The sequence below is a fragment of the Cavia porcellus genome, unplaced genomic scaffold (assembly GCF_034190915.1).
Source record: "Cavia porcellus strain 051 isolate PalLab524CR breed Dunkin Hartley unplaced genomic scaffold, mCavPor4.1 scaffold_7, whole genome shotgun sequence".
NCBI classification, from domain to species: Eukaryota; Metazoa; Chordata; class Mammalia; order Rodentia; family Caviidae; genus Cavia; species Cavia porcellus.
The window spans coordinates 69,865,883-69,937,971 of record NW_026947490.1 but is presented as its reverse complement, the minus strand read 5'-3'; the positions used below and the strand labels follow the sequence as shown (position 1 = coordinate 69,937,971).

At 35.2% G+C, this 72,089-nt stretch overlaps 1 protein-coding gene and 2 pseudogenes across 1 annotated transcript; all 3 read left to right on the top strand.

Moving 5' to 3' along the window:
* The first annotated feature begins 33,084 nt into the window (after positions 1-33,084).
* Positions 33,085-34,023, top strand: LOC100732244 (olfactory receptor 10AG1-like). Its single transcript, XM_063252419.1, has one exon. The coding sequence runs from the start codon at positions 33,085-33,087 to the stop codon at positions 34,021-34,023; it is 939 nt and encodes a 312-aa protein (XP_063108489.1).
* A 5,231-nt stretch (positions 34,024-39,254) lies between these two features.
* LOC134477099 (olfactory receptor 10AG1-like) lies at positions 39,255-40,718 on the top strand (annotated as a pseudogene).
* Positions 40,719-43,438: 2,720 nt separating this feature from the next.
* Positions 43,439-43,860, top strand: LOC111754259 (nucleophosmin-like; annotated as a pseudogene).
* The last annotated feature ends 28,229 nt before the right edge of the window (positions 43,861-72,089 follow it).

Genomic DNA, 72,089 nt, shown 5'->3' with positions numbered 1-72,089 from the left:
AACCTGGCTCTCCATGTGCCAAAAACTAAGACTAGACCCATGCTTATCACCATGTACTAAACTAAAATCTAAATGGATCAAAGATCTGAATATTAAAACAGAAACACTAAATCTATTGTAAGACAAATTGGGTAAAAAACTTGAAGACATAGTGGTAGGTAGAGAATTCATGAACAGGAATCAAACCACATGGGAAATACTTCCCAGAACCAATACCTGGGATAACCTCTTATTAAAAGGTTTCTGCATGTCAAAAGAAATCTCCAGCATAGTGAAAAGAAAACCCACACACTGAGAAAAAATCTTTGTGAACTGTCCCTCAGACAAAGGACTTCTGTCTAAAACATATAAAGAATTTTAAAAAATCAGACCCCCCAAAATTCAAAGATGCAATCCAAAAATGGGCATCTGAGATGAATATACACTTCTCAGGTGAAGAAATACAAATGGCAAATAAATACATGAAAAAATGCTCATCATTACTCATTAGAGAAATGCGAGTTAAAACCACATTGAGATTGCATCTCACTCCTGAAAGAATGGCCAAGATCAAGAAAATTACCAACAACAAATGCTGGAGAGGCAGTGGGGAAAAAGGAACTCTCTTGCACTTTTGATGGGAGTGTAGACTGGTGCAACCATTGTGGAGGTCAGTCTGGAGATTTCTCAAAAAGCTGGTATTGGAAGTCACATTTGTCCGAGCTATTCCACTTCTAGGCATATTCCCAGAAAAGCTGAAAACATCATATCACAGTGATATATGTGCACCCATGTTTATAACAGCACAATTTGTAATAGCCAGATCTTGGAAACAACCTAAGTGTCCATCAACTGAGGAATGGATAAAAAGCTGTGGTACTTTCATGCAATGGAGTACTACTCAGCTATAAGGAATGATCACATTGAGATATTTATAAATAAATGGGTGCAGCTTGAGACCATACTCATAAATGAAATAATTCAAACTCACATGTGTAAATACTGAATAGTTTCCCTAGTGTTAGAAATGGTAAATACACATAAAAGTATGCATTAAACATGACTCCCCATTATATTGCTTTGAGGCCTTAAAATGTTTTCATTAATTGGAATGGTTCTATTCTGGGTTGTTTGATTTTATTGTCTGTGATGGTATGAACAGTTATTTTGAAGAAATCAAGACAATATAATAGCTAGTCCTGATATAATATCATCTTACTTTGAGGTTCCATGAAGCTTTTGTTCTTCTGTCTCCATCGGTTTATCATGTTGCATCTTACTGGATTTTATTATATGTGATATTATAAACAAAAAATTTTATAGACAAGGAGATAATATAGAAACCATTTTTCATTTTCTGTTAGTTGGTTCTAAATACCCTGTAATACTTTCATTCTCTTGAATGATCTTACACTGTCATATTGTGTTTCATGCTATAATATATGAAGTTATACTCAAATATTTCAAGGAAAGAGACACTACGTTAGCTACTGTTATGTCAGATTTTCCTGTGATCAAACACTATTTTGCTTAAACTGTTCTGTTCTGACCTGTGTTATTATGTTGTTATGTCCTCTTTTATCTTACTCTACTTGTTTCTTTTATTTTTTTTAATAAAAAAAGAAAGGAAAGCAATTCTCCCTAATTAATTCCTGGAAGCAAGTGCCAAAAATCACAGAAAGTTTCAACCAGAAAAGAGAACTACAGGCCAATCTCACTAAAGAACTTAGATATGAAAATCCTCCATAAAATACTGGCAAACAGAAGGCAGCAATTCATCAAGAATATTTTATACTACAACCATCCTTGGTATGCAGAGGTGGTTCAATATATGTAAATCAATAAATGTAACACACCATATCAATACAGTCAAAGATAAGAATCACATAATCCTTTCAATAGATGCAGAAAAAGTTGTTGATAAGATCCAACACTCATTCATGATAAGAACCCTACAGAAAATCAGAATAGATGGTTTTTACCTCAATGTGATAAAAGCCATCTATGAAAAGCCAGCAACCAGTATCATTTTAAATGGTCAAAAACTGAAAACTTTCATTTTAAAATCAGTAACAAGACAATGATGTCCATTATCACCACTTCTATTAAATATAATGCTGAAAATATTAGCCAGAGCAATTAGACAAGACAAAGAAATAAAAAGAATAAAGGTAGGAAAGAAAGAAGTTACATTATCATTATTTGCAGATAGGATTCTCTACATAAAAGACCTCCAAACTAAATTGAAAGACTTCTAGATGTAATAATCAAATTCAGTAATATAGCAAGAGATAAAGTCAGTACTCAAAAATCAGTATCATTTCTGTTCACAAACAACAAAATCATAAAGAGAAATAAGGGAAACCATACCCTTCACAATAGAATCACAAAAAATGAAATACTTAGAAATCAATCTAACAAAAGAAAAAAGATCTATTTAGTGAAAATTACTGTACTCTGAAAAAAGAAATCAAAGAGGATCTCAGAAAATGAAAGACATTTCTTGTTCATGAAAAGAACAAACATTTTGAAAATGGCCATTCTCCCAAAATTATTATAGAGATTTGCAATTCAAGTCAAAATAGCATTAGCATATTCCATATATCTAGAGAATCATTCCTAAAATTCATCTGGAACCAGAAGAGACCTAGAAATAGCAAAGGCAATTCTGGTCAACAAAGGCATGGCAGGAGGCAACACAATCCCTCACTTGAAGTTATACTACAAAGCTACTGTCAAAAAATCAACATGGGACTAGAATAAAAACAGATCTGAAGATCAATGAAACAGATTAAAAGATATCACCACAACTACAAACACACTCAACCATCTCATCTTTGACAAAGGGACTAAAAATGTTCACTGAAAGAAAGATCATCTTTTTAACAATTGGTGTTGGAAAAACTGGCTTTCCATATGCTGAAAACTAAAATGAGATCCATGCCAACCACCATGTACTAAACTAAAGTTGAAATGGGTCAAAGATCTAAATATTTAAACAGAAATTCTAAATCTGCTGGAAGACAAAGTAGGTAGAAATCTTGAAGACATAGGGTCAAAAGGGGATTCATGAATAAAAATCAAACTGCACAAGAAACACCTCCCAGAATCAACAACTGGGATCTCATCTTTTTAAAATGTTTTTGCATGTCAGAAGAAATCTCTACTATAGTGAAAAGAAAACCCACAAATTGGGAAAAAATCCTAGTCAAGTTTTCCTCAGACAAAGGATTTCTATCTAGAACATATAAAGAATTTTTAAAAAATCAGGCCCCCAAAATTCAAACATCCAATCCAATAATGGGCATCTGAGATGAATACATATTTCTCAGCTGAAGAAATACAATTGCCAAATAAACACATGAGAAAATGTTCAATATCTTTGATCGTTAGAGACATACAAATTAAAATAATACTGGTATTACATCTCACTCCAGAAAGAATAGTCAGAATCAAGAAAACCACCAATAACAAATGCTGGAGAGACCGTAGGGAAAAGGAAATAGACATGCTCTGTTAGTGGCAGTGTAGACTGGTACAACCACTATGGAAATCAGCATGAAGCCTCCCCAAAAGTCTGGGATTGGAGTTCCCATTTAACCCAGCTATTCCACTTTTGAGCATATTCCTGGAAGGATTGCAAACATCATACCACAGTGATATATGTGCACCCATGTTTATAACAGCACAATTTATAATAGCCAAATCTTTGAAACAACTTAATACCCATTAATTGAGTAATGGATAAAAAATGTCATTTTGATATAATAAAGTACTATTCGCCTATAAAGAAGGATCACATTGAAGCTTTTATAGGTAAATGGATGTGACTTGAGACCATAATCATAAATGAAATAAATCAAACTCACATGTGTAAATACTGTATTGTCTCCCTAGCATAAGAAACTGAAAGAGTAAGTAAGATACAAAAATCTTCATTAAACACTGTGAAATGGTAAAAAAAAAAAAAAAAAAAAAAAAAAAAAAAACTGGTCAAAAGGGAAAAATAACTCAGATAAGAAAAGGAAAAAGAAAGAGTGAAAAACAAAATAGATATAAATGTGTATGTATACACTTAAGATAGCTAAGCTGATTGTACTAATTCTAATAATTCTTGGAACAAAACAGTTAACATTCATAGGATTAGGTCAATTTTGCATGTCTGTATCTGGTAATCTGAGTAACTCCTTTGAAGATAACTGCAGAATCACGACCTTTGTTATGTTCCTACTACCTTGTTTTGAAACCTTATATTGTTATCATTTCAGGCTCTTTGTTATTATTACATATTTGTTCTCTTTTCTTCCTTGTTTTTTCTTGTATTTTGATTTATTTTCCATTCTAATCCAAAAAGTGTTGATGTACAATATATTGATGTATTGATATATAGGCTTTCACAGGCCTACAACTCCTCTTAAATAGTTTAAAACTTGATTTTATTATGTCTAATGGCATCATCAGCTACTTTGAACAAAATGAGACATTATGGTAATCATTGTTTTTTGCTGTCTTCTTGTTTTGAAGTCCAATGATGCTTTTATTCTTTGTTTTGATTGGTTTTAGTTTATTTTCTGTTATTCGATTTCAGTGTGTGTGTGAAGGTATAGACAGCTGTTTTGAAGAAAACAGGAGATATTATGGTTGCTGATACCGTTGTTGATTTTACTGTTGTCTGGTTTTGAAGGACGATAATGGTTTCATTCCTTTGTTTTAATTGGTTTTTATTCTATTTTGTTTTGTTTGAATTTATTGTGTGTGACGATTTGTTAGACAAGTCAAGTTAGTTCTTTAGTGATTTATTTTATTTAGTTCATCTCTCTCTTTGTATCAATGAGATATTATGGTTCCTAAATACAAGTGTGTTAGTGTTTATTTGATTTTTTGCATCCATTAATATTTGTTTTATGTATATTGTATGTCAGTATTTGATGCATATTTGTCTTTTCCCTTTAAAAGTTTAGTGATTTTCTTCATCTCTTTTTATCATTCTTGGCTTGAAGTTGACTTTGTATGCAATTAGAAGAGCTACTCCTTTTGTTTCTGGGTTCATGTCATGTGAAGTATTGATTTACATCTTAGATATTCAATGTATAAATTTCTTTACATGTTCTTATATGCAGCATATGGTTGGGTTTTATTTTGTGATAAATTCTGGCAGTCTGTGTCTTTTGGCAGATGAATGGAAGTGCCTATAACCGATAGCCATCAGCTTATTGTTGACATATTATTTTCCAGTGTTGGTTCCCTGACTTTACCTTCTGATTCATTACTTATCTTCTTCTACTGGTCTTCATTATCTCTTTCTAAAATATCTTTCAGGACATTTGTTTGGACTAGTTTGGTGGTCATTACATTTTTCAGTCATCATTTGTCCTAGAACTATCTTATTTCTCCACTGAAAAAATTTGTATACAAATAGACTTAGTAGATATCTATATACTGTTCCACCTCACAACATGAGAATACATGTTCTTCTGAGTTACTCATGGAAAGATCTCCAAAATAGACCACTGGCTCATAGAATATGCTTAATTAAGTGTAAGAGAATTGAAATAATCCCATGTATATTATCAAACTACAGTGCAATGAAATTGGAAAACGGTGCAAAGAAATCACAGAAATTTCACAAAAACATGGAAATTAAGTAACATCTTCCAGGGCTGTAGATTTAGCTCAGCGGCATAAGAGCCTGCCTGGCAAGTGCAAGGTCATGAGTTCAATCCCCGGTATCAATCCTAGGTGCTCATGGTGAAATGAACAACTAGGATTGATCCCAGGGAAGCAGGAACGGTACAACTTGTGCAAATCAATAAATAAAATACATCATATTAACAGATCCAAGGACAAAATCATGTGATCATCTCAATAAGACAGAAAAGACATTTGATGAAGTCCAAAAACTATTCTCTATAAAAAATATCCTACAGAAAATTGGAATCAATGATTTTTAACCATCTGTGAGAAATCAACAGCCAACATCATACTCAATAGTCAAAACTTAAAGCTTTCTCTCTGAAATCAGGAACAAGAAAAGAATGTCCACTATCACCACTTCTTTGCATTATAATTCTGGAAATATTATCCAGAGCAATTAGACAAGAAAAAAAGGAATAATGGTAGGAAAGGAAGAAGTTAAATTATCATTATTTTCAGGTGACATAATACTCTACATGGAAGACACCAGAATCCACCAAAAGACTTGTAGATTTAATACCAAATTCAGTAATGCAGCTGGATATTAAATCAACACTCAGAGATTCATAATACTCCTGTACTCAAACAACAAACTCAATGATAAATTATGAAACCCATACCATTCATAAAAGCATTCAAAAGAAAAAAGAAATGCATAGAAATCAATGTAACAAAGTAAAAGATTTGTAAATTTAAAATTACTCTGAAAAAGGAGATTGAAGACACTATCAAAAATAAATATCCTTTGCTATAGATAGAAAGAAAAAACATAGAAAGTTGTCATACTCACAAAGTTGTTGTACAAATTTAATGTAATCACAAGCAAAATACCATTAACATACCTCACAGAACTGAAAAAAAATTCCTGAAATTCACTTGACATTGGAAGAGACCTAGCATAGAAAAAAATAGTTTCCAGCAGTAATGACAACAATCCCTGACTTGAAATTATACTAAAAAGCTACTGTGACAAAAAGCATGGCACTCACAAAAATAAATCAATCAAGCAAAAAATAAAAGAAAAAAGAAAAACACAAACCTGAGAATAAGTGGAACACACTGGAATATGCAAATGAATCCAACCCAGCTTAACTTTAAGAAATGAGCCAAACATTCTCTGGAAGGAAGATAGTCTTTTTGACAAATGGTGCTGTAAAAACTGACCCTTATTTAACACCATGTACTAAACTAAAGTCAAACTGGATCATAGATATAAATCCTAAAACATAAACTCTAAATCTGCTGGAAAAGAGATTAGGGAGAACTCTGGATAACAAAAGTGTAACTAAGGATTTCATGAACAAAACCCTGATCACATGAGAAATACTGTGAGGAATCAGTGATTGGGATCTCATTCTATCAAAAAGCTGCACAAAAAAAATGTTATCAGCAGAGTAAAAAAAGAACCCACACTGTGGAAAACATTGCGACCAATTTTCACTCAGAAAAAAGATTCATATTTAGAAGATACAAAAACTGAACAAAGTCAGACTTACCAAATTTTAAGACCCAGTTCAAAAATGGGCATCTGAGATGAATACATACTTCTCAAATGAAGAAATCTAAATGGCAATTATGTACATGAAAAATGGTGAACATCACTTATCATTTTAGAGGTGCAAATTAAAACACTGAGATTCCATCCCATTATGTAAAGAATGACTATCATGAATAAATCAACCAATGATAAATGCTGGAGGGGCTGTAGGGAAAAATGAATCCTTCTCTTGTGTTGGCAGGAGTGTAGACTGGTGCAACCACTGTGAAAATCAGTGTGGAAATTACTTTAAAAACTGGAATTGGAGGTCCTATTTGACCCAGTTATTCCCCTTCTGGATATATCTTCAGAAGAATTAAAAACATTATATCACAAGGGTATATTCACATTCATGTTTATAATAGCACAGTTTATAATAGATAAATGTTGGATAACTCAAATTCCCATAACCAAGTAATAGATAAAATGGAATTTTTTATACAATAGATTACTATTCAGACATAAAAACGGGCAAATTCGAGACATTTTTGTGTAAATGGAAGCAACCTGAGACCATAGTTGTAAGTGAAATAAATCTGACACATGTGTAAATATTGCATTGTCTCTCTGGTGTGCAAAACAGAAAGGGTATGTAAGGACCCAAAGGTACAACAGATTTTGGGAAATGAGAAGAAATTTTTCAAAATGAAAGAAGAACTAAGGAAGAGGAATAGGGAAAGGAAAAATATAATAAAGAATAATAAAATGGAAACAAGTCTTTGTAAATAAGAAGGGAGAGAGAAATTACAAGAAAGAGAAGGAATTGGGAAAGAACGAAGAAACAACCTGTAAAAACCTGTATAAATTCCATATCCAGCTTATAGAAGACAAGCTCAATGCATTCTTCATGTTCCTTCAACTTTGACCAAGCTCACTCCTTGATTTCTCCTTTGACTGATAGATGCACCTGTGATCCTATCACAATCACCCAGAAAATCTCTAAAATTGAGTAGGTGATTATTTATATCTCTATAATCTTGTCACACTCAAATGTAGATGATTATTTGACTGCATAATTTGGAAAAGATGTATATGTACCCAGAATTATAAACAGAGCATCTCACAATTCAGTCTTCCACACTGATAAATGGTAAAACAAAATAAAAATGAACAGCATATTAAAATTACACAGTAAAATTTAGTGATTTCCAAATTGATACCTGGAAGCAAGCATTACCCTGATACCAAAACTGGAGAAAGACCCAAGAAAGAGAATTGCAGAAATTTCCCTAATTATCATAGAGGCGAAACTTCTCAAACAGATACTGACATACAGAAAACAATAAATCACAGGATTACACATCATGATCAAATGGCATTTGTCCCAAGAATGCAGGGATGGTTCAACATACATAAATCAAGAAATGTAATACACCATAGTAGCACAGACAAGGATAAAAATCACATTATCATCACAATAGATGCAGAAAAGGGTTTGACAAAGTCCAGCACCCACTTATGATAAAACCTACCTATAACAGACCAACAGCCAACATCAGACTAAATGGACAAAGATGGGAAGCTTTCTCTCAATAATCAAACAGTGGACAAGACAAGAATGTCCATTGTCCCCACTCTTATTAATTTTTTCTTTTTTAAGTTAAAAAATTAACGGAGCAATTTTATGAAAAAGTTAACTAAGGAATTGTTTTCAAATCCTGGTTAATTTAATAAATCATACACACAGACAAATATAGAGTGATTTGTTTTATAAAAAAACTCAAAATATACATAAACTTATAGGAAAAAATGTTCAAATGAGGAGAGTAAGGATGCAGGACAGGGAAAGGAATAAGGGACAGGGAAAAAGAATTCAAGAGAAAAATGGAAACAAACCTTTTGTAAATAAAGAACATTTATAGGGAAGGAAGGAAAATGGAATTTAAAAAGAAAGCAAGACATATGTACAGGTACAAGTTCCTTATGGTGAATGTACCAATAAAATAAATGCAAAAAGAAAGAGAAAAGTAAAAAAAAAATAAAGGGAAACAGTGACAGATCTTCTGCAAATGGGTAAGAGATCAGGAGATTGATAGAGGTAGGTGGGAGGAAAGGCAAACAGGACATGAAAATATGTGTTATACTGTACATACACTAATTCCACAGGATAAATGCAATCACTATGCACAGCAGACATGTACTAACATAAAAATATTTTTAAAAGCAATATGTGTATAACTACTAGAAATAAAAGATAAAATTGATACTAGCAACTGAAGTTAAATTATGAGTTTGTATTCCTAGCAAAATAAATAGAAAAAAACCATAATATTCAGAGGAATATGGACTCCATAACTTCATGCATATTCACAATACATTCAGTTCCAGAAGATCACCTTGCAGAACTGGGAACTCCAGCCAGCAACATGCACAGGGCCAGGCCAGACCCAGGTCCCTCCTGCAACCTCTGCCGTCTCAGCAGACCACCTCCTGGGACCCAGGAACTCCAGCCAGTGGTGCACAGAGGGCTGTGCTAGACACATGACCCTCCTGTGACCCCTGCCATCCGGATAGACCACCTTGCTGCCATTGGGGAATTCCCCACCCCCTGTACCTAGTATTGCTGTTGATCTTTGGCTCCCACACATCCCCCTAGAACCTTGGACTACAGTGGGTTAACCATGCAGTATTAAAGGAAGACTCAGTAACCCCTCCTCCAAACAGAAGAACTCAGCAGGCTTCCATCAGTGAGGTGAGTTTGCCCCTAAAATAGGAATAGAGTTTGCCACCTTCATTTTGTAAACAGGAGCAATAGTGAAGCCCCTTCCAGAATTAGGCCATAGGCGAGCTTGGCAAGTGAGTTGGGGAGTCCTTCCTCAACACAGAGAATATCAGGTAGGTAGGTTTGGGAGGGTGCCAATAAGGCTTTACCCAACATGGATAAAATTAAGGGGGCCTGTGGGACACTCAGAGACATAATAGAATCCCAGCCAAGACAAGCACTATAAACAGGGAGATTTGGTGACTCTGAATAACCTGAAGACATAACAACAACAGGAACTAGGGGTTGATTTCCATCAGTACACCTAGGCCTAGGAAAAATATAGGACTTACCAAACAGGCCCTGCAGGGGGAATTCAGGTGACTGGCCCACCTCTTCATCGTGGGACCCAGCAATTGGACAAATCTTACAGTTACAAGTCTTACAGTAGGACCCCAACATACACACTACCACCAGTTGACACTAGTGGGATTGAAGGACCAAATATTAACCTGAAAGGGGAAAATGGCAAAATGAAAAAGCAAAATGCAATCTCAAATATCTAGTCCACCAGGAGCAAGTACAGGAAACACTGAAATAGAGGACTTCAAAAGTAACACATTGGAAATCTCTGAAAACATAGCAAGTGAAATTTAAAAAAAACTCCATGAGACATTACAGGAAATCAAATTAGAAGTAATGTCTCATGTAAAGACAGAAATAACAACCTTAGTAAAGGAGTTGCTGAGTTCAGCTAGAGAAGAACTAGATTAAAAAAAAGTACAGGAACCTGGGAAACTGATTGAAATCTTGAATGAATCCTATAGAAAACAAGCAGAATTCATGAAATGAACTAAAAAACACATCCAAGAAACAAAAAATTCTATTGAAAGCTGGAAAAAACATTTAAATGAAGCTGAGGATAGAATTTTGAACCTTGAGGACAGAATTGCAATTAGTAATCTTGAAAGTATAAAATTTTTAAATATAACAAAGCAGCATGAAGTGACAATCCAGCAGCTTTAAGATGATGCCAAGAGAAATAATATAAGATTCATAGGCATCAGAGAAGATGCAGGAGTCAATGCATATGACATAGGTAAATTATTCACAGAAGAAATAGCAGAAAATTTCCAAAACATGGGGGAAAATTCTGATATGTAGATAAGCGAGGCATACAAAGCACCAAACAATCAAAACCAACATAATCTATACCCCTACATATAATAATTAAGATCCCAGAAATGCAGCATAAAAAACAGAATACTATAAGCTGTTAGAGAAAAGACACAACTCACCTATCAAAGAAAGCCCATTAGAATCATGGCAGACTTTTTAGCACAAACTCTCAAGTCAAGACGAGCTTGGGATGATGAATTTCAAGCCCCAAAAGAAAACAACTTTTGACCCAGACTGATATACCTAGAAAAACTTTCATTCAAATTTAATAGAGAAACAAGACATTTCCATGACAAAGAACAACTGAAGAAATTCATGTCCACCAAACCAACCCTAGGAAGAATATTGAAAGACATACTGGATAGAGATAAAAAATTACTACAATCCCCAGAACAACCACAAAGAAACCACCAGGCAGGACAAGCAATTAAACAAGGGGGGAAAGCAGAAAGCAAACAACTGGAACATAACATGGCAAAGTCAAGCCAGTACTTAGCAGTTATATCCATAAATGTAAATGGCCTCATTCACCTATCAAAAGAAATAGGTTGACAGAATAGATCAAGAAGCATGACCCCACAAAATGCTATATACAAGTAACACATGTGACCCAAAAGGAAACTCATAGATTAAAAATCAAAGGCAGAAACCAGTATCCCATGAAACAGGAACTCAGAACACAGCAGGAGTAACTATTATATTTGCAGACAATGTGAACTTCAAACCTAAAATGATTAAAAAACATAAAGATGGTCACATATACTCATTAGTGGAAAAACCAGGAATAGTTAACAATTATAAATATATATGCACCAAATACAGAAGCATCCAACATGTAAGACAAATACTATTGACATGAAAAAACAAATACACAAGAACACAATTTTAACAGGAGACCTTAATACCCCATTGTCACAAAGAGATAGATTCACTAGACAAAAAGTGAGCAAAGAAATAATAGAACTGAATCATACCTGTGAGAAATTGGGCTTAGTAGATGTTTACAGATATTTCACCTAACTACATCAGAATAGACATTCTTCTCAGCAGCATATGTGACATTCTCCAAAATAGACCATATATTAACCAATGAAACATTCTTAAGTAAATATAAAGGTATTGAAATTATCCCATGCATAATATCTGACCATAGCACATTAAAATTGGAAATTAATGGCAAAAACCTGCATAAATACATGGAAATTAAATAACAACCACTAACTATCCTTATCAAGAAAAAGAAAGGAAAAACCCAAATTCACACAATAAGGACTGAAAGAGGGAAATTACTACAGATCCCATGGAAATTCAAAAGATCACAAATACCTACTTTGAAAGTATCTACACACATAGAGTGAAAAACACAGATGAAATGGACAAAATTGTATGACCATATAAACTACCAAAGCTCAATTAAGAAGATATAGCAATTCTGAATAATCCAATATAAGCAATTGAAATTGAAAATGTAATTAAATTTTGCCAACAAAGAAAAGCCCAGTTCCTGATGATTCATTGCTGAATTCTACAAGAAATTTAGAGAAGATTTGATTGCATTACTCCTTAAACTCTTCAATGAAATTGAAAGGGAAGCAATCTTTCCTAAATCATTCCTGAAAGCAAATACTACTCTGATACCAAAACCAGAGAAAGACCGAACCAAAAAGGAGAACCATAGGCCAATCTCACTAATGAACATTGATGCAAAGATCCTCAATCAAATACTGGCAAATAGAATGCAGCAAATCATAAAGAAGATTATACATCATGATCAAGTGGGATTCATTCCAGGAATGCAGGGATGGTTTAACATGTGCAAATCAATAAATGTAACATACTACATAAATAGAGCCAAAAACAAAAACCACATGGTCATCTCAATAGATGCAGAAAAAGTTTTTGATAAAGTCCAACACATATTCATGATAAAACCCTTCAGAAACTCAGAATACACTGTGTCTACCTCAGTCTCATAAAGGCCATCTATGACAAACAAACCACCAGCAACATTATACTAAATGGAAAAAAATTAAGCTTTCACTCTAAAACCAAGAACAAGATAAGAATGTCCACTATCATCACTCTCATTCAATATAGTTATGAAAATATTAGCCAGGGCAATTAGAAAAGAGAGAGAAATAAAAGGAATAAAGATAGGAAAGGAAGAAGTTAAATCATTACTATTTGCAGATGACATGATACTCTATATAGAAGATCCAAAATTCTGCATTTGAAGACTACTAGATGTAATAAACAAATTCGGCAATACTCAAAAATCAATAGCATTCCTGTACACAGACAAAAACTCACCAAGAAAGAAATTATGGAAATATCACCTTTCACAATAGCAGCTAAAAAATGAAATACTTAGAAATCAATATAAGAATGTAGAAGACCTATATGTTGAAAATTATGCTACACTTAAAAAGAGGACTGAAGAAGATATTAGAAAATGCTCTTGGCTAGGAAGTACTCTCAAAACTATTATACAGATTAAATGCAATCCCAATCAAAATACCATTAACGTACTTTACAGATATAGAGAAAACACTCCTAAAATTCATTTGAAAACAGAAGAAAAAGAATAGCAAAGGCAATTATGGTCAACAAAGGCAAGGCAGGAGGCAGCTCAATTCTTGACTTGAAGCTATACTACAAATCCACAATGATAAAATCAGCAAGGTACTGGCAAATAATATACCTGAAGATCAATGAAACAGATTAGAAGATGGGATCACAACTACAAAGACTCAGCCACCTGATATTTGACAAAAGGGTTAAAAATGTTCACTGGAAGGCTAGTCTGTTTAATGAATATTGTTGAAAAGATTGGTTCTCCACATGCTGAAGACTGAAACTAGACCCATGCCTATCACCATGCACAAAACTAAAATCAAAATGCATCAAAAATCTAAATATTGGCCATGCCCTGAAAATTCCAAGCAGCTATCAGGGGTCAAAATCCAGTTCAGGGCTCTGAACACATGCGTAGTTTGAATGCCAGCTCACAGGGAAACTTGGGAACTTTGCTCCCAGTTAGTAAGACCATGCCCCATGTCTGAAATCACCCTAAGACTCACTGGAGTCCCCAAGGGTCCAACTGGCCCATGTCCTGTGAGCTCCAAGCAACTAGCAGTTCCCTGCAGGTTGCCCGGGAGCCAAAAGTGGGCCAGGTGATTCCCAATGCACAGAGGAAGCTTTGAAACATCACTTAAAACCCAGAAATATAGGAAAATGACAAAACAAAACACCAAAATGCAATCTCAAACTTCCAGCGCAAACCATGCAAGTGTAAGAGATATGGACATAGAAGAAAATATAACCCATACACCTGAAATTCCTAAAATTATATCAACTGAAGTAAAGAAACAACTTCAGGAAGCTATAAAAGAACTCCAATCAGAAATAATCTCCCAGGTAAAAGAGGAAATGATAAATGTAATGAAAGAAATGCTATACTTATCTGAAGAAGACATAGTTAAAAATTAGAGGAATAAAAACTTGGAAACTCTGAATGCACAATATTAGAAATATAGAATGCATGAAGCAGATTGAAAGAGATATACAGGAAATAAAAAATTCCATCAAAATTTGGCAAAACCACCTCAATGAAAGTCAACATAGAATTTCAGACTCAAAGACAAGATTTCAGCTAGTGCAGAGGAAAGGAAAGATCTTTTGAAAATAACAAGGAACAAGGAAATAACAGTTCAACAACTGTAAGGTGATGCAAAGAAAAATGCGATAAGATTAATGGGTATAAACAACAAAGAAGGTGACAACACAAAGGATATTAAGAGGCTACGTACAGAAGCAAATAGCTAAAAATTTTCCAAACGTGAGAATGGAAACTGACATACAGATCAGTGAAGCATACAGACCTCCAAATAACCATAACCAAAAGAAAACTACATCCAGACATCTAATATTTAACATCTCAGAAATCCAACATAAGAACAGAGTATTAAAAGCTGATAGCGACAAGAGACAGATCACCTATAAAGGAAAAATCTATCAGAATCACAGCAGACTTCTCAACACAAACAAGGAGGTAAAGAAGAGCATGAAGTGAAGTATTTCAGATCTTAAAGGAAAATGACTTTCAAAACCAGACTGATGCACCCTGAAAAACTGTCCTTCAAAATGGATGGAGAAATAAGATACATCCATGACAAAGAACAATTGAAGAACTTTATGACCACCAAACGAACCCTACAAAGAATGTTGAAAGACATTCTACACAAACACAGGAAAAAAATCCCTAAGCAAGATGAACAGTTAAACAGAGTGGAAAAGTAAATAATCAACAGCAGAAAGATAACATGTCAAAAGTAAACCAATATATATCAGTTATAACCATTAATATCAATGGCCTCAACTCACAAATTAAAAGAAACAGACTGGCAGACTGGATCAAGAAATAATATCCAACCATGTGCTGTATACAAGAAACCTATCTAACCCAAAAGGAAACGCATAGGCTGAAAGTCAAAGGATGGAAAACAATACTTCATGCAATAGGAACTCCAAAAAAGTAAAAATAAAAAATAAAAAAGCAGGAGTAGCCATTCTGTTTGAAGACAATGTGAACTTCAAACTAAAAATGATTGAAAGAGATAAAGAATGTTACTAAATACTAGTTAGAGAAAAACTTCAAGAGGAAGAAATAACAATCTTAAATATCTGTGCAGCAAATTCCAGAGCACCCAGCTATGCAAAGCAACTATTAACAGAAATGAAAAGTCAAATAAGCAATAACATGATTATAACAGGGGACCTCAATATGCTATTGACACAAAGGGACAGATCAAATAGACACAAAATTAGCAAAGAATTAGCAGAACTGAATCACACCTGTGAACAAATGGACTTAGTAGACATACACAGTGTTCCACCCAACATCAGAATATACATTCTTCTCAGCAGCAAATGGAACACATTCCCTAAACCAGACCGTATACTAACCAACAGAACATGCATAAGTAAACTCAAAAAAATTGAAATTATCCCATGCATGTTATCAGTTCATAGTGACATGAAACTAGAAATTGATGAAAAAAGAAACTGTAAATTCCACACAAACACATGGAAACTGAATAATACACTCCTGAGCAATCAGTGGGTCACAGAAGAAATTAAAGAAGAAATTAAACAATATTTGCTGTCAAACTAAAATACAAATGTATCTTACTGGAATCTGTGGGATGCTATGAAAGCAGCCCTCAAAGAAAAATTTATTGCAGTGAATTCCCACTTTAGGAAAACAGAATGAACACAAATAAAAAACCTGATGCTACACCTCCAACATCTAGAAAAAGAAGAGCAAGTAAAGCCCATAGCCAAGAGAAGGATGGAAATTATAAAGGTCAGAGCAGAAATCAATGCAATGGATACCCACAATCAATGAATCAAAAAGTTGGTTCTTTGAAAGAATAAATAAAATTGACAGGCCTCTAGCCAACCTTATTTAAAAAGGAAAGAAAGAACTCAAATTCATGCAAAAAGCAGTGAAAAGGGTCAAATCACTATAGACCCTATGGAAATCCCTAAGGTCATCAATACCTATTTTGAAAACCCTCTACTCTTATACGCTTAATAACGCAGAAGGAATGGACAGATTCCTAGAAACATATGAATTCCAAAGCTGGAACAAGAAGACGTAAAACTGCTGAATAACCCAATTTCAATTAATGGAATTCAAAATGTAATTAGATCCGTGCAAACAAACAAAAGCCCAGGTCTAGAAGAATATACTGCGTAATTCTACAAAAAAATTCAAAGAAGGTTTAATGCTAACACTCTTAATTGAAATTGAAAGGGAAACAATTCTCCCTAACTCATTCCTGGAAACCAACAGTAATTTAATACCAAAACCTGAGAAAGACCAAACTAAAAAAAGAAGCTATAGACCAATCTCCCTAAGGAATATAGATGCAAAAATTCTCAATAAAACTTTGGCATTCAAAAAGCAGCAAATCGTCAAGAATATTATGTAACATGACAAAGTGGGATTCATTCCAGGAAAGCAGGGATAGTTCAACATATGCAAATCAATAAGTATAATCCACCATATCAATAGTGCCAAAAATAAGAACCATATGATCATTTCTATAGATGCAGAAAAAGATATTGATAAGGTCCAACACTTACTGTGATAAAAATCTTACAGAAAATTAGAATAGATAGTCATTACCTTAATATGAAAAAAGCCATCTATGACAAACCAACAGCCAGCATCAATGGCCAAAAACTGAAAGCCTTTACCCTAAAAAAGGAAGAAGACAATGATGTCTCTTATTACCACTCCTATTCAATATAGTGCTCAAAATACTAATCAGAGCAATTAGATGAGAGAGAGAAACAAAATGAGTAAAGATAGGAAAAGAAGTTAAATTATCATTATTTACAGATGACATGATCCTCTACATAGAAGACCCCAAACTCCTTTGAAAAACTCCTGGGCATTAATAAATAAATTCAGTAATGCAGCTGGATACAAAATCAATACTCAAAAATCAATATCATTCCTATACACTAACAACAAAACCACTGAGAGAGAAATAAAAGAAGCCACACACTTTACAATTGCATCAATGAAAATGAAATATGTAGGAATTAATCTACAAAAGAAGATACTGGAATAAAATCATCATGGTACGGGAACAAAAATAGACCTGAAGAACAATGGACTAGATTAGAAGATACAACTGCAACTACAAACACACTCAGCCATCTTATCTTTAATTAAGGGCCAAACACATCCACTGGAAGAAAAATAGTCTCTTCAATAAATGTTGCTAGAAAAATTGGATCTCCGTTTGCTGAAAACTAAAACTAGACCCATGCCTATCACTATGTACTAAACTAAAGTCTAAATGGATCCAAGATCTAAATATTAAAACAGAAACACTAAATTTGTTGGAAAGCAAAGTAGGTAGAAATCTTGAAAACATAGGTGTAGGTAGAGAATTCATGAACAAGAATCAAACTGCACAAGAAATGCTTCACAAAATCAACAACTGAAATTGTGTCTTATTAAAGTTTTTGCACATCTTAAGAAATCTCCTTCACAGTGAAAAGAAAATCCACAAATTGGGAAAAAATCTTAGTGACTGGTCCCTTAGATAAAGGACTTCTGTTCCAAACATATAAAGAATTTAAAAAATCAGATCCCCTAAAATTCAAAGACCCATTCCAAACATGGGCATCTGATATGAATACACAGTTCTCAGATGGAGAAATGTAAATGGCAAATAAATACATGAAAAAATGTCCAACATCATCGATCATTAGAGAAATGCAAATTAAAACAGCACTGAGGTTCCATCTCATTCCAGAATAAATGCCCAAGTTCCAGAAACTATCAACAACAAATACTTGAAAGGCTGTGGTGAAAAGGAACAGTTCTGTAGTGTTGGTGGGAGTGTAGACTGGTGCAACCATTGTGGAGGTCAGTCTGGAGATTTCTCAGAAAGCTGGGATTGGAAGCCCCATTTGACCCAGCTAATCTACTTCTAGGCATATTCCTAGAAGAACTGAAAACATCATACCAAAGTGATATATGTGCACCCATGTTTATAGCAGCACAATTTGTAATAGCCAGATCTTGGAAACAACCTAAATGCCCATCAACTGAGGAATGGATAAAAAAGGTGTGGTATTTTTATACAATGGAGTACTACTATGCTATAAAAAATGATCCCATTGAGATATTTATAAGTAAATGGATGGAACCTGAGACTATACTCATAAGTAGAATAAATCAAACTCACATGTGTAAATACCATAAAGCCTCCCTAGTATAAGAAATTGTAAGAGTACCTAAGATACAAATATACAAAAAACACAGTAAAAGGACAAGAGTCTGCTTATAGGGGAAAATAATATCTGTAATTGAAAATTATAATGTGATATCAGAGTGAGTATGGCAATTACAGTAACGTTCAAAAAATTTTTCTCAAAAGATGAACGCAGTAGCCTGGAACTGAGAACAGGTTCTATAGAGATGTTATTATCTTTGATAAATTTCAAACAGGAATGTCTGTATTTAGCCAAAACTGGAGAATAATAGCATGCATGTTTTTCATGATAAAAATCATTAGTATTTTAGCTAGAATATTAAGTTTAAAAAGATATCACTGTGTGAACCATGCATGTTCTTGCATTGCTCTATTCCAAGAGCTGGGTAGGGTGTCCAGGATGAAACTAGGAAAAGCAACAGATCTCGAGCACTCAGCTTGTTGGTGAGTGTTCCCCAGGGAACAATGGAGAGCTAAGTGGGCTGTGCTGTCAATAACACTCTTGCCTTCTACCAAGATCTGAATCACAAAAGTAGTGAGTTAAATATTAAGATGACTTATGTGAATCCAATTAAAACAGGAAAAAGTGAGACCATGTTAAAGAGCAGTTTTAGAGCCATGTCTTGTCAATTACATATATACTTCAATTGTTCTCGTTAAAGGGAAAAAAGGAATTTTATCTAAATCCGAAAGAGGAAATATGAGATATTTTATAGTATTAGGATTGTTGTGTTGATATTATCTATTGATTTTAGCATGATATAAAATTGATAATATTTGACAAATTGTAAAATTAAGCTCAAAATTTACACTCACAACTTGTAAATATGGATTTCTCAGTTTGCATTGTGGCTTAAACTAAAACAAATTTGATAAGCATTAAAAATAAATAAACTAAATATGTAGAGCAGATTGATTATTAATAATCTTTCAAGTAAATACCTAAAACTTTTATTTGCAGTAAACTCTAACAATTTTTTATCTTTCTTTTTATTAGCTTCTAGAATCTATTTTAAGCATTGATACAAGTTATTCTAAGGTAAGCTAAATATGTGATTTCTGTCTACTTATATAATTTTGCAGAACATACTTTTTTTTACTAAGATGTATATAATTACAACAGTAATTCTGCAAAGGTTTGCATTTCATAGACAATTTTTAGTTTTTCTCACAGATTGTCTAATTAATAAGAAAACAGAATATGAATCTAAATACTGACTATAAAGAAATTATACAATTCTATGTGTTATAACCTTTAGATTAAAATTATATTTATAGTAATATTATACTTGGGGGAGGGACCAAGAAAGCAACCAGCCAGGCTTCCTGCTAAGTGACCTAGCCAGTCATGTGCCAGGAAAAAAAAAGCCAATGTCTCCCGAGAATCAGCCAGGCTGGCCCTTGGGGGACTAACCAAGAAAACAACCAGCCAGCCTTTTTGTTAAGCAGAGCCGCCTGGGCACCAGGGAGAGAAAAAGTCAAAATCTCCCGTGAGCCTATGGAGAGCGGGTTGAGAATCAAACATCCCCCAATCTTAGCAATCAGATGGTCTGAGGACAGCCTGAGTTGATAACAACTAAGGTACATAAAACAACCAAATGCTTGCATTGTTTGATTATGCCAATCGGTCAGCAGTCTGAGCATCTGTTGGGCAGGTGACAACATGCAATATAGTAAATATGGAGATTTCCTTCTATCTTGTCTTTGAAGGCCAATATTGTTTTCACTGTTTTGCTTTGTTATGATTGTTTTGCTCTATTCAATATTCTGTTTTGATTGGTTTTATAATGTTTTGTTTTGGATTTGATTTTGTTATACCTGATGGAATGGACAGCTATTGTGAAGATAACAAGATATTCTGTTAACTATTATTGTTTTCCCGGTATCCTGTTCTGAAATTCTGTCCCAGTTTTGCTGCATTGTCTTGATTGGCTTTGTTCTGTCTTGTTTTGTTATCTTACTATCTTTAAACAAATTATAGTTACATTAATATTAATGTTTTGGGGCTAGGGATTTAGCTCAGCAGCATAAGAGCCTGCCTTGCAAGCCGGCAGTCATGAGTTCGATCCCTGGTACTGATAAAAAAGACAAAAAAAAAAAAAAAAAAAAATATATATATATATATATATATATATATATATATTATTGTTTGTTTCCATACATTATAATTAGTCCTGTTTAAATATTTGTTACCTCAGGGGGTGGAGATTTAGCTCAGAGTCATAAACACCTGCCTGGCAAGCATGAAGTTGTGAGTTCAATCCTCGGTACCCAAAAAGGAAAAAAAAAAAAAAAACAAATAAATAAAAATTTGTTACATCAATGTACATGTAACACATTGGCACCAGGTCACCTGCAAATATCCATTCCTTAATTTAGTTTTATATTTATTTTTATCACCTTTTTTGAGACAGGGTCTTGCATTATTCTAGGCTGGCCTTAAATTTGCAGTGATCGTTCTGCTTTCCAAGTTCTGGGATTGCAGGCATGACCTACCATGTGGGTTATAAATACACATTTTTTTTTGTCTTTTTCCTTTTTATCGGTACCAGGGATCGAACTCACAACTGCCTGCTTGCAAGGCAGGTGCTTATGCTGCTGAGCTAAATCCCCAGCTCCCAAAATACACATTTTTTAAAAAGCAAAGTCAAACTCCTTTTTTAAGATTTCATAGCTATATATAGTTCATGTTCTTGTAAAAATCACACTGCTTTTCAATGTACTCTTAGATTTTATTCTAGGAAAATATATTTTATGCTTGAATGACTTTTGTTAAATAATATTTTGATTTTCAAAGCAAGTTTATCTATAGCCATACTACTCTGAAAATACCTGATCTCATCTCCAAACACATTTATACATTAAAGTTAATTATTTAATTTTTTTAAAATGAAGTGATCAACTTTTAAAATAATACTTCATGGGAAATATTGACAAATCATTACATATAAAGAAAAAGTGATAGCACATAAGTAAGAATCTTATCTTTTTCTGTAATAAATATTTCTCAACATGTTTTATTCATTTTACAATAATAAGTATCCTTATGCATTTTATAATGTAACAGCAAATTATATCAGGATACTTTTTCATCATGTATGAATATGACAGTGCTTGTTGTGGGTGACTGTATGTCTTTTTTTTTTCTTTTTTCTTTTTCATTTTTATTGGTACCAGGGATTGAACTCACGCCACACACTTGCAAGGCAGGCACTTAACGCCGCTGAGCTAAATCCCCAGCCCAAGGGTGACTGTATTTCTTACAATGCTTGTCTTAAATCCAAAAATATATTTCAAGAATAAATATCAATTATAGTAAAATGGAGGTTGTATTAAAAGTAAGGATAAAATATTAGCACATTATAAACAATACAGTTAAGCAATGACTGTTGACTTATGGGACTTGAGTCTGGAGGACTCTTAGTAAAATAGAAATGATCATTAGAGAATGTATCACTTCATGACATAAATGAAATAAAAGAGAACTGATAAATGAGCTTTTGACTTGGACAAAAATCTTTTATAGTAAATTCTGGAAATTTAACTATTGTCCAATGCACCAAATAAAACAGGGTAGAATTATAATTAAAATCCAGGTCTATGCAAGAAATATATTTCCTGAGTTGAAATCTCAGCATATATATGAAATAGAAAAATTAGGTAAGCTTTGCAACACTTTCATTTTCACCCATAGATAATGTATGGGCAAATATATGGGCATATATAATATATGGGCAAACCCTTGGGTATTAATAATACATAATTTAGGAAGATAACTTCAGAAATAAGAGTAATATTACAGTAAATACTTGATGTATATAGAGAAAATATCGCAGTAAATACTTGATATACATAACAATAACTGACAAAAAAATTCACATCTCAATTCTTTAAAAAAGTTTATTGAATGTCTGTCTTATTAATTATACATATTAAACATACTTATACATTTTCTACCTAAAATAGTCTCTGTTTTTGGTCTTTTTGGAAACTAATAATTATGCATTATATTAAATTTTTTAATTCTACACATTTTTCTCATATATTAATTTGAGTTATTTTTATTTTTTCACATTAAAATAAGATGCATTTGTTAATGTAGTGAACAGATTTTATTCTGCACTTTCCCAAAATACTAAAGTAGCACACAGTATCACAATTTAACACACCATATTAATCAATTTATGCTATCCTTCCCAAGATGACTGTTTTAAGTTACACTTGTGAAGTCTTTAAAATCACTCTTGAGTGACCTTTTTTTTAGTTACCAACAAACAAATTACTTCTTGAGTAACTCTTTGAGTAAAAGACTTCACCTCTTAGAGTCTGTGAACATTTTAAGAGGGAAAACACTTGATTTGCCTCTCTATAGCTGAGCTGTAGCAAACTCAAACTCCTTTTCACTTTAAGTCTGTTTCTCCAGCAGTGTGATACTGATTTAAACTATTTTATATACAGTCATGATTATCATACTGATAGTTGTCTAGTTGGTATTATTATAATGATAAAATAAAAACATGAGTGTGGCAAGTTGGTCATTGGTGAGAAGAGAATATTCAGAAGAGGAGCCGACCAAAGTTAGGCTATAGTGCAGTACACACATATTAGCAAGAGGAAAAGCGAGATGCTGGCTTTGACACAATTGTGAAGCTCATTTTTCGTGTCTGTGTTGCTGTAGACAAACTGAATCTCAAGCTAGCCACGTACTATGTCATTTTATTGTTTCTCAAAATTTCTAGGTCCAGAAGCCAGGTAGGAATCAGCACTGTAATTCTTCTGCTTCCCTTGACACATAGGGTTTTCACTGCCCAATGTCTGGTCAAAGATTACACTGGTCTGAAAGTGTAAACGATGTCATCAACACTGAGCAGACAAACTCCGCTGTCATGAAAGAGCCATACACATGCGGAAGAACTGTAAGCAGTTACAGGAATTAGCAAGATTATGTAACATGAAATCATGAAGTCAGTGTGATTGATCAGTACGAAAGTAATATGATTAAAATGGTATTCATTTTCCAGGGGTGATGGTTCACGCATGTAGTCCCAGCACTTGGGAGGCCGTGAAGCAGGAGGATCATTGCGAATTTGAGACCAGCCTGGGCTACAAAGTGAACTCAAGACCAACCAGAATTGCATAGTGAGACCCTGTCTCAAAAAGCCAAAAAAGAAAGAAAGAAAGAAAGAAAGAAAGGAAAAAGATGGTATTCATGGTATTTTGGTGGCATTTATTTAGTTACCCTGATCAAAGGTTAAATAAAACTTTCTCACCATGGGATAGCATTGAATCACATGTCTTTTAATAGATCTTACAACTAGAAAAAGACTTAACCATAAGATGCAAATGAAACATACTCTGAATGTTTAAATAAAAATATTACTATAAAAGATACAGTCATTAATCCCTCTCAACATTCTGTTATTTGTTATTTGTTTCAGTTTTCTGAACACTTTTTGAGGCCATTCTGTTGCTATGCTTTATTTACTTTGATGTCCTGAATTGATTTAAAGCATATAGCTTTGGATTTTTGGAAGAGTATGAAGAACATGGTTCCAGATGCAGGGAAGAAGGTAGATGGGGACTTAATATAATATTTTAGGAGCCTACCTTTCCTTTGGGTGGATTGTACTCTGGAACAATATTCATGGAGTATTGTGTATGTGTATCACGTCTCATGGAGACATCATGAATCAGGACTTCCAGTACCACTGAAAAGACTATCTAGAATGCTGGTCTAAATGTATACTTAACAAGGGGGTGTATTTTGAGGATGTTTGGTGCAAGATGACTTTAACTGAAATATTTCTTTTTAAGTGTGTTATATAGTATGATTACTCCTTGCATTATTAGAAAAATATAACAAAGAAAATAAAAATAAATGAAGAGGAAGGGTTTCTACATTCCCTAATCTATATAGGGTAATGTGCATAGTACTGTCAACAGAAAGAGTTGTTTTGTGATGTAAGCTAGAAACTATTAGAATTAAGAAAAAGTGTTGAATTATATCTTTCTCTTCTTGCCAAAAAGAACATATGTTCTCCTTCATTAATTTTACTTTACGTATTATTGGAGACCCTAGAATGTACATGTAAAAACTACAACAAAAGTATGGCCTGGACATGACAATATATATAGAAAAGAGAGTCTACATTATAATGACTAGGGTAAAAAGATAATTAAACTAATTTTCTGGATGTAGATCCAATGAAATTGAAAACCAACATTTATTTCTAACTAAAACAAAGTCAAATATGACTTTAAAAATACTAAGCGGGAAAGGATAAAAATTTCAAATTCTTAAGAATAACTGTGATATGCAGGGTGTCTGCTTAGTGAATTATGAAAGAACATGAGATTAACTTCAGCTGAAGCAAATGTGTTGATACTACACACATTGTAAAACTCAGTATTGAAAATGAATGAATTTTTCCAGTATGAACAGTGCAATTAAAGAAAGTGAAAAAGTCCTGTGTGTCTGAGTGTGTGTGTGTGTGTGTGTGTGTGTGTATGATTCACAGTAATTATGGAGTCAATAATTTGAGAAGTGTGTCAGACTGTTGTAGAAATTAAAAACGGCCTCTAAAAGCAAAGGTGGTCTAAAAGAACAACACATTTGGAAGATCTATTCCAGTAGACATCACAGCTTCCTATGCTGCAGAAGTTCAAATATTTTGGTATAATTCAGTAACTGCCCATGGGGTCTATGAGTGTCATAGAGAGCCCATCATACAAATGGCACATGGGTATATTTGAATATGAAAAGATATCATTACAAATTAGTGCAATAAGGGCAGTTTTAAAAATAAATTATCATAATTTAATTGGATCTAAACATGTAAAAAAAGAAAGGAAGAATTTGATATTTTAAATATAATTTCTACAAAAAAACCCCTCAGGTTATTTTGTAAACCTAAACATGAAGTACAACTCAATTAGCCCTTTTAAAGATAACATATGTTATCACAAGGACTTTAGTATGAGAAAACGTATTTTGACTAAATGAATTGGCCTAAGTATCATAATTTTGCAATGTGCGTTATCCCAAAGAGCTTGCATATACATGTCATGCTGATACATATTAAAATAACTCTGAAATATGCTGTTTGAAGATGAAACAATAACTCAAAGATGATTCTAAAATGACATATTTTTAAGCTGTGAAAAGTTGGAAACATTATTTAAATCTTATGAAAAACTACCATTTATGAAAAGTGATTCATATCAGACTCTTCATAATCCTCACTGTAGTTCATACCTGTAGGGAGCGGCACGACCACCCATTGCTTCCTCCCCACCTCTCTCTCTCTTTTATGGGCACATAATGCAGCTGCCTACATTAACCATAATCCTCTCCTGCTTACATCACATACCTGGACATGACAATGACCTATCAGAAACCACCCCATAGCCTCTTCCTATCCCATCAGCCAGCCCTTGGCCTATAAAGGATGCAACAACTTCCTGAATAAATGAGGCTTGATCGGATTCCCTCGACTTGCTTCAATCTATCTTTGTCTCCCCCTGTTCTATTCATCCCCGTTCCCCCTCCAGGTACACCCCACGGATTGATCCTTGGGCCGAATCACATACCAGTGTGATAATGACAGAGATTTCAGTGACACAAATAACCTGCTGTGGCCAGTGCGATATACATTTACCACTCCTACCTTACAACACTGTGATTGGATTTCTAGAAATCTCATTATTCTATTTTGATTTTATTTATGGCTTAATATGGATAAAATCTCACACAATGAAATTGAACGTCAGCAGAACTTAAAGGAATATACTAAATTCTTATATGGAAAAATATAAAGATAAAAATACTGTTAACATAAATTAATTTGCACATTAGCAGTCTATTCTTTGATGCTATAAAATGCATGCATAAAACCTACAATTTTCAAAATCTCTTCTATTTTGAAATAAAAATTGTTTTCTATGACAGGTCATTAAGAACCATATATTATCTGATTCTAATTGTTGTGTCAAAGTATTGTGTCCAAAATCAATCTTTGAAAAAGATAAAATGCATACAAATAATAATCCAACCAAAAGTTACTAAATATATAACACAGAAGAAAAATGTGACCTAAAGTCAGGATAAAGATCACTAGAAATAGGATCACAAATAAAGGGGTAATTAATGTACAATGATGTACAGAAATCACTTTAGTTTTGAACAAAAAACTAAAGAAACAGAGGCAAAAACCAAATTTGCCAGTCATGTGTATAAAATCTAAAATTAAAATTTGATTGTATAATAGTTATAATAAATATGATACTATAAATAAATGATTTAGAAATAACTTTTATAGAGCAAAAGTTTTATTATAGATGTGAAAATGAAATCATATTATGGTTTTAATGAAATGTAAAGTAAGACTTATCTCTGTTATACAATTTAGTTCAAATTTGAAATTTTAACTAGTATAATGCCCATATCAACTAAAAAATCTAAAATTTTATAGTCAAATCAATAAATGCAGAAATGGATTTGGTTCAAATGAAAGTACATAAAAGGTGCAGAAATAGGTTTAATAATACTAAGAACTTGAGAAACATTTACCAAATTAGTAAAAGATTGATGTAGACTGCAAGATCATGCTAATTCTTGAGATTTCTTGCTTTTTTTGTATTGGGAAGTGAAACCATGGCCCTCAAATTGAGTTACATGTCCAGTCTTATTTTATTTATTTTTATTTTAAAACAGGGTCATGCTTGGATGCCCACATTGAGATGAACTTGAGATCCTAGTGACTTCAGCCTCTTCAGCTTCTTTTATCTATATCAGCTTAGAATTTTGAAATACGAAAATGTTTCAAGAAGACAGTTTGTGTTATTTAAATTTTTTTTTATTTCTGAAGTGGCTTTTATTTTCAACCAGCTACATGGTTCCTCTGAGGCCAGAGTAGATAGTATGGTATGAATTTTAGATGCCTAGATTTTTTAGCAAATATGAAATGACTTAATTTCCATAGACATTAACTTAAAAAATTAGTCTATTTCAGCAAAAGGCTCTCATCACCTCATCTACTGAAGAAACCTCATATAGTGAAGAAGAAATAGCATGCACAATGAAAAACCACTAATCCATTTACTAAAGTCTGAGTGACCTGAGTCTGAAGTGGTTATAGAAATAAAAGGACAAAGAAAAAATTCACATTACTCGTGAAAGGCCTTATATGGTAGGTAAAAATATTTCAACTTTTTTGGAAAGTAATATTACACACTTTTGTATTGTTTTATTGTCAAAAAAATCCAAGAAGGAGCCAGAGAACTTCCAAGAAGCTGTCCTGAGTGATTGCAAGGACAAACGAAACAATATGAAATCCAGGGGGAGTGGACTATTCTTGTCTAACAGCAGTTGACATCTGAAGCAAGGAACTAGAAAAAGAGGAAATTCCTGAGGAAAGGAAGAGATTTAAGAACTTATAGGGTAAAATCATTGACACTTTCATAGACAGCATCATGCAGATTCACACAGCTGAGCTATAACTGTGAATTTAGAGTATTTCATTTCAGATTATTTATACATTTGAGAATCAAGAGTTTATTAGTAAAACAGAAAGCATTAAGTACTGAGATCATTTTTTTGAAAATTAACTACTTAATATAGCTCATATACTTTCTTAATTGTAAAATAAAATTCAGGTGTAAGTGCAATAATGCAAATCAAAGTCATAATATGATTTAAGATATTCTTTAAAACTATTAGTAATATATAAGAAACCAAGATAGTAGCATGTGATCATTTTTGCCTTTCAATGTATTAATTCAAAAGCATGAAAAAGTAAGGAAAATATTTAAGCATTTTAGGCTATACAAGCAAAAGGATTTCTAGCCTGGCTTAGCGAAATGTTTGTTTTAATAACTAGGAAAAGGTGTATGAGGGAGGAAGCTTAAGTCTCAGGGTCTTCTTGAAATTATATTTCTGTAATTGTACCACAAAGGATTGCCAAATGCAGAAGAAAATGACATAAAGGTCAAAGTGCTCTTTCAAAAAAGAAAGTGGGAGGCCCATTCTAGGTAACATTGTAACATCTTATAATGCTGTCACAGTATAAATGATGTAATTAAATTCTACAACAAAGGGATAGTGATGTAGAACCACACACATGGATACACTGAACATATAGACACAGGTGAGCATAAAAAATATTAGGACTATACAATAGAGTTAGTCATCAAATTTTTTTCATTAATAATATCCAATCCTAAAGATGATATAAATAAGTGATAAAGAAAACTTTGGTAACAAATTGTAGGCAGATATTTACTAATCTAATTTATTTATGAAATGATTCTAAGCAACTTGGAAACTTGAATATTAAAGTCAACATAATGAGTCTTCACAAATGTAATGTTATCTTCATGACTAGTATCAGAAAAATAATTTTACTATGTGCATTAAGTTTTCTCAGTAATGTTTGTTAACAGAAAAGGTATACATCCATGTAGATAACTGTTTCATATAAAAAGATCTCTAAAAACTATGGTGATAACAAAAAAGATAAGTCAAAGATGATTATAAGATATGTTCTAACATGTGAAAAATAGTATTGATTGATTATAACCTTTAATATATGAGTGTCTCTGTAATTGTACTTCATTATTAAGGTAAAAAGAAAATTATAGGAATTTATAATAAATTTTTCATATTGGTTGCCTGCTGTTCCTGTAGAAGAATATTTATTGTGGGAAGCCCTGTAATTGGCTGCCACCTTATATCTGCAGGCCGCACCACCTTAACACCCTCTAGGAGCTAAGTTTGGTAGGTAAGCAGCTCCTTGCCTAGCCTGTTTGGTCCATTCAATGATTATGTTAATCAGCCCACACGTGGGAAATTTGAAAATTTGAATTAACCTATAACCCTCAGTCTTGCCACTATTGCTAAGTTACCTGATGATGTCTCAGAACCCAACTCCCTCCTCTCCCAAAACCCTATACATTTGTAACTTTTTCCTTGAATAAACAAGACTTGATCGGATTTCTGACTGGTCTCCATTCTTTGCTTCTCTTGTCCCCTTTCATCCCCACTCGCCCTCTAGGGTCTCTGTGGAATTACCTGCAGGTGGGGACAAGTTATTATATCAAATGATAAGATTTTAAAATTCTTTTATTTTCTGTACTGTTTAAAGTACATGTTAAAGTAACAAAAGCTTGCTTAATGTAGTTTTCTCATTAGATTTACTTAAGAAAAAAGTGCATGGAGTGACATCTTTGAAGTACTAAAAGACAGAAAACAAAAATCTGTCAGGATATTTTTATTTATCTAGTGAAAGTACTCTGTAAGAGACAAAATGGTATTTTATAATAAAAAATTGTACCAATTAAAGGGGAAATAAACCAAGAAATGAGAAATACTAAAAGAAAACTTTCAATGGAACAAAAGAGATGGAAAGTTAAACACAGAACATGAACGAATAGAAGTATAATAAAAAGGTAATATGCAAAGCATTTTTCACATTTTAAAATGTTCTTTAAAACTAAGTAATAACTCAGACGAGAACAAGAAGTCAACCAGAAGCAAGTCCTCCCAGTGTGCTGGTGCCATGTGTGAGCTGCTGGTGGGAAGAGCAAGATGTCAGCCCCTTCTTGCATGTGGGCTGGGAAACAAGATAAATAAATAAATCTCTGAAACAAAAATAATGATTGTGGTATTATAAATAAAAGAATGTAAAACATAACCCTGTAACCTAACAGGATAGATAGATAAAGATGATGGTTTCACAGACATATGCTTGAGATTCTTATCTGGAAATAGTTTTACAGGTGATGGGTACTTAGAGAAAGGATTCATCTTTATTTTTTGTTCATGTTTCAACTGTGTGTTTATGAGGTGGCATGTATTTTCAGAGAGACACTTTCTCTAAACCTTCCCTAGCTAGCATAATGTGAATACCAAGCTACATATTTTAGGAAGTGTGACATGCCTACATTTCCATAAACTTCATTTAGAAACAAAATATTCCAATTCTGAAAAAGGTTTTCACCACCACAAATACCGATGACACCACACATAGCACATAATGTTACAAAATATGTAGAACAGTTTTCTAAGCAGCTGGGTCTGGATGAATTCTGAGAATAAAGCTAAATGATTACCTCACTTATAAAAGGCCCTGGACACAGTAGCAAAGCACTTTAAATTTTTTATGAAATGTAAATGAGTGCTTTTTCACTACTATCAAACTCCCCCCTACAATGGGGAAGCTTTACACCAAAAAGAAGGAAGAAGATAATGAAGGTTCTGTTTAAAAAGTAGCTCTCAGTAATGAACCAGAATGATTGCCAAATAGAAACAATTTTCCAGAAGTGAAATCGATGCATAAGAGAAGACAGTCCCCAGGGTGAGAGTGACTTTTCATATATAAGAATGGCTAGAGTTCTTAAAAGAAGCACAAAAGTGGCATTCAAGTGACATCCTGGGGAAAAGAGCTTAAAAATTTATAGGTAAACTACTAATTAGATCTTTGTAGACTGCTTGATGCAAATTTGTGAAGTTGAGCTTTTGTTAAAAATACGAGACTGTTTTCTTTAAGGATGATTCCAAATTAAAACAAAAAAGCTGAAACTCTGAGTTCTTTATCTGAAAATGGGTTAGTTTAAATGTATCATTGAGCCATTAACTTTCTTAATTATACAGCTAAATAAAATGAAGTATGTGTAATATATTACTCAACATGTTAATAATAGAAATCATTTCCATGAGATAAACTTGAAAACTAATGCTCACTGATTATAAAACTAGAAAAGACTTACTATATAATTATCACTGTATCAAGTCATAACTGTTTGGTGATTGAGGCACAGGTATAGTGAACTTGAGAAGATAGGGAAATGCATATTTTTGGAAGATTGGGGAAAAAGCATTAAGAAAATGCATTAAGAAATATTAAGAAATTGTAAAGCAGAGTAAAATAAATCATATTGGATGATTTTAACACAAAAGAGCAAAAGATTTTGTTTGATTTTAGCTTGATTTTTATTTGTTGTAAGTTTTTTTATTAGCATGTGTCTACAATACAAGCACTTTACAACCATCTTGGGGAGTGGGTACATGTGCACAATACAGCTAGATTCTTTTTAAAATCCCCTTCTCATTCTCTTGCACTTTCCTTCCTTCTTTTGTAAAACCTTTTTCTCATTTTTGTTCATTTTGATATTATTAACTGACAGTATCCTTCATTTGAGCAAGGTACACTACAAAGTACTCAATAAAATATAAATGCAGGGAGAAAAGTGTATAGATATGTCGACAATGGAAAGGGCTCTAAAAGAACACGGATGAGAGGAGAACGGCATGGCCAGGGAAATGAGTAGAATAAAGATATGCTTTGATTTTTAGTTTCATGTATATAATTTTAGCCACTGCAATTACCAGAATGTAGTACTACTGGGTGTAATCAAACTTGAACTGTAATAGGACAATATTTGACAAGGAATACAGATTAAAAGGAAATTACATAATAATGGAAACATAACAAAGGAGAAGACAGGACGTAGAAGAATAGTATGATGAATTAGGTTTTAGTTTAGTTAATATTTATCATTCCTGGGACATGAGATGGTGATAGAATAAGTTAAAATTATTCTGACTTTAATATATTTAGTATTTTGCATATGGGATGGGACATATACATACAGAAAAAAGTAATAATATACTTATTTCTTTTGTAGAAAAGAACTGGTTTAGGAAAACTTCTTCCACTAGAGTGCCAAAGGAAAAGGTAAACTCAATTTTACTAAGAATTAAAGAAAAGCTTGAAGATAACAACATTGCATTAATGAAGATGAAATACAACTATCAATACAGTGAAAAAAATAAATTCAGGTAAACAATAGAAAGAACTTGTAAACTAATTCTAATATTAAGGGCAAAAGAAGAGATGACATTGACCTATACAATGTACTCTAAGTGTTGGTAAGAATGTGAATTTCTCAACACTTTTTGGATAACATTACAGTCAGCTACAATATTAGATTTTATGTCTTGAATTAAAGTGAATTGCATACCAGCTCATTTTCTGAAGTTTCAAGTCTCATGTCATAGAAGCAGCAAGGTAAAATTCAAAATATCATGAGAGATCATGTATCTATAGACCTAATTACAATAACACAACAAGGCATTTAATTCCAAATGCAAATTAATTAACCATCCTGATTATAGCGTATCTACAGATGAAATGCAAATGAGAACAGAAATATCAAATGCTACCACACTCATGGAATTTGTTCTATTGGGATTTTCTGACGTTCCTAACCTTCGGTGGATTCTTTTCGGAATATTTTTACTCATGTATTTGACTATTCTGATGTGCAATAGCATTATAATACTAATAACAAAAGTAAACTCTACTCTTCAGGTCCCTATGTATTTTTTCCTTAGAAATTTTTCCTTTTTGGAAATTTGTTATGTAACAGTCACTATCCCAAGAATGCTCATGGATCTTTGCACCCAAAAAGGAAATATTTCCATCCTTGCCTGTGCTACACAAATGTGCTTTGTTCTCATGCTGGGGGGCACCGAGTGCCTCCTCCTGACTGCAATGGCCTATGACCGTTACGTGGCCATCTGCCACCCTCTACGCTATGCCCTCATCATGAATCACAAGTTGTGTGTGCAGCTGGTGGCCGCCTCTTGGAGCTGTGGGATTCCAGTTGTGATTGGGCAAACATGCCAGATTTTCTCTTTGCCCTTTTGTGGGTCTAACAGAATCCATCATTTCTTCTGTGACATCCCCCCAGTACTGAAGCTCGCTTGTGGGGACACATTGGAGAATGAGATCGCAGTCTATGTGGTTGCAGTAGTGTTTGTCACAGTTCCCTTTCTGTTGATCATTGTCTCCTATGGCAGAATTATCACCAACATTCTGAAAATGCCCTTGGTCAGAGGCAGGGCTAAAGCCTTCTCTACCTGCTCTTCTCACCTGACAGTTGTGGTCTTATTCTATGGTACAGCTAGTATCACTTACTTACAACCCAAACCAAGCCAATCTGAAGGCATAGTGAAACTCACCTCTCTTTTCTACACTATTTTGATCCCAACTCTGAATCCAATTATCTACACACTAAGGAACCAGGACATCATGTTTGCAGTGAAAAAGCTACTAACTAAATTTGAAACATGAAGTAAAGACTCAAAAACTCACAAATAGTTTCCTGATGTGGTTCTCACGTAGCTGCCATTGAAACATATTCAGATGTGTCTTAATAACTATATAATGTTAATTTATAATATGATTATGAAGTCATATTATGTATGGTAACCCTGGTTTTAGATAGTTTACTTAAAAACATGAGTATAGTCAGTGTAAAAATTAACACTGTGAAGATGGTTGATCTTGTTTTGGTGATCAACTTTTTTTTCATGTCTGCTGTTGATTTAAGTGCTTTTATCTGGTGCACACCCATTCCCCCAGTCAGCTGTCAATCCGTCATTCTACCCGCCCCTTCACACTCCATGCTCTGTCAAACTGCACATATGCCTGCTGCTTCATCGTCTGCCTGAGAGGGTTCTTATGCTCCACTGCAACCCTCCTCTGCCCGCAATAAACACCTTTTTTTTTCCTTTTTCTGCTCTTGCTTCTCTACCACACCGAGGAAAACTCTGACACCTGGGAATAAGGTTTGTTTAACCTTGTCATCCTTCCACCTATTTGTTAGACTTCTCTGATCCCTTATTTGGATTAAACCAGTGAAATCTTGTGTGCAGTGGATCATTCTCTTACTGCAGTGGCCAAGGACACTTGACTCTTCTAAAATAAATATTCTGTACCTTGTCTAGATAGTTATGTCATTTCATTTCTCTGAAATCTCATTGTGTATTATTGTTCTTTCATCTGCAATATTATCAGTTTAAGGTAAAATATCAGCTATCAAAGTATAGTATGTTTGGCTGGTGAGTTTTCCAGCACGTTGGTATAACCCTAGCTATTTAGATCTGAAGAAGTAGCCGACGCTGCATGCCAGCTTGGGTAACTCTGAGACCCAGGCTTAGACTAGGAACTAGATGGCAGGCTGGGAATGTGGTGCAGGGTGGAGGACATAGGGTTAGCTATCTTCTCCTGGAAAAAATAGAAGAGTAATATGCACAATCAGCTCCTGGGCTACTATCACTCTTCTACATGTTAAAAGCATTTGCACATTGATTTTGCTTCCTTGTGATTTAAAACTTAATTCATTTATCTACTGTTAATCCAACACACATTACCAATTGGACCTCAACAGGAGGGTATCTATACAAAGATTTTAGTGTGTACAGCATGTGTAAGTGGCAATAAAGAAATGTGTTTAAACTGTGTTCTGCAGACCAATTTAAATAGTGAAATGTTATAATATGCTGCAAAAAATTTTCTTAATGAGTAGAAAATCTTAAGTGTATCCAGGACCAATCAAAGTTTATATTGTCCAATTTTAAAAATCTATTGTTCAGTTGAACTGTTCACATTGAGCCAACAGCCATTTCAGTGAAAGAATATACTTTATCAAAAGAGTAGTTAAAAATCAAAAGGCAGTTAGGTTTTTAAAAATGCTAAATGTAAGCATAAAATTTTTTCCTTATATTTATTTAAAATTTTACAGACTCATAAGAGCCTTAAGACTTTGTCTTCAAACCAAGTAACAGGAGGGACGGAAAGAGGGAGAGAGACAGAGAAAGACAAAAGGAAAGAGAAAGTGAGAGAGAGAGAGAGAGAGAGAGAGAGAGAGAGAGAGAGAGAGAGAAAGAGAGAGAGAGATTAGATCAATACCATGGAATGAATATCGAAATCGCAGTATGTTGAGCAAACTGGTTTCTAATACTGAAGGAAATAGGATGGAAAAGAGATCCAGCTTTGTAGAAGTGTTATTATCTTTCATATATTTCAAATTTGAAGTTTTTATATTTAGCGAACAATGGCGATGAATACAGAAATATCATAAAGGTTGCTCATAGCAAAAAATCTTTACTTTTTTATTAAAAAAGAAAAAGCAAGAAAGAATAAAACCAATGATACAGAATTTCAACATAATAGTAAGCTAACCATAGTTGACATACTGCATATTAACTTCAAAGTAGTCAAATAATACTAAGCTAACCATAGTTGACATATTGCATATTGTTATCTTCAAAGTAGTCGCTCAGAGCACAAGCTTTAGACATAAAAAATGATCAATCAAATGATGAAAGCACAAACTGTTCTTTCTGTTAAATGAAAGATTAGTAGTATGGTAATCTATCTTGTATACACACACACACACATACTTCTTTAGAGAAAATAACATTTTTTTAAAGTGTCAATAAATGAAGCATGTACATGTAATGATGAGAAAACCTTGTTTTGCTATTTCTAAAAACCTTTGTAGAGGAGATGCAGTAGATACACTAAGAAGGGGAAAGGGCATCAAATGCATGACTTGGAATCTCAGTATTCCCCAGTGGATATTAGTTGAATCAAGTGGTAATTTGCTATCAGCAGCATTTTTGTTTTTTTCCAAAATCCGGTGGAGTCATTGGATGAGTTGTCAGGAGACCTGAATGCTACCTACAGGTGACAGTTGGCAAAAGAGTACCTGGAAGAACAAATGGGAAGGATTGTTTTGCAAGCGTGCCTTCTTAAATATGAAGATGGCATGTGTGAAAGTGACAAATGCAGAAGGAAAAAGTGAGAGAATCTTATTTAAAGAGAAGTTTTGAAAAGATGTATCTTATTATGTACATACATACTTAAATTACTCTCGTGGAGAGGAAAAAGGAACTGTATTTTAGTTTAAGAGAGTGAGCTGGATTATTTTATGCTTCTAGGACTTTTGTGCTGATATATTAAATAATTTTTTTGCCTTTTTCGTTTTTATCGGTATCAGGGATCGAACTCATGACTGCACACTTGCAAGGCAGGCGCTTATGTCACTGAGCTAAATCCCCAGCCCCAGATATTTTAAATGATTTTTAACATGCTGTAAAACTCTGAGAATCAATAATTGACATACTGAAACTAGAAAGCTTTAAGCTGAAAATTTATACACACAGCTTGCAAATTTATTTTTTACTTTCCTATCATGGATCAAACTGAAACAGAAATGATGTAGTATGTACTAGTGATAGATATACAATAATTGGTAGGTTGTTAGTATCAATCTACCAACTAAGTAAAGGTAACTTTTTTGCAACAAATCCTGCTGAATGATAAAATATTGTTTTATCTGTATTTTAATAACTTCTGTGAGTCATTATATTCAGTGATACATGCTATTTAAGGGAAGCTAAACCTATAATTTATTTTGCAATCATATAATTTCAAAAAATACCTTCTTACTAAGAATGATAGCTTTTTTACTAAAAATGATAATAGTAATAATAATTTTCAGTGAAGTCTTCCTACCCTACTTATCTTTTGTTTTTGATCAGATTCCCAAGTTAATTTTTTAAAGAAGTACTATAAATAAAAAATTATCATAAAGAAGCTATAACAATCTGTATTTTTGTCTTTTAATTGAAATTTGCATTGCAATCCAATAAATTGTAATAACTTATTTTTAAGCAAAAGTGTTATTTCTCTTTTAAAAGCATTCTGTGAAATACTAATAAAATGATAGCTCATTTTCTGGAAAAATCCATTGATAAATTACAAAATCAACTGTTTTTCAGCATCCAATAATTAGGGATAATTTATAATCTTTTAAAATAATAATGCTACACAAAGTATTCTGTAAGATATTCTAAGAAATATATTTTATGCACAAAATTTTATTGAATAATTTTGCTATCTTCAGAAAATATTTATATATTAAAATTAAGTATTTAAATCTTTAGAAAAGGGATTCTAAAACTTTTAGCACACTTCATGCTTTCTGAGCAGCATTCACAAAATATTACACATAATGGAAAATGATTACACATAAACAATGGTCTATCTTCCTTTTGGGTAATACTAGCACTTCAAACATTTTATATGAGTAGGGTTCTTATAAATTACATAATTTTGAGCCGGGCCGTGGTGGCTCACGTCTGTAATCCAGCACTGGGAGGCTGAGTTGGAAGGATCGTTGCGAGTTCGAGATCAGTCTGGGCTACAAAGTGAGCTCAAGGCCAGCCTGAACTGCACAGCGAGAGCCTGTCTCAAAAAAGACAAAATAAATAAATAAATAAATAAATTACATAATTTTTCATTTTTTTCTTCACTTTGGAACATAGATAATGCTGTGATAGCATTTTCTAATGCTTGCCTTAAATTTCAAAAGCATGTTTTGAAGAATCAATGTCAAATGTAGTAAACATAGAGGTGATAATTAATGTAAGTTAGCAGGAGTAATCTCTATAAACTTAACATATATATATATATATATATATATATATATACATATACATATATATGCAGTGACTTTGGACCTATGATGCTGAATTTTGAAAGATTTTATTCCCAAATTATACCAATAATTATATAATTTATAGAATACAACAATTCCACTTAACAAAATATGTAAGAGAGAATAAAGAAAAGCAAATTTTTGGGGCTGGGGATTTAGCTCAGCAGCATAAGCACCTGCCTTGCAAGCAGGTGGTCGTGAGTTCGATCCCCGGTACCGATAAAAAGAAAAAAAGAAAAAAAAAGAAAGAAAGCAAAGCAAATTTTTAGGTTCATTGACTTGAACAAGATCTCTTTGGAGTAAATTCTGGAAATTTAAATAGCTTTTTAAGTCAAACAAATGTAAAATAAAAAGCATTAGTTTAAAAATCAAATATAAACCTAGAAAAAGAATATAAACCCTAAGTTTAAATCCTGGCATATATGTGAGATAGCAAGAATCATATAAATTCATTCACACTTTCTTCTTTATCCATAAAATATCATATGGAGAAAATATATATGGGCATTAAAATTCTGAAAATAATTTCAGAAAGAATAATGAACATATTACAGTAAATATATATATATATATATATATATATATATAACAATAGTTCAGAGAAAATGTCACTTATAACTAGTTACCTAGGAATAAGTTATTGAGCATCTCTCTTGTTATTTATGCATTACTATTATAGTAGCTCATGTATTCTCTAGGAAAAATAGATATTCTCGGATTTGGATCTTTTTGGAAATGTCCAATCATCCTGTATTTTAATAAGCTGTCTTTGCTTATGTTGACTTGCATGTGACTCATCTCAGATGTATTAATAATACTGAGATTTTTTAAAAAAATAAGAATAACCAATGGTAGATAGCAAGACACTTGAGGATAGATTTACTAGGTAGAGTTAATGGAATCATCAACAATCCAAAATTTTAATGGCATCATTATTTGTTAAACATTCAACAGGCCAAAATATCATCATATGTGCTTCACTATAAGGTGTTGTAAATAAATGATCTAGATGACAATGCACAGAGACAGTGCCGCTTGTTGTCTTGGAGAGATCAGTGAAAACCACATGCAGTGTCTACTTGCTGTGTCTATGGGATGGTCCAGCAATATCAGTATTAAAGGTAAGGGGAAGCATAAAATGTACTTGAACAAGCTGCATGTTAGAGTTTCTTCATTATCAAAAGTTGCACTTAAAATTTTGATGGTGAATATATTATTGAGAAATATGATTAAATTATTGCTGCATCAGAATTCTGTTGGATTTACATAAAAACTTATTTTATTCCACCTTCTGATAGAATCGAAGGTGTATTGTTCTAGGTTATATCATTTTCATTCAAATTAAAATTCATAATAGATAAGATATACAAATTTATAATTTAATAGTTATAATTCTGTTGTATTTTTGATCCTCTGATACGAAAAATGGAATTTGAGTATAGATTAAAAATTTTCTGTGCTAATTTTTCAAGAACACTTTAATCCATAGACTTGGATATCTCAAAGAATATAAATCACATATCTTACCATTTTTACAGATAAAAAATTAAAAATGCCACAAGAATTCAATTTCACTTCGATAAAGAAATTTTTTTGTGATTTTCTGAGGATTCACAATCTTCCAAAGTTTGTTTTTGTGGTATTTTTCTCTATGTGATCATCCTACTAGGAAATGGAATAATTATTCTTATAACCAGGGTAGACTCGGTCCTACAAACATCTGTGCATTTTTTCCTAAGTACTTTTTCTTTCTTAGAAAATGTATGTATCTGTCACTCTTCCTTGAAGTCTAATAAATCTTTGGACATTGAAAAGAAACATTTCTGTGTTTGCTTGTGCTATACAGATGTGCTTTTTCTTATGTTTGGGAACAAAGTGTTTGGTTTAGTTTGGTTTGGTTTGGTTTGGTTTGGTTTGGTTTGGTTTGGTTTGGTTTGGTTTTGTCAGTGATGGCCTATGACCACTATGTGGCCATTTGTAAGCCTCTACACTCTCCGTTATTCATAAACCATACAAAGTCTGAATGTAACTCGTAGCCACCTCCTGGATAAGTGCCATTCCAGTTGAGATATAGTAGACCTCTCAGATTGTCTCGCTGCTATTTTGTGGATCCCATCTCAATCACTTCTCTGATATTTTACTGATATTCAAACTAGCCTGTGGGGAAACTTTTCTAAACGAGATGTTGGTCTTCACAGTTGCTGTGCAGTGTGCTATGACTCACTTTCTGTACATAGTAGGCTCCTACATTAACATCATCTCCAGCATCCTAAGGTTATCAGAAAGAGGATCAATGTATACCTTCTCTACCTGCTCCTTGCATGTCATAGATGTGGCTTTATTTTTTTTGGATCTGAAATCATTGCATATTTACCAGCCAAAGCCAAATAGTTTCCCACCAATGATATTTTTTCTCTCTCTCTTCTACACTATTGTCACCTCAAAGTTTAACACTCTATACTCTGAAGAACAAAGATAGCGTGATAGCCATAAGAATATTAGTAACTAGCATTTGCTAAGGATTTGAACTGATTGTCTGCTTTGTAATTTAATTGTTTTCTTGTTTAACAAAAAAATTACCTTTAGTTTGTTTTCCTGCCCTTCTAGAGATTATGTTTACTCATTTCTGAGGTTTTTCTTTATGCAACACTTATGATATCTAGGTTTTATCTACAGTAGTTTTTGCAATAAATTAGTATATAAAAGTCTCACATTAATATATTAGAGTACTTCTCCAAAACTTATTGATGATTGAAGATATGTGAAAACCTATACAATTTCTTGTCTAGCAGTTGATGTCACACTAAAAGGAATAACTTTTTACTTTCCTCCTTATATAATCATTATTTTCATAAAGTTATTTGTCAATAAAAAATGACTAGATGTTCAAGTGTTTGTTGGTGGACTCCATAATAGTTGTTTATGATTTTAGGAGATTTACCCTTTTTAACAAAGAAAGTTTTCCTCTTTCTGATGTAGAAAATACCTAAATAGAGTGTAAAATGTTAATATCTACTTGTGATAGTGTACAGTGAATATAATACTGAATTTTCAGTGTTTCCATGTTCTAAAATTCAGTCACCATGGGCAGAGACAAATCTTAAAAGAAATGGAACAGGATGCCTGAAAAAAAGGAGAAAATTTTCTAGATTTCTCTCTTTTGTTTCATTCAGGCAACAATATTCACCGTATTTTTTAATACATCTGATAAAAGCATTGAGAGCAGGATCTTCCAGAACTACTCCAGAAAACGCCAAGAAAAATGAGATAATGTGTTTAAAGCAGGGAGAGTATTTAGAGAAGGATTAATGCAATGTGTCTTTCCTCAAATATTTCTCACTGAAACATTTATTGTATAATGTGATTACCCCTCATATTATTGAAAAATAGATCACTGAAAACAAAGAAATGGGAGAAAAAGGTTTCCACAGTTATAATTCATACACATGCACATTAGTGTCAATTGTTTGGGTTTTTAAAATTTTATTTAAAAGGAAAGAGAAAAAACAAAATAAAACAAAGTGGTATAAGGGTACAAGTAATACAGAACTACAAAAAAAAAAAAACAGTAAGAAATCACCAGTTAATAGATTATACATTATCATCTTAGAGATAGTTGCTCAAGTCAAAGGATCAAAGCATACAAAGTGGACATTCAAACAGAGAGACTGCAAACAGTTGTGTTCAATGATCCAACCAAAAACATTAATACGGTCATCTATTTAACACCCTAAGCACACTTGCAGTTGTATCCTTTAGAGCACTTTTTTCCTTTTCTTTTTTACAACAAAATTTACACAATTTGGGTTTTATTACTCCTTAGTTCTTATTACTTTTTTTTGAAAGAGAATAAAGTCAAATATGGCAAAACAAAGCTGTCAGTCAACACCAAGGATAGACATAGCACATGATGTAAAAACAGAGTACAAGGTTGTCAACAATGGTTACCATAATGCCTCTTGCTTCCTTAAAAAGAATTGTATTAGTGTCAATTGCAAGAAGTGTTTTATAATACAAGCTGGCAAATATTATAGTTAAGAGGAAAATGTTGGAGTTTTTCTTTTCTTGCTACGAAGAAAAATATGTTTTCACTTGTTGATTTTATCTGCAGTGTTATAGGAGATCCTACATTCTCTATGTGAAAAACTTCAACAAAATATAACAATTGGAAAGAAAATAATTTTGACCATGAAAGACTGTAGATAATTGAATATATGCTATAATTAGTAAAGTCAGCAAACTATTTTACTGTATATACAGTATTTGAAAAATCACTTTTATTACCATATAAAAAAGCAAACCAAACATGACAGCAAACATGGTATATTAAATATAATAAAAATGACAAATACTGAAGAGTAATTTTGGTAGAAGTGCATGGCATGTCTGCTAAGTGAAGTACAAAACAATGTGAGTGAAACTGTAGATGAGCAAATAAATGGAATTCTATCTCATAAATGCGAAGCATACCTACAAGTTAATCTTGTTTCTTTAGGATTTAAAACTGAATTTGTCTAGCTAATTTTAGTCTAGGTAAACATTACTAATGGAATTGCAACAGAAGAGTTTCTATACCTGGATTTTATAGAGAACACATCACTCATAGATGTTATTGAAGAAAAGATATGCTATCATTTTGAGCTGTAAATAGATTTAGATGAAATGTTATATCTTTCTGTCATTGAGAGCAAGAAATAGATATTTTTCTTACATTTTTATATACAATTTTAGTAAATATACTTACTGTTTAGAGAAATAAAATAGTGTATTTGTTCTGAATAGAAAAAACAACACAGAATTATACAATTATAGTGATAAAATACTTAGACAAATCTTGAGATAAAATGTCAAAATTATTAAAGATTCTGCAATGAAATTATTAATGAACATATATGTTGAATACACGGTTTGTAAAAATCATTTCTTTTCCACATGAAATAAGATCATAGAAAATGATAGCAAAATATAGTTATTCTTTTCCTGTCCAAGGGTTCTGTCATTTGTAGGATCAACAAATTGTGAATAAAAATTTTTTCTTATAAAAATAAATTGCATTAAAGTGAACAAATACTGACATTTTTATCATTTTTCCCAAACAATATAAAACAATAATTCCATATGCAGTTATTATATAACAATATTATATATAACTCTCATATATGTCAGATGAGGAGGAGGAAGAGGAGGGGACACTTCAGTATGTCTGGAAAACACTTTGCTCCTGGAAGTGGTAATGAAGTTCCACATAAAAAAAGCAAATTTAGCTGCTGATGAAGATGACGATGAGGATAACGACGACGGTGAGGAAGGCGAGGACGATGATGATTTTGATGAGGAGGAAACTGAAGAGAAAACTCCAGTGAAGAGATCGTTATAAGATATTCCAGCCAAAAATGTATTAAAATCAAGCCAGAAGGGAAGAGATTCAAAACGTTAACACCAGGATCAAAAAGCCAGGAATCCTTCAAAACAGGACGAACTCCTAAAATACCCGACAGACCCAATTCTACAGAAGAGTTTAAAGCAAAAATGCAAGCAAGTGTAGAAAAAGTGATTCTCTCCCCAAAATGGAAGCCAAGTTCAATTATGTGAGAAATTGCTTCCAAGTGGATGCCAACTGATGTATTATCAAGGGTCAGTGATACTCTTTAACTGTGAAAAAATTTACTTTTTAATAATGGAAATACAAAAACACAAGGCGCATATAATTTCTGATATTTTTTGAAAAACAGGTTTTCATATTTAGCTAAGATGTATACGCTTTCAGCAAGCCAGCTTTACTTTTCTGGAAGCATGAGAGAAACCTGAAGAAATCATTAAACTCTCAGTTACAGGTGCCTGAAAGCTAGAAGTTAAAAAAAACAAGAGGTTGACAATATTAAAAAAAAAATGGTTAGGTAACTAAAAGAAAACCTACTTGATCGCTTGACACTTAGTTTACTCTTGCAAGTTTAACAACACATCAACATCATTTTAAGGAAAAAATCCACATGAATGCACAATTTTTTAGTTGCTTCAAAATGAAAATAAAGTAAGTCATCAGTCAGTAAACTCAGATTTTTATTCATATGTAGAAACATATGAATGTCTCTTTGAGACTTTAAAAAAATTAGTGGTCTAACAGTATTATTATTATTTATAATTTAAATTGGGCAACTTTTCCTCTATTAAGTGATGACTTTTTTCCTTCTCCATAAACTGGTTTTTAATGTTTGATTCGATTTATTGTTTGTACTTAATTTTTCTTCATATGTAAAACCCTATTCACGAGACAAAATAGCACTTAAAATGTAATTTGTATTTTTAAAATTTATCAGTGTTACTTTATTTTTCTTTTTGGGAACTGTTTCTTTTAACCATGATGAATTATTTAATTTTAAATATCTGTGTGTGTGTGTGTGTGTGTGTGTGTGTGTGTGTGTGTGTGTCTTTTCCAGCCTAAATGTTCAGTCAGATTGTGATTGACTTGTTGTACCAATATTATAAAATTTCATCTTTAAAAGCGTTTCATTTTTTAAAAATATTTACAGTTTCATTGAATGTTTTGCCATTTTTACTATTAACTCCTGAAAAAAATTTGTTCTTCCTCCAAGGCTATCCAGTTTTTATTATCAAACTTCATGAATTTGATGTACTAACTTTGTTTTGTAGTGCTATTGTGTTTGACTCTTTTCCTGGGTTTTATATTCTACACTATCAGAATGTATGCCTATTCATGCTGGTACCAAACTTACACTGAGGCTGAAGAAGTCTTCTCAGCTCAGCTGCCACTTGAGTGTGCACATAGCTCACCCTGGCTGGTGTTTAACCTCCATCTGTGCCTGGACGTATCTGGTTACTTTGGGAGGCTTCTCTGTCTACTTCTTTCTTCCTTTCTAGAACGTCTGGATCATTCCTCTTAAGCTTTCTTACTTCCTATCTATAATCACAGTGGAAAGGGAATTCAAGTCATGGAAATAATTTTCATTTATTATCTAAGCCATTAGAAGTCACTAATTGATTCAATATGTGAAACATTACTTAATTAATGGCAGGAGAAAATTAGCTTCAAGTAAACATTTTAAAACACTAAGTGATAGAAAAGGTTGTGATTCACAGATGTGAAATCCAGAAGCACCAGACATTTCTCCAGGTGTTTTTCACAAGATCTCACCTAAATATATTCAGGAGTCTGTTTTCCTAAGTGAATTTCACTATTACAGTTTAATAACTACATCACAGGCTAGCCTAGTACAGAGAATGAAATTTTTTAAAAGACAGTTTTGAGCACCATGCTCAATAGAAACAGAAGCTGCATGCAGGCTATTCCTAGTGGTATAAATTGGTTATCCATCAATTTAAATGGTCTTACACTGCATTCATGTCTGAGAAAGAAAATTTGTAGAGCACTCTGTTCCACAGGGATCCTGAGGACAGCCTGTTCTGAGCGCAGAGAGCCATCCTGATAAAACTCAATCAGCATGATGCCAAGAAAATGCCTTTAACTAGCAAATTAAATGCATAGTAGAAGTCCCTGGGGCAGATGAAACCGCTCGGCACCAGCACTGTCTGCTTATAAAGAACTGAGTATCTTCAAGGTGCATTGGATAATCTTGCTGACATGTATGGATTAACCTAAAATAATTTAAGTATCTAAACATTTAAAGGCTTGTAATGAAGGGAAAGAAAAGGCAATTATGAGTTACTTTATACTAATATATAGATTTAATAGATAATATTTTTAAATTCACAGTTAGTAGGTAATGTATGGCAAGAAATGTTTTATTTATTAAAGTTCACATATATTTTCATTTTATTACACATAATTTACAGCTTGCTAATAAACTACTGATAAGAAGTTCACTTAAATACAGAAAACTACACTAACTGATATTAATGAAACATAGGTAACCTATAAGAAATATGTATTTTGAGATAATATTTTGCAACAAACAAGTATCATTGGTATATTTGGTCCTGTTTATTTTTAATAAGAACTTTAAAATAAAATAATCTATGAAATAATTTTATGACCCCTTAAGATTATAAAGAATATAGATTTTAAAGACAAATAACTTTATAGAAGTAACTTATGAAAGAATAAAAAACTCTAAGATTCAAATTGTTCTAATTTACTTGAGGCTTCAAGTTGGTCAAGTACTGAAAATATAAAAAGAACTGTAACATTAACAGCTTCTAACATTTGGCTGAATTACAGTATTATTACACATTCTCTTCAGTATTTGCATTTGGGTGAGGACAGAGTTTGGACTAAAAATATTAGAGCTTTAAGTTTTGTTACCCATAATTAATACAAAATTAAAATATGAAAAAGAACAGTAACATATATAATTTCTGAGAACACACTAAGTTTCTGTTCCAATTTTTTCCCTAGTGAGTAAAAATTATTCAAATGATAGATATTTCATGTTAGTTATTAGAAATTTCATCACTAAAATCTGATGTTCAACATTTTAAAAATATATTTTATTAGTCTTGCCTGTTAGTACCATAGCAGTAAATTACTTAAGAATTTCCATGACAAATGATCCTTAATGAGTGAATTGTTGTCCTCCACTGTGTTATTCATTTTATCCCCCCAAAAGTGATTTTTTACACTTAAATAATGACCCTCAACCTCATTTCTGAAACAAATACTGTGTCCTATACTGATCTTGTATAATAAAATTTCATGACCCTTACATCCAAGATAGTCTTGTGTTAATAAAATAAAAATTTACCAAAATAGGCCCAATTAAACACAATATGTTGGATACTGATTTATAGTTGGAATAAGGACCGCAGAAGAAAGAGAACAATGTATAAAAATAACAGAAATTACATAGACATATCATCTTGATAGTTTGGAATTTTCTTGATAGTTTTGATTATTGCACTAAAATTTCATTATATTAATACAACAAATACATTGGGGAAAAGGACATTGAGTTACAGAATACTTTTTCATTTATTCATATTGTTGTTACTTCACATGATCATCATTGATTCACATAAATAGTCCTGAGTGTTGTGTAATTGTTAACCTATTTTGTAGCTGACTGAATTATGGAACTGGGTCATTTAGCAATTTCTGTAAGTGGAAGCAACACTTAAATTCTGGCACATCTTTGAAAGATTTTCCTGCTACTCAGACCCTATCATTGCTTTGTGTTTCATGAATAAATCCCAAAATGCCAAGCTGGGAAGCAAAACATGCATGGCTAGGTTCAGTGCTGAGCCTGAAGTACCTTAGCACCTATCTAAAAAGGCATTTTCAGTCAGAGTTGTGAAAATATTAAACCAGCCGCAAGGAATGAGTAAAATATATCCGAAGTAGTGCACTTCATTAATCAGTCTTATCCCAGCTAGAAAGAAATAATAGAAAACTTAATTTACAAAAGTGCAATGCAATAATCAGAATAAATAAAACTTTTCTAAGCACTAAATTATGAGGATAAATGACTTTCTTTCCTATACAGTAAGTATAATTATATATTATAGAATTATCATTAGATAACAATCACTTTGATATTGATAAGTGACATTTTTAAAAAATGATGACATTTAATTCTGATAAATGAGAAAAAATAAAAATATAAAATGTTTCTTATATATAATAAAAGAAAGGCTTCATACTCAAATATCATAATTTTTTCTTATTTTTAGTCATAAATGTATGTGTATTTGTAGAATTATTCCTTGTTAGTGAGTCCCCATGTCTTTACTTCTAACAATGTGTAAATTTATTATTGCTTACTGGGAGATCTGATTACAGGGGAACAACAAAGACTGATGTATGCAGCACACAGAACACAGGTTTTAACATAATAACCAGTATTTTTCTTTCTCCTTGCTTGCAGGTATGCATACATAATCACTTGACTCTATGGACCTGTTGGTTCCTCTTGATTTATTGTTTCCTTTTGGATCTGTATTTGTAGGCTGTGCTTACTAAAAATACCATATTATATTCCCTACTTATTATGAGATCATATATAATTTTATTGATTTTTTCAAAACATTTTTTCAACAATTTTGAACTACCTGTAATTATGAATTATATGATAAAGAAAACTATACTCATATGAACTAATGGTATAAAATGAGTTGAAAGATGCAAACACAGTATTTATTTCACAAAATTAAAATATTTTGAGAGTTTTCATTACAATGAAATAGTGAAAGTCTTAGGAAACAAGTATGTCTATATTTATAATTATATGACATTAAAATATGACATTTTTATTTAATATGTGCAATTCTATATTATTATACATAGATTTTAAGAAAAGTAAAAGTATACAGGAGAAAACATTCCATGATGCAGTGCTAATGAAGCATAATAGAAAAAATTCACAAAAAATTAAAACAAGATTTCAAGGAATGCTGTATATTAAAACTGAAATACTATGACAAACACATTGGCTTATCTTCAATAACTGCTAATTTTTCCAGTCTGTGCTGTGTTTACTATGGTCTAGTTTGTCCTGAGATATTCAGAAATAAGCTAAATAATCTAAGGAACCTCCAGGGAATGCCTAGAGTGATAATCAGCAGCATGTAAAATGAAAGTGTGTTGTATGTAAATGGTAAAGTTGTTACAGTGGTAAAAAAATGATGATCACAAAAACAAAGTGAATGAACTCATATATTTGGAGAACAGGCATCTATTTCAATAGAAAAATTTAAAGAACATAACCTGAATTTACCCTTTTCAGAGATAAAAACCTCAGCAAATTTACTAGAAGAAAATCTCACTGAGTGGATGGAATTTGTTCTTCTGAGATTTGGCAAAGTTCCCCACCTCCAGTGGCTTCTGTTTTGATTCTTCTTTGTCACCTGTGTCATTGTGTTGTTGTTAAATGGCACCATATTACTAATAACAAAAGTAGAACCTTCTCTCCACACCTCTATGTACTTTTTTTCTTGGCAATTTTTCCTTCTTGGAAATCTGTTGCATACCAATGACTCCACGACCCTGGAAAAAACCAGTTCTTCAGTTACTTGTGCTGCACAAACATGCTGCATACTTATATTGGGAACCACCAAGTATTTCCTTCTGGCATTGATGTCTTATGATTGCTGTGTGCCCATTTGTAACCCTCTACACTATGCTTTAGTCAGGAATCATAAGGCCTGTGATAAGCTGATCTCTGGATCCTGGATTAGCAGTATCGAGTCCAGATACGGCAAACCTTCAGATTTTCTGTCTGCCCTTTTGTTGTCCCAACAAAATCAACCATCTTCTGTGATATCCCACCAGTACTTAAGCTGGTCTGTGGGGAAATCTTCATGAATTAGTTGATGGTCTACATAGTTGCTGTGCTGTTTGTCTTTTATTTCTTTTAATCCTTATCTCCTATAACAAAGTCATCTCAACAGTCCTAAAACTGCCATCAGCCACAAGTCAGTCCAAAGCCACCTGTTCCACCTGTTCTTCTCATCTAGCTACTGTAATCTTATTCTTCTGATCACTCATTATTACATAGTTAAGTCCAAAGTCAAAGCATTCAGCAAGATCTAACAAAGTGCATTCTCTTTTCTATACTTTTGTGATTCCCATGTTTAACCCATGATATGTAAGAAATAAGGATGTCATAATGGCACTGAGAAAATTAATATCCAAATAATTTGAACAAAACATGAGTTTGCAGGACTTGCTTTTTAAGTATATGTAATAAAATTTTATGTATATGTAATAGAATTTCAGAAAATTTCTATCTATAGCTCTTTATTCTATCTGTCTTTATAGTGGTCAGATTTTTCATACTCAACTTTATAAGGTTCAAAGATATTTCTACCTATACTGTAACAATGATGAAAGTATCCTTAAATGTAAATTATTTCACTGACAGTTTTGTAATTTTGTGTGATAACTTCTCAAATATATTTTTAGCATTATTGATTGAATTGATTTAGTTATACTACAGATACTATTATATATTATAATGTATATTACAAGCCATATAGTTTATTTCCATAGATTTCTATAATCTTTCCAAAAGGAAGGTAAGAAACACACACACACACACACACACACACACTCAAAAGTAGAAGTCAATATTACAGACATACAGACCCAAACATACAAATATACTTTAGTCTAAAAATGAGCATTGTAAAAATTAATTATTAGGTAAAGGTCAACATTTTGGTGTATGTAGTTTTGTAACTAGCTGAATACAATAATATCTCTGAATAATATTCATGTTCAATATATATATATAAAATTAATTATGACTATGTTGTGTCAAAGGTTTGTAGAATACATATTTCTAAAAGTATGCATATGTCATGTTTTATGTCAGTGGCGCCAGGCCTCATGTGTATACATCATGCACCTGTGATTAGTTCATTGTATAGTGCTTTGATTGATGGTGTCAGTGCTACACTCACATAGAAGTGGAGGCAAGATGCAATGTAATGGCAGGAAAAAGGTGTGTCTCTCTGTTGCCAGTTTCTGCCTTGCTGTTTGCAGCCACCATGAAGTGTGGCCCTGCCATGCCTCCCTACCTTGGAGCCAACTCAATATGGACTGAAACCTTCAAAAACTGTAAGAAATAAACCTTTCCTTTCCCAACTTTGGGCATCAGGTATTTTGTCTCAGTGATCAGTAAAAAATAACTAAGACACAATTTGGTACCAAGGAGTGAGGTTGTTGCTGTAACTATACCTGACCATGTCTTTTGAGCGGCTTTGGAAATGGCTTGTGGGCAGAGTTTGGAAAGGTTTGGACATGTTAGCTGGATGCATAGAGCTTAAGCAGCTTAGGCTGTTCTGTAGAGGAGATTCTGGTAAGAGCTCAGGAGACCAGAAGGCTGGTCGAAAGCCGGATGGTTAAGACCAGGCTTGCTGAAGGACTGCAATGATTGTTGGACTCCCCATGATGTGTGTTAAGGCTTGCAGAAAGTTTGTCTGCATTTTGATCATGCCCAGAGACTTTGCCTGAGACTGAGACTAAGGGCAATGGATTGAATAATCTGGAAAAGGAAATTTCAAGGCAGTTGAACGTTGATGCTGTGCCAGCATGGCTATTGTTGGGGGCTTTTAGCCAGATTTTTTGAAAAATTTTTTAAAATTTTATTTAAAGAGAAAAAAAACACAAAAGAGTAAAAGTGTACAAGGAATACAGAATTTCAAAAAATAAACAGAAAGAAATCACTAGTTAATAGATTACATATTGTCACCTTAGAAATAGTTGTTCAAGTTACAAAATTAAAGCAAACAAAATGGACATTCAAACAGTGAGACTGCAAACAGTTCTGTTCAATGATCCAACAAAAACTTAGTAATAAGGTTATCTGTCTTATACACTTCAATATACATGTGGTTATATCTTTTAAAGCACTTGCTTTTCCTCTCTTTTTTACAAGAAAAATTACACATTTTGGGTTTTATTACTCCCACAGTTCTTATTACTTTTTTAAAGAGAATAACACCAAATGTAACAAAACAAAACAGAGTCAGTCAAAACAAAAAGATGGACATAGTACATGATGTAAAAACAGAATACAAGGTGATCAACAATGGTTACCATAATGCCTCTTGCTATCTTAAAAAGAAATTCCTATATCATCAGATATAATAGAATTGAACAAAACAGTAGAGAACAAAACAAACAAAACTTAAACAATGGAAACCTTCCAGGACTTCAAAAGAAGATAATAGTCAAACCAGAATGGGCATCATAGTGAATCTTATTGCTTTCAAAGTAGTTGCCTATACCCTTAAACTTGATACTATCAAACAAAATAGAATAGAGCAAAATCAGTCGAAACAAGATGCTGAGAGCAATACAGGGCTTCAAATCAAGTTAATAGGAAATCAAAAACTTACTATAGTATATCCTGCTAAATTTTATTTTTTTCCCTTAATTAAAAAATAATAAAAAATAAATTTTTAGAAAAAGAAAGAAAGGGGAGAGTAAGATAAAAGAGGACATAGAAACATAGGTCAGAACATAACAATTTAAGCAACATAGTGTTTTACCACAAGATAACCTGACATGATAGTAGTTGCCACAGTGTCTTTTTCCTTGAAATATTTGAATATAATTTCGTATACTATAACATCAAACATATCAAGACAGTGTGAATCTATTCAAGAGAATGAAAGTATTACAGGGTATTTAGAACCAGCTAACAGAAAATGAACAATGGTTTCTATATTATCTTTTTGTCTATAAAAATTTTGTTTATCCTATCACATATAATAAACTCCAATAAGATACAACATGATAAAAGCAAAGGAGACAGAAGAACAACAGTTTGATTAGACTTCAAAACATGATGACATTAAATCAGCACTAGCTATTATGGTGTCTTGTTTTCTTCAAAATAGCTGTTCATACTATCATAGACAATAAAATCAAACTACACAATAAAACCATTCCAATTAGTGAGTGAAAACTTTATAAACCTTCAAAGCCACAAAATTGGAATCATGATTACCATACACTTTTATGTATTTATATCATTTATTACACTAGAGAAACTATTCAGAATTCATACATGTGAGTTTGATTTATTTCACTGATGAGTATGGTCTCAAGCTGCACCCACTTATTTATAAATGTCTCAATGCGATCCTTCTTTATAATTGAGGAATACTCCATTGTATAAAAATACCAAATCTTTTTTACCCATTCCTCAGTTGATGGACATTTAGGTTGTTTCCAAGATCTGGCTATTACAACTTGTGCTGCTAGAAACATGGGTGCACATATATTACTGTGGTATGATGCTTTCAGTTCTTGTGTGAATATGCCTAGAAGTGGAATAGCTGGAACAAATGGGACATAAAATCCCAGATTTTTGAGAAATCTACAAACTGATCTCAACAGTGGTTGCCCAGTCTACACTCCTACTAATAGTGCAGGAGAGTTTCTTTTCCCCCACAGCCTCTCCAGCATTTGTTGTTGGTTTTCTTGATCCTGGCCAATCTTTCAGGAGTGAGATGGAGTCTCAGTGTGGTTTTAATTTGCACTTCTCTAATTACTAATGATAATGAACATTTTTTCATGTATCTATTTGCCATTTGTATTTCTTCATCTGAGAATTGTGTATTCATCTCAGATGCCCATTTTTGGATTGGATCTTTGAATTTTGGGGGTCTGATTTTTTAAAATTCTTTATATATTTTAAATAGAAGTCCTTTATCTGAGGCAGAGTTCACTAGGATTTTTTCCCAGTTTGTGAGTTTTCTTTTCACTATGCTGGAGATTTCTTTTGACATGCAGAAACTTTTAAATAAGCGGTGATGCCAGTTATTGATTCTGGGAAGTAGTTCCCGTGCGGTTTGAGTCCTGTTCAGAAATTCTCTACGTACCCCTATGTCTTCAAGGTTTCTACCTAATTTGTCTTCCAATAGATTTAGTATTTCTGTTTTAATATTCAGATCTTTGATCCATTTAGATTTTATTTTAGTACACGGTGGTAGGCATGGGTCTAGTTTTAGTTTTCAGCATATGGAGAGCCAGTTTTTCCAACACCAGTTATTAAAGAGATTGTCGTTCTTCCAGTGAACATATTTGACTCCTTTATCAAAGATAAGGTGGTTCAGTTTGTTTGTAATTGTGGTTATATCTTTTAATCTAGTCCATTGATCTTTGGTTCTGCTTTGGTTCCAGTACAATGCTGGTTTTACTACAGTTGCTTTGACGTATAACTTTAAGTCAGGGATTGTGAGGCCTCCGCTTTGCCTTTGCTGCTTAGAACTGTCTTTGTTATTCTAGGTCTCTTCTCTCTCCAGATGAATTTTAGGAGACATTTCTCGAGATATATGAGGTATGTTGATGGTATTTTTATTGGGATTGCATTGAATCTATATAACAGTTTAGGGAGAATGGCCATTTTCACAATATTTATTCTTCCTATCCATGAGCAAGGGATGTCTTTCCATTTTCTGAGATCATCTTCAATTTCTTTTGTCAATGTATTTATAATTTTCCCTGTATATATCTTTCACTTATTTCATGAGAGTAATTCCTAAATATTTCATTTTTGGGGTTGCTAGTAGGAAGGGTGTGGCTTCTCTTATTCCTCTGTCAGTGATTTTGTTGTTAGTGTATAGGAATACTATTGATTTTGAATATTAATTTTGTATCCAGCTACATTGCTGAATTTATTTATTGTATCTAAGAGCATTTCAATGGAGTTTTGAGGGTCTTCTCTGTAGAGAATCATGTCATCTGCAAATAATGATAATTTAACTTCTTCTTTTCCTGTCTTTACTCCTTTTCTTTCTCACTTTTGTCTAATTGCTCTGGATAGTATTTCCAGTAATATTAAATAGGAGTGGTGATGAGGGGCATCCTTGTCTTGTGCCTGATTTTAAAGTAAAGACCTTCAATTTTTGGCCATTTAGTATGATACTGGTTGTTGGTTTATCATAGATGGCCTTTATTATATTGAGGTAAAAGCCATCTATTCCAATTTTTGTAAGGTTCTTATCATAAATGAATGTTGGACCTCATCAAAAGCTTTTTCTGCATGTATAAAAGTGATCATGTGATTCTTACTTTTGCCTTTATTAATATGGTGGAGTACATTTATTGATTTAGGTATGTTGAAACATACCTGCATGCCTGAGATGAAACCCACTTGGTCATAGTGTATAATCTTCTTCATGATTTGCTACATCTTATTTGCCAATATTTTATTGAGGATTTTTATATCTGTGTTCATTAGGGATATTGGCCTGTAGTTCTCTTTTTTAGTTGGGTCTTTCTCAGGTTTTGGTACTAGAGTAATATTTGCTTCCAGGAATGACTTAGGAAGAATTGCTTCCCTTTCAATTTCATTGAAGAGTTTTTCGAGTGTTGTCATTAAGTTTTCTTTGTACTTCTTGTAGAATTCTTCAATGAAACTGTCTGGGCCTCAGCTCTTTTTGTATGTAAGGACTTAATTACATTTTCAATTTGATTAATAGAGATTGGGTTATTCAGTGGTTTTACATCCTCTTGACCTAGCTTTGGCACTTCATATGTTTGTAAGAATCTGTCTATTTCTTCTGTGTTATCAAACCTTTGAGAATAGAGGTTTTCAAAATAGGTGTTGATGATCTTCTGTGTTTCTATAGAGTCTGTATGATTTTGCCTTTTTCATTCTTTATTGCATGAATTTGAGCTTGTTCTTATCTTTTTTGTTAAGACTACAGGCTTATCAATTTTATTTATTCTTTCAAAGAACCAACTTTTTTATTCATTGATTTTTTGGGATTATTTTCTTAGTCTCTATTGCATTGATTTCTGCTTTGATTTTTATAATTTTCTCTCTTCTTTTAGCTTTGAACTTGACTTGCTCGTCTTCTTCTAGATGTTTGAGGTGTAGCACTAGATTATTAATTTGTAGTCATTCTGTTGTCCTGATGTGGGAACTCAGTGCAATAAACTTTCCTCTGAGGATGGCTTTCATTGCATCCCACATATTCCAGTAGGTTGTATTTGTGTTTTCATTTGCTTGTAGGTATTGTTTAACTTATTCTTTAATTTCCCCTGTGGCCCACTGATTACTCAAGAGTGTTTTATTCAGTTCCCATGTGTTTGTGGGATTTTTGCAAAATCTTTTAAAATTTATTTCTAATTTCATAGCGCTATGATCTGATAACAAGCAAGGGATAATTTCAACTTTTTGCATTTGTTTAAATATGTTCTGTGAGTTAATATATGGTATATTTTAGAGAATGACACATGTACTCCTGAGAAGAATGTGTTTTCTGATGTTGTTGGATGGAACACTCTGTATATGTCTATCAAGTCCATTTGTTCACAGGTGTAATTCAGTTCTGTTATTTCTTTGCTGATTTTCTATCTGGTTGTTCTGTCCCTTGGTGTCAATGGTGTGTTAAGATCTCCTGTTACAATTGTGTTACTGCTAATTTGGTTCTTCATTTCTATTAATACTCATTTTATATAACTGTGTGCTCTGGAATTTGGTGCATATATATTTAAGATAGTTATCTCTTCCTCTTACAGTTTTCCCTTAACCAGTACATAGTGACCTTCATCTCTTCTGATCATTATTGTTTTGAAATTCACATTGTCTACAAACAGAATAGAGACCCCCCGCTTTTTGGGGAGGGTTCTTGTTGCATGAAGTATTGTTTTCCATCCTTTGACTTTCAGTCTGTGAGTATCCTTTGGGTTAGATGGGTTTCTTGTAGACGGCATAGGGTTGGATTTTGTTTCTTGATCCATTGTGCCAATCTGTTTCTTTTAATTGCTGAATTGAAACCATTTACATTAATGCTTATAACTGTTACATGCTGGTTTATTGTTGACATGTTATCTTTCTTTTGTTGCATCTTTATCTTTCTGTTCTGTTTGTCTGCTTTGTTAAGTCGTTTTTTCCTAAATGTATCTAAACTTTCTTTCTGTAATTCTTTGCAGGGTTGGCTTGGTGATCATGAAGTTCTTCAGCTGTTATTTATCATGGAGGTATCTTATTTCTCCATCCATTATGAAGGACAGTTTTGCAGGGTGTCATTCTAAGTTGGAAATCATTTTCCTATAAGATCCAAAATACTTCACTCCATGCTCTTCTTGACTTTATTATTTGTGCTGAGAAGTCTGCTGTGATTCTGATAGGTTTTGCTTTATAGGTGATCTGTCATTCTCTCTGACAGCTTTTAATATTCTATTCTTTTGTTGGATTTCTGGGATGGTGATTATTATATTTCTGGGTGTAGTTTTAATTTAATTTGGTGGTGGCTATTTGGAGTTCTATATGCTTCGCTGATCCTGATATCAGTTTTCAAACTCATGTTTGGGAAATTTTCAGCTATTATTTCTCTAAATATCCTCTTGACATCCTTTATGTTGTCCCCTTCTTTTTCATTTATCCCTATCAATCTTATATTGTTTTTCTTTATTATCTTGCAGTTATTGAATTGCTTTTTCCTGATTTCTTGTTATTTTTAAAATATCTTTCCTTTCCTGTTCACTAGCTGAAATCTTGTCTTCAAGGTCCAAAATTCTATCTTCACTTTCGTTGAGGCAGATTTTACAACTTTCAGTGGAATTTTTGATTTTCTGTATATCTCTTTGCATCTGCTTTATGTATTGTTTGTTTCTTATATTGTTCATCCAGGGATTCTATCTTTTTTTGTTGTTGTTGTTCCTCCAATTTTTTAACTGTGCCTTCTCTAGATATGTTCAGCATCTCTTTCATTTCTTTTATCATTTCTTCTTTTACCTGGGAGATCATTTCTAGTTTGAATTCCTTTAAACCTTCCTGAAGTTGCTTCTTTATTTTGGTTATTATTATTTCAGGTATTTCAGGCCTATGGCATGGATTTTCTTCTATGTGCATGGCTCCTAGGCTTTACTGGGATGGGCTGGATGTTTGAGATTGCATTTTGGTCTTTTGTTTTGTCATTTTCCTATATTTCTGTGTTTTGGGTATTGTTCCAAAGCTGCCCCTGGGAGAGTTGGAAATTCTCTCTTATGTCCTGGGCTCCTGGGACTCTTCTGGTAGTCTATTTCCCTCCTTGGGCAGCGAGGCCCTTGGATTAAAAGATGGTTGCCAGGCTCCTCTCAGATAGTCCTAAAACTTCCTCAAGCTGCACAGCTCCCCCCTCTGGCAGCAAAGCTTCTTGGACTGAAAAAAGGCCACCTGGTGTGGTCTAGGCAGGCCCAAATCCTGCAAAGCCCAATCTAGTGTGGCTGCAAGCTCAGCATGTCCCCAACCACCTACAGAAAGGATCTCAGACCCTCCCAGAGATTAGATGTTGTGTAACCATCCACCTCCTTGGTTAGCAAAGTTCATTGGGCTGATAGAAGGTCACCCCTATGTCCTAGGTAAGCCTCAAACCTCCTCTGCAGGGCTGATCCCTCCTCCAGGTGGTGGCAGTAGTGCTGGTGCTCTCCAGGCCAAAAGAAGGTCCCAGGCAAGGCTGGAGTAGTTCCCCATACTCGGCACAGCTCCCTCCTCCAGGCAAGGCAGGTGCATTGTGCCCTCCAGGAGGAGAAGGCAATCAGAAAGTCCAGAGCAGGTTACCACAGCTCACAGCTTGTCCCAACTTCCTGCCAGGTGGGGCAGCTGCAGAATGCCCTCTGGGCAGAGAATAGGTGGTCAGCAAGGCCAGAGCAGGTTCCCGTGGCTCAGCTCAGCTCCCTCCTCCAGGCAGGGCAGCTGCAGTGTGCCCTGTGGGCAGAGAAGGTGATCAGAAAGGCCAGAACAGGTTCCTGTGGCTTGACCCAGCTCCCTCTTCCAGGTGGGACAGCTGTGGTGTGCCCAGCTTGATGTTGCAAGTCAAGAGCAAAGAGCCCAGCAGGATAATTTTCAATGCTGTGAGTTTGTCCAGAAGGAAAACTCCAATAAAGCTGTAGATTGTAAAGATAGAATTGAGACTTTGCTGAGAAGAAACATAGAGATAAGAAAGATGGCCATGGGGCATCACAGGAAGCAGCAGGTCTCCACCCTTTGTAGCTACAAAACTGCAAAAGTGAAAGAATTTGTTCAGAGGAGAAAGCTGCAGATCACCATGCTCCAGAATGGTGATGGAGGCCACATCATGTTCCAGAATGGTGGCAACATAGAGAAGCTTTTCTTCACAATCAGGTTCACGGAGCCCAGCAATCTGGCAATTGACCAGCCAAGAGAGAAAAAAGGCTGCTGCTCCAGCTTGCAGCAAACCTTGGCAACATCCACATGGCACTGATTTTAGGTGCAAAGAAAATGCACAAATTTTGAGGGTAAGATGGCTTCCACCTCAATTGCCAAGGGCCTGGGAGGCCAAGCAGTGTGCCCCTGAGAGGGCAATTTGTAAAGATGTAACAGTGAAGTGAAAGGTGCAATGGAGACCTCAGAAGTTTGGAAAACCCAGAAACATGAATCATCCAAGGAAATCTGCAAACAGTGAGCAGAAAGGGTTTAAGAGAGAAGCTGCTGGAGCTAAACTCCCTGGAAATGCCATCAGGATGGAATCACCCAAGCCTTTTGGAGCTTGCAAACAGAATGCTTCAAATGCTGAGCGTGAAACTCTAGGACTTAATGTTTGCTATGCTTGATGTTGGACTTGCTATTTTCCAATGCTTTATATTTCCCTATTTGTAACCTTTGGAATGAAAATGTTTGTCTTGTGCCTTTGCATTTCAGAACTGTTTAATCTTCTTTCATTTGTACAGGGTGTTACAGTTAAGAGTTTGTCATAGAACTTGGAGGAGATTTGGGACTTGGACTTCTAAGGATTGCTGAATCTGTTAGGACTTTGGCAACTCTTGGAGATGGATTAAATGTCTTTTGTATAAAAGGTGTACATGAGTACCGGGGGCCAGGAGTGGAATGTCATGGTTTAATTCTGTGGCCCCAAGCCTCATGCCTTTGCATTATGCGTTTGTTACTGGTTCATTTTCTAGTGCTTTTATTGGGGGTGTGAGTGCTACACTGGCTTAGGGGTGGAGCCAAGATGTAAAGTAATTGAAGAAAGAAGGTGTGTCTCTCTCTTTTGCTGGTTTATGTCTTACTGTTTGCAGCTGCCATGAACTGTGGCCCTACCATGCCACCCTGCCTTGGAGCCAACTGAGTATGTGCTGCAACCTCCAAAAACCTTAAGAAATAAACCTTTCCTTTCCCAACTTTGGGCATCAGGTATTTTGTTTCAGTGAAAAGTGAAAAGTAACTAACAGTGCATGTTAACAAAATTTCCTTTGCATTGTCTTCCAGCCATTGAATTATTATTTATCTTTTTATTTTAATGAAAACCAAACAAAATAAAACAGAACAAAGCCAATAAAAACACAACAGTGAAAGTAATACAAGATTTCAAAATGTGATAATAGGAAATCAACCATTGATACAATAATGCCTCTTGTGATCTTCAAAATTGCTGCCCAAACCACCAGACATAATATTATATTTTTAATTTTATGTTTTATTTTTTTATTTTTTGATACTGGGAATTGACCTCACAACTGTGTGCTTGCAAGGCAGACACTTATGCCACTGAGCTAAATCTTTAGCCCATCATCAGACATATTAAAATCAATCAAAACAGAACAGAATAAAACCAATCAAAACAAACCATTGGCTAAAACAGAACAGTAAAATGGAGCAAAAAAGATGAGAGCAATGTTGGATTTCAAAAACAAAAGAGAAGAAAATGCCCCGTAATTTCTATACTGCATATTGTCCATCCTCTAAACAGATGCTCAAATTACTGACTTTAGGCCTAAAATTCAATCCAACAATATAAGCATTCAGTTGTTTTCATACCTCAGTTGCTATCAACTCAGTTTGTGTTACTCTGAGTCAGAAATTATTTTATAGGGGGGTTGGACTTTTTTTTCTCCCAGTCCATGTGCTGGATGGATCACAGAAAGAGTGCTTCCTGTTTTTTCTCTCAGCCCACAGTTACCACTGACCACACAAGAAGGGCACATCTTGGACAGAACCAAGAGAGCTGCTTCTTCCTGCCAGGCACCACTACTAAAAGACTTTTTCCTCTGTGTTCCCTGTGTGGGCCAAGAGAACCAGGAGATTGGCCTATGCCTGCTGGGCACAGCCACCAGAAGGCCTTTTCTTCTGCATGCACAGCATGGGTCAAGAGAACCAAGAGAAAAGCCTACTGAACACGCTACCAGAAGACTCTTCCTTCTTTATACCCAGTGCAGGTCAAGGGAGACAGACAGATCCACCTCTGCCTGCTGTGCACTACTACCAAAAGGCCACATCTTGCAGGTGGTCAGCATGGCTAGAAAGAACCAGAAGATCTACCTTCACCCTCAGGGAACTGCAAACTGAAGCCTTCTACCTGCATGCTGCCAGCAAGATAGGGATATATATCCAGGTAATCCCTGTGCATCTGTAGGCCAGCACTGAAGGCTCTTGGTTCCTTCAGGCAGCAGTCACCAAGTAGCAGAATCAGACAAACACAACGCTATGTGTCTGCCACCATCATGGGAGTCACAGTGTAGACCACACAGGCTGAGAGAAGCAGCCCAATCTCCATGCTCACCTGATGATAAGCAAACCTACAGGGTAGCTGCATAGGTCTAAAGAAGCCTGCTCCATGCCTAGCTCTCTCCATGTAAATCTAGAATTAGAGGAATCTAGGTGACAGTCTCATCCCCCAACATTGCCTAGGGCAGCCAACACCAGAAGTATCATTCTGTTCAATGATCCAATGATAAATTAGCAATATGATCATCTATATTACACATTTAAACATATATACAGTTAGGTCATTTAGGGTTAGTGTTAGAGGGTTAGGGTTAGGGGTTAGGGGTTAGGGTCTCATCATGCTACACTGCCTCAGGGCAGTCAGCACAGGAAGTAGCTGTGGCCCCACAGCCAGCTTGTTGGGAGAAACTCGGAAGAATGTTAAGACAAAGGAGCAAAAGGCAAACTGAGACCTCTAGCCCACACAGAATAAGTCTGGGAGAGACATTCATGGCAGAAAAAGGAAGTTTTACACCTGAAATCTCTGAAAGGATAGCAACTGAAGTAAGGAACCAACTTCATGACATTGTAAAAGCAGTCAAATCAGAAATAATGTCTCAGTAAAGGAAGAAATCACAGTTGTAAAGAAGACAGAGACAATAAGGAGGTGCATAAGAAAGTGATGGAAACCTTGAATGAATGTAGAAAGAAACTACAATGCATGAAACAGATTCAAAGGGAGATGCAGGAAATTTAAAAATTCAATCAAAAGAAGGCAACACTACTTGAAAGAGAATGATGATAGACTTTCAAACCTTGAAGACAGGATTGTAACTAGTGACCATGAAAGGAAGGATCTAATAAAAATAACATGGAATCAGAAAATAACAACCCTGGGGCTGGAGATTTAGCTCAGCCGCATAAGCGCCTGCCTTGCAAGCAGGCAGTTGTGAGTTCGATCTCTGGTACAGATAAAAACGAAAAAGACAAAAAAAAAAAAAAGAAAAGAAAAGAAAATAACAACCCAACAGCTGCAAGATGACACAAAGAAGCATAACTTAAGAATGATAGGTGTAGATGAGGAAGCAGAGGTCAACACAAATGAAATCAAAAGGAAATTAATTCACAGATGTAGTAGAAAAAAACTTCCCACACATGGGAAATGTATTAGGAAGACAGACAGACAAATGTAGCCTTTAGGACTCCAACTAGCTATAACCAAAGTAAATCCTCACCACACATAAAATAATCAAGATGCTAGAAATTCAGCACAAGAATAGAATATTAAAACCATTAGAGAAAAGAGACAGATTATCTATAAAGGAAGCCCAACCAAAATCACAACAGACTTATCAACACAAACCATCACATCAAGAACAGTTGGAGTGAAGTGTTTCAAACCCTGAAAGAAAACAACTCCCAACCCGGACTGATACATTCTGAAAAACTATCTTTCATAATTGATGGAAAAATAAGATATTTCAATGAGAAAAAACAACTGAAGGAATTCAGGACTACCAGTCTAACCCAACAAAGAGTGCTAAAGGATATTCTACAGAGAGATGAAGTGGATCATGTTTCCAGGAACAGCAGCAGAGTAGGATCAACAAACAAGATGGGCAATGGAGGAAAGAGAAAATTGGAGGGTCAACAACATAATAGGACAGAGACAAACCAATTCATGCTAGCTGTAACCATTAATGTAGATGGCCTCATGTCAACAATAAAAAGAAACACAAGGAGAGTGGATCAAGAAACAAGATCAATTGATATATTGTATATAAGAAACACATTTAACTGGAAAGGAAATTTGTAGACTGAAAATCAAAGGAGAGAAAGCAATTGTTCCATGTGACAGGAGAGCAAAAAATAAATAAAAGCAAGATAACTTGGCCATCAACTGCAGAATACATAAGACAGGGTTTTTTTTTTTTTTTATGCAGTGGAAAGCTACTCAGCTATAAAGTAGAATAATCACAAGGCTTCTGTAGGTAAATGGACACAACTGGAGATCATGTTCATGGTCTAAACCATTAAAACTCACACACATGAATGCTAGCATAAGAAACAAAGAGTTACTGGGATCCAAAAGCAAATAGGTAATGTGAGATGAAAAACCAGGGAGGGAAGGGTGGAAACTACTGACAATTTCTTGTTGTCTCATCTTCAACTCTAGCATTGCTTACACAATTTTTTTTAAGTTTGGCTTTGTTCTGTCTTGTTTTGTTAGATTCTATGCTGACAGATGGTAAAGGCAACTATTTTGCATATAATGGCATATTTTATGGTAATCATGGCTTCCTATTGTATTTCTTTGAAGTCTTATAATGGTTTATTTCATTGGTTTGATTAGTTTTATTGTGTTTTGTTTGATTTTATTCTATGTAATTGTACAAACAGTTATTTTGAAGAAAACAAGACATTATGACAGCCATTGCTGATTTGTTATCACCTTGTCTTGAAGTATCACTGTGCTTCTGTTCTTCTGTTGTGATTGGTTCTATTCTGTTGTATTTAATTTCATTTTATTATGTGAGATGGTAAAAACAAATTTTTTGAGGAAAGTTAGATACTATAGTAGCCATCATGCATTTCTTGTTATTTGATTTTGAAGTCCTGTAATGCTTTCATTCATCTGAATGGTTTTATACCATTTTATAAAGTTTGATATTATTGTGTTTGAAGGTATGCTCAACTATGTCAAAGAAAAGACACATCATGGTAGCTACTGTGAATATCCAGGTGTCTTGTTGTGAAGTGCTGCATTGCTTTCATTGTTCTGTTCCGATTTGGTTTGTTCTGTTCTCTTTAGTTCTTTTCTAATAAATAAAAAAGGAAAAACAAGACAAAATAGAAAAAGGGTAGGAATAATACATTTTCCAAAAAATATTCACACAATGAAATCACTAGTTGAAAATGACATATTGTCCTTTTAGAAATAGTTGTCAAAGTTAGGAAATCAAAGCATAAAAATTAGACAGTGCAAATGATTCTGTTCAATGATCCAATGATAAATTAGTAATATGATCATCTATATTACACATTTAAACATATATACAGTTATGTCATTTAGGGTTAGTGTTAGAGGGTTAGGGTTAGGGCAAAGGGTTAGGATTTTAGGGTTCAGGGTCACATATCAGTGTTCTGAGTGAGGGTCCAGCATCACAATTCAATAGATGGGTCGTGGCTCACCCTAAAAACACACATATGCCCGATTCTCCATGCTCACCCTAAAACACACCTATGCTCCATCCCCCAGCTTCACACACGAAAACATATACACATGTCCTGTTTCCCAGGCTCACTCTAAAAAGTCACACACAAGCCCTGTTTCTGACGCTCACCCTAAAAACACACATATATGCCCTGTTTCTCAGCCTTACCCTAACACACACACAAGCTCTTTTTCCCCTTCTCACCCTAAAAATACACACATGCCACATTCTCCACCTTCACCCTAAAAACACACACATGCCCTCTTCCATAGGCTCACTCTAAAAATGTACCCATTCCCCTGTTCCCCAACTTCATACCAAACACACGCACAAGCCCTGTTTCCGAGCCTCATGCTGAAAACACATACATGCCCCATCCCCCAACTTCACACTAAAACACACACACAAACCCTGTTCTTCACCCTAGAAACACACACATACTCTGTTCCCCAACTTCAGACTAAAACACACACAAGCCCTGTTTCCCACACTCACTCTAAAATCACACACATGCCCTGTCCCCAATCTCACACTAAAACACACACGACCTGTTCCCCAGCCTCACCTTGACACACACACACACACACACACACACACACACACACACACACACACACGTACATTCCCTTTTCCTCACCCTAACCAGCACACACCACCCCAAATATCAATGCTAGATTTTCTCTCAATCTTTCCTAATAGGATGTCTGTCTGTCTTTTTCTGGCAGTTCTGGGTGCAAAAGCTTTGTGAAACATGGAAGACCACTCAGGGAGGGAGGGTCTAAGTCTTATGAGAAATGCAGAATGAGCTTTAACCACACACAGGAGAGAAAAATCAAGCTAATTGTTCCACCACGGAAGCAAGAGACAGATGGTTGGGTGTCTGTCTGTCTGTCTGTCTGTCTGCCTAACCAAAAATCAGTGTCAGATTCTAGCTAAAACTTTCCCAGTGGAACATCTTTTCTTTTGGTGGCTCACTGTCTGTTCAACGTCTTTGTCATTTTTTTTCTTTTCCTGGTTTGGACCCAGCCACTCAGTGAGACTCTGAAACAAAGGATTGAAGGTTGCCCAGCTCAGCTCAGCTCATCCCAGCTCAGCTGAGCTCACTGGACTGAGAATGCATCCATCTGGCTGCTCAGAATTCTTTGTATGTCTGTCATTCATGAACCCACTTAAGTCGCTTTGCCTCTTTTGGCTCTATGACCCATGTTGTAGCTTGGCATAACTGATCGTCTATCTTAAGCCTGGCATTTCATTTTGCTAGTGCCCTGTATTTGACCCAAGAAAATGGAAGATGACTCAGGGTACAGTCCTATGAGAAAAGCAGAATAAGCTGTAGTACCGTCAGAATGAGAAAAATGAAAACCTGTTCAACCAAAGAAGCAGGATACAGGTGTCAGTCAACTGAAAATTACTACAAGATTCGAGTCAAATTGTGTCCAACAGTATGTCTTTTATGATTTTCTCTTTTAAAGACTGTCACTTTCCGGTTCACTCTGACGCCGCCACCTATTCCATGTTCTGGCCACCAGAGGGCGCAGCTGCAAACCTTGCCACAGTCCAAGATGTAGAACTCCACAGAGAGAGAGAGGCAGACAAAGACATCACAGACATGTCACAGGACACGTGCGCTCTGGGATGGACCTGTCGCGTGTTAGGATGCACAGAAGGAGGGATGACGTCCCTTTTGGCTTAGCCTTAGGCACAGGCTTAGGCTTAGGCTTAGGCTTAGGTTTAGGTTTAGGTTTAGCCTCAGCGTTAGGGTTTTAGGCTATGGAAGCTAGGAAAGGTGCTCTGACCCCGACTTTTCTGGAGACCGACATCTCCCTGGGTGGCTTGTGGCCTTGCATCTGAGCCCAGTGTTTTTATTCCCATCTTCCTTTTCACCGACAAGAGGCTGGAGCTAGCTGGCCAGAATGCCATCTATCCCAAGGATCACACCACATTTACTCCAGTGCCCATGGCTCGTGATGACTTGCAATGCCATATGAAACAATGAGTGCCATGAGATGCTAACAACTGCCCTGCAAACAGGAGCCTTGAGTGCTCAGCAGCCCTGGACTGACATGCCTGGCTATACAGTATAGCCCAGCACAGCATAGCATAGTCCTTCCTCCACTGCCACCTTCACTACCTATCTTCCTGCACCTGAGAGTTGGCAGGCAGGGAAGGTCTCCCTGGGGTTGTTAGAGCACCTGGACCCTGGTAGTGCCTCTGGGGATGTGGTGTCCCCTTTAGCCACCAGGGGATTCTGTCTCATCAGAGCAGAAGAGTGGCAATCAGGAAAGCCTATGGCATGGTAGCAAGGGCTATTTCTCTCTCGCAGATGACCACGTGGCGTGGCATTGTATCAGTGTGCAACATGAATGTCTGTTGGCTCAGATCAAGGAGGAGTATATCCCTTGTGCAGGCCTTCCCATGTGGGGCCAAGGCTTCACATGGAGTCTGGAGGTCACTAGGCAATATGTATCTGCTCAAAGAACTCCACGACGAAATTCTGGAGCAGAACAGTAAACAGACAGGTGAAACATCACATGAACCTCCTAAGAAAACAGGAATTGGGGCCGGGGGCTTAGCTAAGCACCTGCCTGGCAAGTGTGAGGTCACGATCAATCCCTGGTACCGAAAAAAAAAAAACAAAAACAGGAACCACATAGGAATTCATGTCTGCTGCTGTTTACTTCATAAACAGGTAAAGAGTTGGTGTTGAAAATGTTGTTTATTATACACACTCATTACATGTTACAAATTTAATATTTGGTTTTATTGTTGTTAAGTACACATTGCTTAATATAACTTATAACATTAAAGTTAATAATTCATCAATAGAAATAGTACTAAAAATAATCACTGATGTAATCTACCAACGCCTTTATGTGCCTTTCAAAAAGTTTACTGCGATGCTCCTAGATTATTGACCCAGATGGGTAGACTCTCCCTTCATCTAGTGCTGTGCTCATCTGGTGCCATGTCTGAACAGTTCCCAAATCCCAAAGCACTAGAGACTGAAAGTGACCCTTTGCATGGTAATTATAATGGCTGTTCCAATGAAGAACCTTCCAATGTACCATGTTGCTCTGCCCCTTCTTCCACCATGTCCTATTGCCTGTGTTACTGAGAAAGACACTAATAGATCGGAGGTAGAGCCATGTTCTGTGAAAGTACCTCTGAACACAGTCCCAGCAGTAGCAGCAGATAGTATTGACTCTACACAGCGACCCCAAAATGCAACTGCGTGAGCCTGTGCTTGCCTGGGAATGGGAGCTGATCCATACAATTTCCATAAGAAATATCCTGGGAAGCTTGGTGTGGTGGTGCACGCCAGTAATCTCAGTACTCAGGATACTGAGGCAGGAGGGTCATTGTGAGTTTAAGATCAGTCAGGGCTACAAAGTGAGCTGAAAGCAAGCATGAACTGCACAGTGAGGTGAGAAAAGAAAAGAAAAAGAAGAGAAGAGAAAAGAAAAAAGAACCCAGGAACTCTGCCTCACTTCTCATGGTCACATGAAAAGTTAGGGTCTCTATCTCATCACCAGAGAGGAATCTAACTAGGACCAAGTTATAGTAGAAAGAGAATATTTATATACATTTTCTATATACAACAAATAATATGGCCTTACTCCACCCAGGTAACAAACTTTGTTTCCACATTGTATAATGATTCTTTCATCCTCCACTCCCCCATTCCATGTCCAAAGCCCATCTTGTGGTCTCCTGTCATCCAGGATGCACCGGTGAAAGGTATTTTAGCTGCCACTATGTTGAACACCAATGTGATCTGTCCTTAGTAGTGCAGAGTAGAGTGTAGTCCATGAGATCTTCTCTTCCAGCTGGTAGGGAGGGCTGGGGGTGGTACCCTCGTGTCCTACAGCTCTGAGACAAGAACTGGATGCAGCCTGAAAAAGGGAGCAAGGTGGCAGGAGGGATCAGGATGTGGCCAAGCTCACTGAGCAGTGCCCATGGGCATCAGCAGAGATCTTCAGGGGTCGGATGGGTGGGTGCATGGGTTAACTCGGGCATGGGTGTCAGTGAACTGCACCTGAAAGGTGATGGGAAAGTATGTGCAGGCAGGAACCAGCGGCTAGCAGGGTACCAGGCCCATTATCAGCCCTCCTTGGTGTCAGCCAGCCCTCTGGTTACAAAGTGCAGAAAGCATCCGGGCACTGTTGGGTCTGGGATTGAGGTAAGAATTTTGGCTGTGAAGTAATGAAGGTCAGGCTTGGGTGGCAGATGCTACGAGGCAGCCCATCCTTACCCCCTTCCATTCCCTGCCCTGTTCTGCCCTGCTGGCCCTGCTGAGCATATCACTCACTTTATCACTCAGTGTGACCAGCTCTGCCACCAGGTCAAGAGGCAAAACCAGGGGGGCTCCTTCCCCTTGAACAGCAGGTTCTCTGTGGCCCTAGGACTAGGCTAGGAAGGCCCTACTGAGGGGCCTGGTGCCCAGGGTGCTTCTAGCTCTAGAGTCAGTGGTAGCACAAGCTCCACCCCTGGAGGTACTGAGGCTCAGTCCAGCTCTAGTGCCAGCCCTGGAGCTGCCTCTTTCTCCAGGATGGGTGCTGAAAGGGACCCTTGCTTACAAGCATATGATGGAGCTGGCTCTTCCTCCACAGTCCCTATGGTGCCTGGAACTAGAGCTGGTGACAGAGTTGCAGGGGGACAGAGGCTCACCGTGACTGTGGGTTCCTGCTCAATCCCTGCATACAAGAGAAGCTGTGTCACTGACCCTAGTGCAGGACGTCTGCCCAGCCTGCGGGCCACTACCCAAGGGTTCCAAGGCTCATCCATACTCCTGGTCCCATGCCAGCCACAAACCCTACTCCTAGGACAAAGCACACAGCCCTCCTCCTGTGCCCTGATGTACCTAGTCTAGCACTCCTCACCCTCAGCTTCAGCCTTGCTGGCCTCCATGTCCTGCAGCTGGGCCAGCAGAAAGTGGGTTTGGTGCTGCAGGTGTAAGCCAGGCATGCTCAGCTGCACATAAGCTAGCACCAGCTGGAGGCTGGGAAAGTCAGGAGGTTCCCAGAAATCATACCATGACTGCTCCATCCAGGTGCCCAGGATGATAGACATGGCACTGGGAGCAAGCAGGCAAAGGGTAGCAGAGTCAGTGACTTGGCCAACCTGCAGCGTGGCCTCTGTGGCAGACTGCATGAGGGCTGGGCTGCTGATGGATCTCTTTGCAGAGGTCAGGCCAGCCCAGCTGAGCCCCTTCGGCTGTCCAGGCTGTCCAGGCGGCAGCAGGCCGACTTGGCAGATACAGGCTGCAGAGAAACCACTAAAAGCATCGGGGTCAGGAATCCACTGTGGGCCCCTCTCTTTCCTTCTTTGGGGAAGCCCTGCACACTGCTTTCTGGCACCAGGCCTCCTGCCCACTGGACCCGAACTCCAGGAGGCTTGGTGTTCCTGCTTGGCATGCAGAGGAGGAGCCTGGTGACATCTCAGTCTGAGGCCCAAACTGCTGGGATCTCTCTCCATCTCTGTGGGACCCCAGAGGCTCTTGTCTTCCCACTCAAGCTTCTCCTAAGGACACAGTTGCCCCTTGCATTTGCCACGTGCACTGGGCACCTGCTGAGTACGGAGCAGTGAGGGAGGGAGGAAGGCCAGGTATAAAGGGCTGCTCCCCACACCAGCTCCATGTCCCACCCTGGGAATGGGGCAAGCCCAGCTCGGAGGACCTGTGGTTGCTCTAGGCCCTCAGAGGACCTGGCTCGAAGCTCCAGCCTCTCCCACTGTTCCTAACATCCCTGGGACTCTCACCAGCCCTTCCCTGTCCTTATCTTAACCCTAGCCCTAACCCATAGGCAATGCCAGGAACTTTAGCACTCTCTCAGGAAGCACAAGGGAGACCCGGAGTTTGCCCAGCAGTCCCCAGCACAACAGCCCCCCTTCCCTCTGTGTCCCTACTCTGAAGACAGGAGCCCTCCCTCTGGACTCACAGGCCTCTCCCTTGGCTCACTTTTTGACTGGATCCTGAGCCCATCTGTCCTTGCTGGAGTAGGGCAGGATGTAGCCATACCTAGGGGAGGCCATGAAGGTGTCTCTTCCATGACCCTTGCCTAGGAGGTCAGGTCATACTGGCTGACCCCAAAGGAGAGGGGCCTGGGAAGGGAATCTGCTGTGTTTTTCCCCAAGTAAGGTGCTGCATTTGTAAAAACAGAGCCATGTGTGGCAGGCGCCTTGTACGCATCATGCAGAGAATGAATGTGGCTCTCTGTGTTCCAGATGTGTCACGTGCCCGGGGACTCTCAGTCCACCAACAGGGCTCCTGCTTTGGCTGTGGCCAGGATGAGAACCGCCCTTGCCCTGGCATATTCTCCCACTTGAAGCCCCAGGTAGAATCTGGAAAGTTTTCTCCCGTGGATAAACTGCTTTGCCCTGGGCCCCAGGCAAGTGAAGATCACTCTCAGTTCCTGTTGCATGAAGTATTGTTTTCCATCCTTTGACTTTCAGTCTGTGAGTATCCTTTTGGATTAGATGCATTTCTTGTAGACAGAATATGGTTAGATGTTGTTTCTTGATGCATTCTGCCAGTCTGTTTCACTTAATTGGTGAATTGAGATCATTTACATTAATGGTTATAATTGTTATATATTGGTTTATAGTTGACGTGTTATCTTTCTGTGGTTGCATGTTTATCTTTCCATTCTGTTTAGTTGTCTACCTTGCTTAGAGATTTTTTTCCTATGTGTATCTAGACTGTCTTTCAGTATTCTTTGCAGGGTCAGCTTGGTGTTCATGAAATTCTTCAGCTGTTCTTTGTCATGGAAGCATTTTATTTCTCCATTGATTTTGAAGAGCAGTTTTTCAGGGTACATCAGTCTAGGTTGAAAATCATTTTCCTTCCGGAAGCCAAATACTTCACTCCATGCTCTTCTTGACTTCATTGTTTGTGTTGAGAAGTCTGCTCTGATTCTGATAGGCTTTCCTTTATAGGTGATCTGTCTTTTCTCTCTGACAGCTTTTAGTATTCTATTCTTATGTTGGATTTCTGGGATAGTAATTATTGTATGTCTGAATGTAGTTTTATTTTGGTTATGGCTATTTTGAGTTCTGTATGCTTCACTAATCCTAATGTCAGTTTCCAGTCTCATGTTTGGGAAATTTTCAGCTATGACTTCTGAGAATATCCTTGTGATATCATTTGTGTTGTTCCCTTTTTTTTTAATTTATCCCTATTAATCTTATGTTGTTTTTCTTTGCATCATGTTGCAGCTGTTGAGTTGTTATTTCTTGATTCCTTGTCATTTTTAAAAGATCTTTCCTTTCCTGTTCACTAGCTGCAATCTTGTCTTCGAGGTCTAAAATTCTATTTTCACTTTAGTTGAGGCAGTTTTGACAACTTTGGTGGAATTTTTGATTTCCTGTATATTTCTTTGAATCTGCTTCATGTATTCCGTTTGTTTCTTATATTGTTCATTGAGGGATTGTATCTTTTTGTTTTGTTCCTCTAATTTTTTAACTGTGTCTTCTTTAGATGTATTCAGCATCTCTTTCATTACTTTTATCATTTCTTCTTTTATGTGGGAGATTATTTCCAGTTTGAATTCCTTTAAAGCTTCTCAGAGTTGCTTCTTTATTTCAGTTGCTATTATTACAGGTATTCGAAGTGTATGGCACATATTTTCTTCTACGTACATTGCTCCGAGGCTTTGTTGGTCTGGAGGTCTGAGCTTGCATTTTGGTCTTTTGTTTGTCATTTGCCTATATTTTTGTGTTTCAAGTGTTTTTCTAAGGCTTCCCCTGGACATGTTGGAAATCATCTCCAATGCCCTCGGC

What these genes read in the sequence shown, in the direction of transcription:
- LOC100732244 (XM_063252419.1), top strand. Translation starts at nt 33,085, where the DNA reads ATGAGAACAGAAATATCAAATGCTACCACACTCATGGAATTTGTTCTA.